General features: G+C 37.8%; 2 protein-coding genes, 2 long non-coding RNA genes and 1 pseudogene across 6 annotated transcripts; 1 reads left to right on the top strand and 4 right to left on the bottom strand.

The window, feature by feature from the left end:
- Positions 1–889: 889 nt before the first annotated feature.
- LOC129887334 (uncharacterized) lies at positions 890–2834 on the bottom strand. Its single transcript, XR_008766327.1, has 3 exons — positions 2726–2834; positions 2078–2124; positions 890–1191 (listed from the first exon to the last, which is right to left on the bottom strand). It is a non-coding gene; the product is annotated as an uncharacterized LOC129887334 (long non-coding RNA).
- Positions 2835–5347: 2513 nt separating this feature from the next.
- Positions 5348–8988, bottom strand: LOC129887327 (uncharacterized). The gene is made up of 3 exons (XR_008766323.1): positions 8883–8988; positions 6085–6892; positions 5348–5651 (listed from the first exon to the last, which is right to left on the bottom strand). It is a non-coding gene; the product is annotated as an uncharacterized LOC129887327 (long non-coding RNA).
- Positions 8989–19038: 10050 nt separating this feature from the next.
- LOC129891748 (uncharacterized) lies at positions 19039–19737 on the bottom strand (annotated as a pseudogene).
- A 434-nt stretch (positions 19738–20171) lies between these two features.
- Positions 20172–46721, bottom strand: LOC129902318 (MICOS complex subunit MIC60, mitochondrial). Of its 3 annotated transcripts, XM_055977537.1 has the most exons (13): positions 46549–46721; positions 46255–46318; positions 43698–44129; positions 43410–43484; positions 43227–43328; positions 42939–43079; positions 42664–42741; positions 42363–42455; positions 42167–42286; positions 28987–29064; positions 27003–27182; positions 20939–21040; positions 20172–20830 (listed from the first exon to the last, which is right to left on the bottom strand). In XM_055977537.1, exons 1-13 carry the CDS (start codon positions 46557–46559, stop codon positions 20597–20599), a joined length of 1710 nt encoding a protein of 569 aa, XP_055833512.1. In that variant the 5' UTR covers positions 46560–46721; the 3' UTR covers positions 20172–20596. The 3 variants fall into 3 exon arrangements, with proteins under 3 accessions (XP_055833512.1, XP_055833494.1, XP_055833501.1); XM_055977519.1 differs by having other exon boundaries at positions 43410–44129; XM_055977526.1 differs by lacking the exon at positions 20939–21040 and having other exon boundaries at positions 43410–44129.
- A 3046-nt stretch (positions 46722–49767) lies between these two features.
- LOC129902314 (uncharacterized) lies at positions 49768–55268 on the top strand. The gene is made up of 3 exons (XM_055977506.1): positions 49768–50131; positions 54129–54377; positions 54892–55268. The coding sequence occupies exons 1-3, from the start codon at positions 49916–49918 to the stop codon at positions 55126–55128; spliced, it is 702 nt and encodes a 233-aa protein (XP_055833481.1). The 5' UTR covers positions 49768–49915; the 3' UTR covers positions 55129–55268.
- The last annotated feature ends 16821 nt before the right edge of the window (positions 55269–72089 follow it).

Below are 72089 nucleotides of genomic sequence, written 5' to 3'. Positions count from 1 at the left end.
ACAAGTCTGAGGATGAGGATGCAACCCCGATGTCAACATAAAGAAATAAGAGTTTAAGGTCCAAGTTCTGAAGGAAGGACCGAGATAAAAAAGAGCTCATGATCGCCTGAAAGAACTGGCTCACCGTTGAACTCTGACAAATCAATAATCATCTACTCGAGGTCTGTAATCAGCCGCTTGAAGATGTCTTATACTCAACAAAGAAAGAAAAAGTGTTGTATCAGTACACAAAACCAATAGTGTACTGATAGGATCACGCGGCTAGCCAGTAAATGAGATATGAACAAGAACTTACCACACCAGTAAACACACATATATATAGAATACACAAGTTAACAGTCTTAGTTCATAACACAGTCAAGAATGATCCTTTCGTGGAACCCACATTTCACGTATTGGTGTGTCGAAATGTGACACCCGATCCAATATTGTGTCGAAATATGACACTCAATCCAAATATGTATCGGAAGTGACACCTGATCCATCTATATGTCGGAACATGACATCCGATTCAAGCAACCACAGCATAACTACAAATACAGTGAATGGTTTCAACAGCCATAATTACCAAGAACAGGTTCATTACAAGCCATAGACAATAAACAATTATTTCACATAGTTCATTTTGTCTCTCCCTAATCACATAGTATATGCATACAGATGAAGCAGTTGTTAGGCACATAACACATATGGGAAGATAATGTCACGACCCAACCCCGTGGGCCGCGACTGGGGTCCGACCTGGACCCCCTTATGCGTATATATCAGTTACCCTTAAGTTAAACCGTGTGTGATATGATACCATACACAAACCCTAATGGGTCAAAAACTTTTTTTCATAAACCTGTAGCCTCATTCACCTGTATCATGACAGGAAAGGTCATGAGAGCCGACGAGGCTGCCATACCACGAAAACATTTGCAATACGTTGGATGAGCACAACTGAAACAAACTTACAAATAACCCACATACACATATGTCTACAGACCTCTAAGAATGGTAACAGTAACATATGGCGGGACAGGGCCCCCGCCGTACCCCTGGACAAATAAATATATACATATCAAATGACCAGCATCAAAAGTTAGGCTCCGGAATAGTAGAGCGCCCCCAACATTGCTGAGTGGAAACCCTAAGCCGGCGGACTTCCAAAATGAACATATGTACCTGCGGGCATGAAACGCAGCCCCCCTAGAGAATGGGGGGTCAGTACGATATATGTACTGAGTATATAAAGCATGGACTGTAACTAGTAAAGCCATTACCAAAACAGAAAGTGCAAATATAAGCAAACCATCCAGAATACCAAAATGCTTTTCATAACCACGGATAATGTATGCAGAGAAACATATGCCATATCCGATCCCATTATGGGACTCGATGAACAAATACAAAATGTGGTCGCCGCCCCATCACTGGCGCCATAGCACATCATAACTCCAGAGTAGGGAATATCTCCGTAACAGATCATATCAAATCATATCATATCATAGGTGTACATGGCACATCATAACTCCATAATTCCCATGTACAGGTTGTACCTGCCCCCTCACGTCGGGGCACGGCGAAAAAACAGAAAAGTATGCACGATAACAAAACCTGGCCCGAGCTCGGTGAAGGAAACATTGAGGCATCCATGAGTGGAGTAGTGAGAAACTATATGCAATTTAAATCATATTTGAGACTCGACGGAATAATCAAAATGAGCTATCATTCAAAATCCAGACAAGGACCATATCAAGTACCTTTTGAAAGTTACTATGGGTTATATCAAAATGGAACTTTTGGGAATCATATACACATATCAAGGCATAACAAAATATCTTTTGGAAGTCGAGAAGTCGGCCATTCTAGCGGCTTTACGAACAGGAACTTCTTTAAAATCATATGAAGTTATATACTTGTTTCTTAAAATCCATGCTGAAAAGGAATATTAGTTTTATATACTTATGTCAGAGAAATGCTAAAAGAAAGTATAAGCCTTACATACGTATGCCAAAACATGCCCAAAATAAAGAAACGTTAGCTTTACATACTTATACCAAAACATGCCAAAAGAAGGAATAACTTTACATACCTGTTACGGGTTACTTTTTATCCCATTCATCTCGTCTTCCTTTAAACCTAAGTAACATAAAAGCAATACGAGTATTAACAATCCTTGGCTTTCCAGCACCTTAGGCTACACCTTAGCATCAATATAACCTATTTCCTTAGTCGTTTCCTCGACTAATTCTTTAGTTTGTTAAGGCGTTAACAAAAATTGGGCAGCACCTCCCCTATAATGTGCCCTATCCAAATTTCCAATTAGGTACCTAAGACCTACAGCCAACCAACAACAACAACCTGCAGCAATTCATACCAACAATATACAACATAAACTCCAAACGACTTACTCAAAAATACGGTATCACAATAGGGCGTCTAGCCTTTATTTCGTAAAACCTTTAATCGTGCGGAGAGGAGGGTCATGTGGCTTAAACCAAAAGCTCCCCCACCTTATTTAGAACATATTTAGACCCTGAAACACGCACCACACAACCAGCAGCAACCTCCACATACATAACGCCTCATTTCGATTACAATTCCACTATGACAACTTCAATTTTACATTGTCTTCAACGTCAAACATTTCTATCGTGTTTTTACATTTCCAGCAACTTAAACGACATATAATACCCTTCTTAAAACACCATAAACTCCAAATTGAAAGGAGAAACCTTACCTTACCCGAAATTGTCCAAAACTCGCCAAAGTTGTCAATACGTGAATTCTGCGCAGCTTACTGTCTCGTATTATCTCTTAGTTTCGAAGGGGTAATTGACGGAAACAGGATTTGTGGCCTCAAGGAAGTTGTAGACATGTGTCTCAAGGTCGCATACCATTTCGAATCATCCCTACAGAAATTTTGTACAAAGAGATATGCCCAAAATACCAACAGCAGTCTGTGTAGGATTTCCAAAACGAAATCTGGACAGCAGCTCCCCCAAGCTTCACCACCATTTTTGGAGTAGAGAAAAGCAAAACTGGGTTTTAGCGTATACATGAAAGTTGTAGCCCTATGAAATATCTTTCCAAAACATCTTGAATCACTTGAAACGGAGCTATACAGAAGGAGTTATACTAATATTACTAACAGAAGTACCTCTTCTTTTGGACCAACCCGTAGCTCCTCCTCTTTGTTCTCTCAAGTTTTCTCTCAACTCTCTCTTATTTTTTTCTAAGTGTAAAAGGATAATAAGATGACTTAGTCATCAAAAGGAACATATATATCCTTATTAGAAGTGACACGTGTCATCCCCTAAGGGTGACATGTGTCAAACTCTCATTGGGCCACTTCATACATGCAACCTATCCATGGTTGCCACGTGGCAGGTGGGGTCCACCCCAGGGTGTGTCACCTGCTGCCACGTGTCACTTTCATATGCTGCCACGTGTACCTATCACGTGCTGCCATGTGTCAAGTAGGTGAGTCACCTACTTGCTTCAAGTAGGTGCGTCGTTTCCTTATTTTCCTTCCGTGGGTTCGTAATCTCGTCGCACTTCAAGAGCCTATGTATTCCTTGCTACTTAGTCTCAATACTCACACGAGTAGCTTAAGTACGTAGGACCTCCAAGTTGGTATCTTACGCGAGTCAATCGAGTGCTACGACTCATTTCTCGGCCTCCAACTCCTTTCAAATTTTTATAACCTTATTTCCAATCTTCCTTATTATGAAGCATTTCGTTCTCCTTTCCTTGGAGTTATTTGATAGCATTATCAACTATCCGACTCACATAACCACTTTTAAGAAACTTAAGAGCCTTCCCAAAAACTTGAGAAGCTTAAGAAGCATTCTAAGGTACCAAAGTACGGGGTGTAACAGATAAACCATCACCTACCTCGAAATTAAGCCTGAATGCTCTCACAAGACTTGAGTCTTCCCTTTCCGGAGTCTCTCAGCTTTTTCTTGATCCAAAACAAGTAATTAATGCAAAGGATCAATAATTATGGTCTAATTTACCCGGATTATAATAAAATACAAGTATTGGCCAAACCTATGATCCTTATGCCCAACTAGGATTTTTTCCACCATAAATTTCAGGCCATAACCCTCCCCCAATGATGATCAACTATGATTTTAAGTTCTAAAAATCAAATTACGAAGTACGGAAGTATTTAACTTACCTTTGGCGCAACAATGGTGGAAAACTGGGAGGAATAACCCTAGTTCGCTATAATTCTCCTAAGAACACATGTTGACGAGAAGTGCGTGCGCGCACACATATATAGACACACACACTCTCTCTTTTAAGTTTTTTCCAATATTTTTGTTGTTTCTATAATGCAATGCGATCTAGTATAACTTCTAGTTAATGTCATCATGGTGACCAAAAGTGCACATTCGTGACTTGCCATTAACGACTCACAGTTGATTTTAAAATATTAGAATTGGACATATGGCATCAAACTAGAGGTGCACATCACTTATCATACCAACAAACTGACTTCAAAGTCAAAATCTTGCTCGTGGGTTAGAGAGTCACATGACATTAAGTTATCTCAGGACTTTATGGGCTCATGAGAGGCTTAAAAAAATGTCACATAAGCATTAAATGATATAATAATTTTAATTTTTTTAAAACTTTTCGCTTTAATTTTCTACCACACATTTTACTTTTCTTCCATTAAAACACGCATCAATTTTGAACCAATATTTTTTTTTCTTTCTCCTTTAATTGCTAAATTTCTTGGGTTATAACCTTTCTTTTCTTGTTGTGTTGATGACTATTCTTTGTAGATGTGGATCTCCCACAGCATTGAAGTATGTAATTTTTTTATGACTATGTACTAATTAGGTTGAAGTAATTATGAAGATTAACAATGAATGTTTAACAATGGTTATGTAATCTGATTTTGTAAAATAGCTTGACAGTTGTGTTTTAAAATGCCAAAGCACAGTTATGCATCTTCTGTCTGGCAGATATATCTGTTGTAGGTCCAATCTCCCTTTGGGCCAAAGGCATGAGTAAACTGCACATCACCGTTCCTTAACTTCATCACCAATATTTTAGCCTTTGCCTTTTCAAAAACGCAATAGCTGCAGCCTGCACACAAATAAAATGCAATAGCCGGTGTAGGAAATGCTGCCAAACAACCCTTTACTATGTCATAATGCAATAGTACAGGCACATAAAACAAGTTCACTCAACTGTACACTTGAATTCAAAATCATCCGATAGCTGCAGGCACATAAAGTGCTATATCATCCACAAAATGTATTATGAACAAAATTATCATGATGCAGATAAATCATTACAAATACCAATGGTTAAACATAAACCAATTAGACAAAAACACTGTCGAACATAAATTCCATTTGGTTAATAAAAACACCAATTAGACATCACGATAGTTCTAACAAATCTGGACAATAGCACCGATTGTCATCGGCAAGATAAAAGGACATTAAGCTACATTGCTACATTGTTTGTTACATACCCAAATCTTAGCAAAAACAAATTAATCATAGAAATCTAAGATGTTTTATTGACTGGAGATTTTCCAGTTTGTGCTCTTGTTTGAATTCCAAGAGCCTTTGATCACTTTGCATTGGGAGTTCTCGTTGCTTCTTCAAGTCCTTGACCAGTCTGCTGCTAGACATTCATTGCTGTAATTAAAGAGTCATAAAATGGCTTAAAACAAGACTAGTTCTAAAGTGATTAACAAATACTTACACTAATACAACTCTAACCAGACTCGAGGATACTACAGCAAGTAAGTTTACTGAAGATGGTAAAGGTAGCACAAGCAACTTTCAGATGCCATTTTATTTATTTTTTTGAGAAGAGAAGGTTCATTTTCCAAAGCAGTTTGATTCAATCCACTAAAGAAAACACAAAATAAACAAAAAACATGGGGCAAAGAAAATTATATAAGTGTAAAATGTTGCACAACAGCAGCACCAAAATCCATAAATGATTTTATAAAGAGAACCTATTATGGAAAAGGTCAGTTATCAAGCTGTTGCAGGAATAAAGGTAGACATAAAACATTGGATGAAATTACATGAGAGAAATAAAGAACTAATAATAAGACACTACCTCTTTGGGAAAATGCCAGCATTGACTTTAGCCTAGTCCTTAGGCACCCGAAAGCCTCTTCTATCAAACTTAAGCATTCAACACAACTGTAAATTACTTTAGTTCAAATCAATTTAACCGACTAATAAGCCTTCCTCAAACTAGAAGCAGGTAACCACTACCTGCCTTGCCCAGAAATGTATAGACCCAAACTGATTCTGTTTCTAGGAATACCAAAGGTAAACAATCATCATATAAGAAAATACAAATCAACAACATATCAACTTAGGAGGTCCCTTTAACTCCTGTATACTATAACATGACAGAAACATTAGCTTTCCCCTGTAGGAGAACATTATACAAACGCTTCAGTTTCCTGCTTTCTACCTCTCAATTGTTATTGGACTGATATGACATTAGCAAGCTAGTCATGGAATATTACTATATATGCTCTCGAGAGTCATCATACACATTTATAATGAGTGTGGATGATTGAAAACTGAACCATGGCTCAAATCAGAGAGCATCCATTTTGTGATCCATTGACCATGTCCTAGAGCTGAAGGTTTTCAATTAAACACTGTCCAAGGGAATCCTTTAAAGAGTACCGCACAACTACTGTTATCCAAGAAAAAACATCTTTTATGAAAGAAGGATGGGGACAGGAGAGGTTTTCAACTGTACCACTTCAGAATTTAACTTTGACTTCTTGCTGCTATGACATGAAACTGTTGATTTATCCTTTACTCGCTTCTTGGCCTGTTCAGTAGCACCAATAACCACTTCATATATTGTTGGCAGCTCATTCATCTTGTTGAAAAGCCATTCCCTAGATCAAAGAGATAAAAAGAATTTAGTGAAGTGATGAAACTTTCCATACTCAGTAGACTACTACACCAAGGAAATAACTGCTTTTCTCCATCAGAGAAAGCACACCGATATTTGATGTCAATGTAATCACATGAATCCTTGAATTGAACGAGAATTTATTCTCCTTCAATTTTGTGTTGCACAAATCTTTGAATGCAGTCAGTTGTGGTGGTTAAACAATCTTGACTGCTCTGTTGGCTGCTAATTAAGTCACACATTTCTTTTGATCACACTTCTAGAAAATGACGCTACCTAGCATCTTTTATCAATTTACTTGAAATTTAGTGGTCATCTTTGCCTTTCATCTCCAAGTACTATGTGATCATTGCTTTATAATTTAAATGTATTAGTTGTGAAGTTGGGACATATAATTATGTAACTTTGAATAATGTCTCTTCTTCTTCCCAGTGAATACCTAGATGCAACTTGTGCTACCATCTACGACTGTTTGAATTCACATTTTTTGATGACCATGGTGTCCAAGCCAGCTTTTGCGCACCTCAATTAATTTCACGGGATGCTTATCCCCTCCCACCAGTAATAGGTACAAAGTAACTCTATCCACCAAGACTAGGACAGATGGAAAGAATCACCGAGTGTTTTTTGTATCTACTAGGATTCGAACCTAAGACCTCATTGCTGTCAATCACTTCATTGACCAGTAGGTCACACCCTTAGTGCCTGTTTGAATTCACATTTTGAACTTTGGTCTTTCCAACAAATTTTACCAATGTAATAGTATAAACTGTGTACAACTTTGGTTTTTGTAACAAGTTTTACCGATGTAATAGTTGTCGGATTGGTCTTCATCCTTCAGGAACGATAGTGCACAATAGCTGGACTTTCTTTCATGCTTTTGGGCAGGAAATAATCTGCTCCAATTAAAAGAGTTATGGACTTTATGCAATTTATCTTTCTATTTACCTTCTGCCTCAGAACACAAGTCAAATCCATAATCTTTCTCTTCTTTCTTGTTCCAACAATATTTAACTGATTACTATAGTTGATGAGGTTTTGGATGCTAGTTTTTATTCTCGTCATCTTTATTGTCTTGAAAGAACTATTTTATTTGCTAATCACAAGTAGAAATAACCATGACCAAGATGACAGAATAAAATGCCTCTTACCTATTTAATAAAATGTCTGAAAGGGACTGCAGGCATATTGCATATGAATTTCCAAGTCTCATTGTCTTTTAAGGTAAATTTAGCAACTTCAAAGTTGTGAAGAGTTGTTTTAAGTAGACTACTTCTGAAAATAGAACATTGATGTATTGCATAATGTGACGCACATCAAATTCAACAAAAACAGCATCACAGCAGAAAAAATGGTTAACCAGTAGCAAACAAGCTTCAGTTCTACTAAAAAACAACTTATTTGGTTGCTAAAGTTCAGAAGCATAGAAAGTTTTGTTTTTGAAGCCAAAAGTTTTGTTTTTGAAGCCAACAGATCTGCTTACTATGGAAGATGATCGGGTGGGAATTGGATGGAAATCAATCCGACAGAATATGAAGATTTGGGGGAATTCACGTGCTTGGCACATGTATTTATTTCAGCTGTAAGTTTTTTTTAACAGAAGTAAACAAAAGGATGTTTATTGCCAAGTTTGGATAGTTAGAGGATTTTCTTGTTCACAATTATAACATAAGGATGTACCTTAAGTTTAGGTTATACTTTAGGGATGATTTTATCCCAAAACTCCACTTTGTTCTACATAATAGGAAGCATTTATGTTACTACTTAACATGATGTTGTACTGCTTCCTTAAAATTGAAAATAAGCGCACCAGCACCGGCCATCTAATATTCACTAATAAATGTTGGCCTAGAGCATCTTTGATGCCGTTGGCCGAGTTTCTTCAAAACCTGTATTTCAGGTCTCGAAAACTAGAATAAAGTACAAATGAACCAATAAACTATTTTCGTAGATTGTTGCAGAATTTAGTTTACCTCATCTCGTTATCATAGCAATTACAGCCACAAAAAAAGAAGGTAACATAGGATAGCCATGTATCACTATCGGCAGCAACTTTGGCCAACCAGGAAGCTTTGTTCATCTCTTCTTTAGAAAGTTCACGTAATCTTGAATGTGGAAAATCTACATCCACATCATCATCCAACATGACTTGCCATTTCCCGCTTGGAAATCCATAGAGGCCGATATGTTTCTTTCCTTCCCAATATAAAGAGAGAGTGAACAACAAAGAAAAACACGTGTTCAATAAGAAACGGCATCTTAGTGCAGGGAAAGCAGAATAAGACACCTTTGATCCACCCATATCTTTATTATGCAAAAAAGTATTTTAAGCACAAAATCAGGCACTAACTTCAAACTCTTGTCAAAAAATTTATGAAGTTGAATGAGAGTTTGCTGAAATGACAAACTAGAGTAGATAAAATTAAAAATTTGAGACTTAAGTCAATAGTCACAGTAAGCACAAAAAGATCCAACAGAAAATGATCCCTACATTTGCAATACCTACTCAATCAAAGCCAATATATGAAGTTAGACCAATATCTACCAACCAACCAGTACATTTGAGCACAAAGACAAAAAAATCTTTGGTACTTCTTGTGTGTATATAGAGGGTTGGGTGCAGCGGCGGAGCCACACGGTGGCTAGGGGTTTCATGCGAAGCCCTTCAACGAAAAATTATATTATTTATACATGATTAAAATAATTTCTTTATATATAAATAATGAATATCAAACTTACTTCGATTAGTTCATATATCTATTTTTGAGATTTTAAATTCCTTATTGAAAATTCTGACTCCACGATTGGGTGTCCTTTGGAAGACTTTTTGGTAAATCACTTGTATACGGCCAAGTTGGCCTTATTATTTACTGATATGACGGATGGTCTATTAAAATAGTTAGACTTGAGACACTTGTACTCTATTCCTATTTATTAATGGGAAACTTACATAAATATACAATATTAAGAAAATATTTACCATTTATAGCAATAAAAAAATAATTTCACTGAACACTTATAATACACTTATAATATAGTTTTAATACATATTGTAGAGAACTATTTATAAAATATATATAATACAAATTTTATAAATGGATAATACATTTATCACATATTTTAATAAACTTATAATACATTATGTTAGTTTCTTACTACACAAATATAATATATATTTTAAAACACTTATAATACATTTATATTGTATGCATAATTCACTTTTAATACAAGTATAGATTTATCATAATATTGCTATAAATGGTAATAAATAAAAAATATCGCTAAAATCAGTAATTAATTTTTAAAAAATACTCAATCAAATAATTTTTTCTTTATTAATTTAATAGTCTGGTTGTTATTTAAACATTTCTACGATTGGGGACCCCAAGTTGGTAAATTCCATTTACAACACAAAGTTCATTCAAACGCAATCGAGAAGAGATTGTAAACATTAGAATTATATTGGATTTAAATTCGTAAATTAATTTAGACTATATTAAATTCAAGAAAATAGTCTAAATGATGTGGCAATCCAAATCAAATTAAATAAGCCACTAGAATTATGTCATGTGCCAAAGTTAGGTGGCGATCCAAGTCAAATTAAATAAGCCACTAGAATTATGCCATGTGCCAAAGTTAGGTGGCAATCCAAGTCAAATTAAATAAGCCACTAAAATCATGCCACATGTCAAAGTTATGTGGCAAACTAAGTCAAATTAAATGAGCCACTAGAATAATGTCACATGTATATGTGACATGTTCTGACCAATCAAATTAAAGCTCTTCACCAAAAAAATCTGATTGGTCAGTTCAAACCAATCAATCAAATCGCACCCTCATACCACTCCCTACAATTATAAATAGGGGTCCTCATTATTCTCAGAAGGGGTTTTTTTCAAGAACAAGAAGCAAGAAGAGAGATCGTGGATCAAAGACCGCAAATTCTCTACAAAGCTACAAAGTTCAAGTAATCAAATTCAAGTTCAAGTTCAAGATCAAGAACGAAGAAGAATATCAAGAAGATCAAGATCAAGTTACTTGTTCATATTTACTGTTCTCCATAACCATACAAGTGTTCGTGATGAATAATTCAAATCCAAATTTGAAGATGAAGATTCAAGATCAAGCTATTCAAGCCCTTGACTCTAAATCAAATTCAAGTTCAACGTGTTTCATATTATTTGAAGAATCAGAGGATTATCATAGAGATTGTAACCCGCACTATATTTTGAAATCAAATATTACACTTTGTTACTCCAATTTTCCGATCTTGATTATTTATTTTTCTCGGCTCGAAAATTTATTGTTTACAAATTTTGGCACGCCCAGTGGGACCATCTCTACCTCTCATCTCTTTACATCGATCATCAAACTTCAAGAATACATAAAATGGCATCTAAGAAGTTTGACTCCAGGGCTATTATTGCTAAGGCTACTGATTCCAAGTTCTCCTCTGAGGTGGAGAACATACTGGATGCGACTATGGGAAGTTTGGGACCCATCACTAGGAATAGAGCAAACTTGCTAGGACATCAAGCACTCCAAGTGTCGTCCACATCGGTTCTTATTTTTGATCCTTCATCTTCAAAGAGGGTAAGATTCTTTCCGAATGAATTAGAAGAAGGAGAGAATATAGATGATATTGTTGAAAGGACGTTGGCTCGACTTAGTCCTTTTAACACAAGGAATTGCACTATTCAAGATAAAGATGATGTCCTGATCACTAGATCTGCCCCAGTCACTCCACGTAACTTGTTTCAGATAAATTTCAGTTTGAGGAAAAATCCATTCTTTCCTCCATCATCCATAACGGACATCCAAGCGATAATGACTAATACCTCAACTGTTGAAGAACAACTGGCAAGTTTGACAAAGGTAATTGAAGGTCTAACAAAATATGTGCAAGATCAAGATAATCGAATTGTCAAGTTGACGGACAGAGTTGAGAACGTTATGGAGGGGGACTCAATTCATGCACCTGGAAAACATCCAATGATACAAGAAAAGGGAGATTCAGTTACAAAGAAAATAAATGTGGGAGATGAGCTGCAAGTATCTGCTGAAGGAGGAATTCTCATTCATCAACTGAAGGACTTCATTATGGGAACCATCAAACATAAGTATGACGTGTCTTCAAAGTCATCATTTACATATGCAAAGTCATACACTTCAAGAATCGATGTTTTGAAGATGCCTGCAGGTTATCAACCTCCAAAATTTCAACAATTTGACGGAAAGGGAAATCCAAAGCAACACATTACCCATTTTGTTGAAACTTGCAATAATGCTGGAACATATGGAGATTATCTGGTCAAGCAATTTGTGCGCTCCTTACAAGAAAATGCCTTTGACTGGTATACGGATCTCAAGGCAGGCTCTATTGATAGTTGGGAACAACTTGAGCATGAATTTCTCAATCGTTTCTATAGCACAAGGCATACTGTGAGCATGGTTGAACTCACAAATACACGTCAATGGGAAGATGAACCCGTCATTGAGTTCATCAACCGATGGAGAAATGCAAGCCTCAATTGTAAGGATAGGCTTAGTGAAACTTCCAGAATAGAAATGTGCATTCAAAAAATGCGTTGGGGACTTCGTTATATCCTACAGGGTATTAAACCTAAATCATTTGAGGAACTAGCCACACATGCTCATGATATGGAGTTGAGCATGTCTGTAAGCGGGATTGAAGGACCACTTATTTATTGGCCTCGCAAGGGAAAAGACAAAATAGAGGTAAAGAAAGAAGGAAAATCGGCACCTAAGTTTGGAAATAAGGAGTTGATGAATGTTAATGCCGTACCTTTGAAAGTGACTACAAATCTAAGCAAGAATCAAAGGGTGAAGACCACGACTTTTTAGAATAACGCTGGTAGAAAGCTGACTTTGAAGGAAATGCAGGCAAAAGAGTATTCTTTCTTGGACTCAGATGTTCCAGCAATTTTTGAAGAGCTTCTAGCGTTAAAACTCTTTGAGCTACCTTAAATGAAGCGTCCAGATGAGGCTGGGAGGATTAATGATCCAAATTACTGCAAATATCACTGTTTAATGGGCCATTCTATCGAAAAGTGTTTTATCTTTAAGAAAAAGATCATGGACTTGGCCCGTGAAGGAAAGATATTGCTTGAAGATAAGAAGGAGAGTTCAAATCAAGTCTCTGTCACTTTTGGTTCACTCGACCCCATAATTCTTTGCAACTTTATCGAAATACATGATAGTGGTGATGACCTAGCCACATCACCACCAAAGATGATTAAATTTGGTGACTTCAAACCAATACATGTTAACGCATCATCGCTTGTTCCTTTGATGAATGAAGTAATAAGAGAATATAAACCTCTAGAGGAAAACCAATCTTGCGGTGCTTATACTGATGATGAAGGATGGATTTTAGTGACACGATAAAGACGTTGTAAAACGAGCTTGCAAAGAGAACCAAGTAAGCAAGTGATTAGAGCAAAGATGAAGAAACTACCTAAAACTCAAAGGGTAGAGAAGAATATGAAGAAGTCAAGAGTTGGGGGAAATTACTATCAAAAGCAACGTCCTCCGATGACATTAGAGGAATTCTTGCCAAGTTGGTTTCGTGAAAATATTTCTCATCGTGACACCAAGACCTCGTGTTGTAACATTGATAGAGAAGAGACAATGGGAGAAAGCTCATCACCATCATTACCTCCATCACATGAAGGCCCTATAAAGCCTCACTCTGAAGAAGTGGACACTTGTGATGCGAAGTTTACATTCACTAATGATGATCTTTTATTGGGTGAAGTGTTGCATAATCGTCCTTTATATATGGTAGGTTTTGTGCCTGGACATAAAGTAAATAGGATCATGATGGATGATGGATCTGGGTCAATATTCTCCCTATTCATACTGTGAAGGAACTGGGAATCCCGATAAATGAACTGACTGAAAGTCGTCTAATGATTCAATTGGAGTCTCATCATTTACTCCAACTATGTCACTCCAATCGGAGGAACGTATTAATTTAATATGTTCATGGTGCATATTAAATTGCACGACATACTAATATCTTTTAATTAATACTTCAAGCCTAGTCTTTGTATAAAATACTTCGACAAGATTTGAAGTAGGGGGCATTTGTAAATATTAGAATTATATTGGATTTAAATCTGTAAATTAATTTAGACTATATTAAATTCAAGAAAATAGTCCAAATGATGTGGCAATCCAAATCAAATTAAATAATCCACTAGAATTATGTCATGTGCCAAAGTTAGGTGGCGATCCAAGTCAAATTAAATAAGCCACTAGAATTATGACATATGCCAAAGTTAGGTGGCAATCCAAGTCAAATTAAATAAGCCATTAAAATCATGTCACATGTCAAAGTTATGTGGAAAACTAAGTCAAATTAAATGAGTCACTAGAATAATGTCACATGCATATGTGATATGTTCTGATCAATCAAATTAAAGTTCTTCACCAAAGAAATCTGATTGGTCAGTTCAAACCAACCAATCAAATCGCACCCTCATACCACTCCCTACAACTATAAATAGGGGTTCTCATTATTCTCAGAAAGGGGGGTTTTCAAGAACAAGAAGCAAGAAGAGAACTCGTGGATCAAAGACCGCAAATTTTCTACAAAGCTACAAAGTTGAAGTAATCAAATTCAAGTTCAAGTTCAAGATCAAGAACGAAGAAGAATATCAAGAAGATCAAGATCAAGTTACTTGTTCATATTTACTGTTCGTCATAACCATACAAGTGTTCGTGACGAATAATTCAAATCCAAATTTGAAGACAAAGATTCAAGATCAAGTTATTCAAGCCCTTGACTCTAAATCAAATTCAAGTTCAACGTGTTTCATATTATTTGAAGAATCAGAGGATTATCATAGAGATTGTAACCCGCACTACATTTTGAAATCAAATATTACACTTTGTTACTCCAATTTTCCGATCTTGATTATTTATTTTTCTCGACTCGAAAATTTGTTGTTTACAACAGAGATAACTAACCCACGACAACAAACTTAGCACACTGACACTGACATCTGCAAAACAAAAGAAAAAAACAGTATTAAACAACAGACTAATCAAAAAATGTAGCAAAAACCAAAAATACCTTGTGTGAGGGCTTTGATAATGCCTTTTCGACGACCTAGGTAATTTTCAAAAGATTCATCTATGTCGTGAAACCTGTACTCCGATACATCGTCCATGGCCACTTGATTTCTCTCCCTCTCAATTACGGGTATATCGAAAGGAATATGAAACCCTAGGAGATCAAAAAAAATTTAACTAATTAAGTGCAAGTGTTTTGTACTATAATTTCATTATCAATTATTGATTATGTAATAATAGAAAAAAACAATTTGATCAAAACCAAAATAAAAATACAAGGAAGGGTCTATGTTTTTGAGAAATTATGAAATTTAATAATCAAATCTAGAGAAATTACAAATTAAATTAATTGTGATTTTTTTTTAATTCAAAAGGACACGTGAGGGACAAAAAGAGAACTACGATAAAAAAAAAGTTTACCTAGATTTAAGGATTCAATAAATATTTATCTTATTCTGCTTTTAAAAAAAAATTCGCTGTTATTTTAACCTTGAAAGGTTATTCTAGAATAAAATTTTAAAATACCTTAAATAATTTTCTGCCGTTGCACACAAAAAGTTGTCTTAGAGTCAAATTAGCTTTGGCAGATTTCTATCTCAAATAACCTAGTTGTTTTTTTTTTGGTATATAAAGCTTTATTTTATTAAAAATAATTAAATAATAACTTTTAAAAAATAGTAAATAACAAGGGAAAACTTCACAAAATGGATCCTTTAAACAAACTATCTACCACTCCATACTAACAACAACAACCCAGTGAAATCCCACGTCGTGGGGTCTGGGGAGGGTAGAGTGTACGCAGACCTGACTCCTACCAATGTAGGACGGCTGTTTCCGAGAGACCCTCGGCTCAATAAAAACATAGAAAAAGGTCAGACAAGAATATTAGAGTAAATAAGTATTTTATATACCCATACTCTTTTCCTAAATAATTATTTTATATACCCCTTCGATCAAACTAATTATCCTTATACCCTCTTTAATTATTTTTAAATTCGCTCGTTGACGTTATGCTGATGTCAGCGTCCACCCTACATGATACCGATAGGATCACAAAAGATTAAGCCCAGTCATATATGATATTGATATGGTATCAACATACTGACGGAGTATCACAAAGAATATATTTACTAAGTAGTTTAATAAATAAGACTGTGATTTTAATAATTTTTTCTTAATTATTTATTTTTATTTCTTAAAAAAAGAGCTCAATTTTATATGATACTAGTAAGGTATCAATATATTGTTATGGTATCATTGAGGATTTTAAAAGTGTCTTATTAAGGACTTTCAATACTATTATAATATACGAATATATTGTAGTAGTATCATTCATGTAATATCGAATGACTTAGAAAAACATTTATTCATGTAATATCGAATGACTTAGAAAAACATTTATGATACCATCATAATATGTATATACTATGATGGTATCATTCAACATTTGTATGAAACGATCCTTAATGATTATATGAAACGATCATTAATGATATCATGTCAGTATATGATAGTTTCATATAGATGTAGCTGAAGGATTGAAGGAGACATCAATGATACCATGACAGTATATAGATATACTGTGACGATTGAAGTAGCGTCAATGATACCACGTCAGTATATTGATACTGCGACGGTATCTTGCTCTCGAATCTCATGCTTTGAGGGGTATGAATTGTAAAGGGGTATTTATTTGTAATTATTTTGCTTTTATGGGGCATGAGCTTAGTTTTCCTAAATAACAACTTGTCTATTTTAGGATCTTTTAATGAAAGACAAAAAATATAATCAATATTTCTAAGATATCCGTGCTTTTAATATAGCTAGTATAGTATTAGTACAGTATAAGAATATAGATAGATTGGCAAACGTGGGACGGGCTTTTAAATTTTTTTAATTGGCTGACAATAGTGATAGTGATGAAGTTTAAAACTGCAGCAATTCTAATTGATTTCAAATTCAATCAATAAGCTGATTTGGATAGATACAAATTTTGACATTAATACAGTAATATCCTTATTATGTATATAAGGTTGTAGTAGTCTGCATTTTCTTATACTGTTTGTCTGTAACATTACTGTTTGAATTCATGTGTTGAGGAATGTATCTGTGTGGAGACAAATTGTTTGTAAACCTTTCTTTTGTAGCAGCTTCGTTGAATGTTTCACATATCCTTCCATTAACAGCCAGCAAGTATTCAAATGAGCTTGGATCTCTCAGTGATTCAATAATAATCTCACATAATACCTTTTGCCTTCTCGTAGGTTAGTTATGACATTAAAGAAAAGAGGATAAATAAATAAAATTTTAAACATATACGATTATTATGTGATATTTCTAACTTTTTTTTTTTGGAAAGGTGAACCTCGAGGATTTAGATTCAAAAAACTGAATTGTTGTGTGAGTGCAGGCAGGATATAGAAATTAGACACTAAAGGCTCTGGAACATAGCATACGCCTAGAACTGGTGGTCCAGATGCAATTTACCAAGTCAAAGCAAGGGGTTGAAAAAGCACCACAAGGGGCTGCCTTTAAACTATTTGAAATGAGCAAAAATGTCTTTCGTTTATAATTTGGTCTAAAAATGTCTTTGCCGTCAATACTTTGATCCAGAAATGCTCTTATTGTTATTTAATAGGTCAAAAATGCCCTTTTTCAAATAAGTAATTATGTATTTTCTTTTTGAACACATATTTTTCCTAATAATATTTCTTTTATTAGCAAAAGTTTATTCTACTTCAATTAGAAAAAAAAAATCTTATTGTATTATAATTATTTTTTATCGTTATTTGAATAAAAATTAATGATGGATTTATTATGATCTTATATATATGAAATATATTATCCGATAAAAGTTAGAGTATATGAAATTATTCTTTTTTAATTGATAAAATGAGATTACGAAGAATAAAATAATTTCCTACATTTTTATTACTTAAAGTGGTTTAAATAGAAAGAAACACAAGATTGGCGTTCCTTAAAAGTAATATTTTTACAAGGAACAAGATTTGATTTTAAAAATATATATATATATATTCGGAAAAGGGCATTTTTGACCCATTTAGTAACAATAGGGGTATTTTTGACCCATTTAGTAACAATAGGGGCATTTTTGACTCATTAAATAACAATAAGGACATTTCTAGACCAAAACATTGACGACAAAGGCATCTTTGGATCAAACTATAAACGAAGGACATTTTTGTTCATTTCAAATAGTTTAAGGACATTTTTGACTTTTTTCAGTATTTTAAATTTCAAGAGGCACAAAATTGGAATTAAATTTGAAAGAAGTTAAAAAGAGAATATTAGACAAAGCTGATGAAGAAGAGCTGGACACAAACAAAGCTCATAGAAGACAAAAAGAGTAAATAATTTAAAGAAAATTAGCAAGGAGCTTTTTTTACTATTATTTTAAAAGTTTTTTTACTATATTTTTTGGATCAAGTCTATTTTTGTTAGAAAAAGATTATGTGTACAAATTTAACTATAATAAGAAAATCTTCTTCATTTTATTTTTATTATGTTTATTATAGTTAATATTTAATATTATTAAAATAATAATATAATAATTGAAGGAAAATGGTGTAAAGACGATTTTGTTTAAAGCGAAGTTTATTAATGAAGGGCAAAAAGTCCAATTAACATTTTAAGAATTTTCGTGCTTTTAATATAGTATAGATATAGATTTAAAGGTGGGTTGCTGCCCATTTATTCAAAAAAAAAAAAAAACTCAATAATTTGAGGGAATTGGGAAGCAACCCACCTTTAAATTAAACAAAAAATGGTCTAAAATATCCTCGAACTATTGAAAATGGTACAAAACTACTTTTCATCCATTTTTAGCTCCAAAATACCCTTAACAACCACCTTTAAGTCCAATATTGACCATTTTTTTAACAGCCACTCATTGAAATAAATTTAATTAAATTCTTAAATATGTTGGTCGCATTTTAAATAACCTAAATTAATTACCAAACCCATTCATTCCTAATTTAAGACCCGCCCCATGACTGTTGGAAGTTTCAGCTATCGGTTCAGGCTAACCCACTTAGATCCAGACCTATTATTGTTCAAAGATGACTCAGACGATGACTTTTTATCTCAGCAAAAGAACCAACATCACCATTAGATGACCCATTTTTTTCAATGATGACCCGTTTGTGTTTCTTCTTCTTTTTTAAGCATCGAGAATTACATGAATAAATTATCCATTTGTTAAAGAATTCCATTCTACCCAATAAAACACATAGCAGTTGAAACAGTAACAGTTAAAAAAAGTTAAATGGTCAGCAATGTCGTCAACGCAGCCGCTCACGGCGCGACACCTTTACCTTTCGAATCACCACCATTGGAGTTTTCAGAACCTGAGTTAGGTGTTGCTGACTTGTGGTGGGTATTCCTCAGATTACTGGAGAAGTCGCCGGGGATAGGGGTTGAAGTTCAGGAGTTGGATTGGTGGTGTTAGACTTTTGTGTTGTTCTCCGATGGACAAAAACCTCGCGCGGAAGAGCGAAAAATGAGATAAGCTAAGACTTATTTATCTTCTTGAGATAAAGGTGCAGCAAGAGCGAAAATAGGAGCTGGTAACAATGAAACATGGTCAAAAATTGGTCAAAAATTGGAGGAGGAGATGAATGAACTGTACCACCTTTTCTATGAAGTTTCTTCATAGTTTTTGATAATGGAAAAAAAGGGAGAATTTGGATTGATTGGGTAAGTTAATGTGGGGCGGGTGGATATGATTTGAGGCATGTCTAATTAGGAATGTGAATTTGTTAATCAATTTAAGTTATTTAAAATGTGACCAATAAATGGATTCCACATATTTAAGAATTAAATTAAATTCATTTAAGTGAGCATCTATTAAAAAAGTGGTCAAGGACCGAAATGTGGATATCAAGAATATTTAAAAACTAATAAGTGAATGAAGAGTAATTTTATATCATTTCCAATAGTTCAAAAGTATTTTAAGCCCTTTAGCACAGAAACTTAACACATGCACAAGAAACATTTTGCTTTTTAAGTCGATACCATAATGAATTCAACTATAATTGTTAAGATACACATAAATCAAAGTTTCCTCAGAAATTTCAACCTCAACTGTTTCAAGGTGAATTATGTCTACTTATCCCCTAGATCAGGAAAGGAAAACCTATCCATGCTTGACTGAGCTCTTTCAGTTTAATTTGTTTAGGAAACAATCGAAGAAGTTATCCCGTCGTCTGTCTGAGCTTCCTTTATTATACATGCTAAACAGGGTAACAACAGCAAATAAAATTGTTCATGGGAAGTAGAAAAAGCAATAGGTTTTCCAGCTGAACATCCTTTTCATGGTTGACCTGAAAGAAATAATAACAGAAGTAACCCGTAGTACAACAATATTGCTCGATAGTGATGTAGCTATCAACAAAATTATTCCCTGAATCAAGGCAGGCATAACTACTTGGATTGCAACAAGATGAAAAAAGGGATAGTGTTGCAATCATTGAAAATGTCAACATGTTAATCACCAAAAAGCCATTCTTGAGCGGTTTTTTGTAGGCAGCAGTAGCTAGACGTTTGATTGCTATAATGGATCACTGTATCAAGTTATGCTAATAGTGGTGGCATAAGATTGCAGCAAGGTTAGTGCTTGCTCGGTTATAGCTCTGTTCCTAGCACGCTTAACCCAATCATCAACAACTGCTGCTGCCTGAGTGTCCTGTAAACCCTTCTCAAGGGCATCAGCTGCTTCTGATAGTTTTCCCTGAGCTAAGAAACTCTCAACTTTATTTATGAGGGCTTCAATTCCATCACCAGACTGGCCAGCCTCCCTAACCTGACATCCAGTACAAAATTATCTTATGGGGGTAAAAATACGAATTCAGTAAACTTTACTTCAATAATCAGAGTAGTTTAACTCAAAGAAGGGTAAATGCAAAGAAACCTTTAACCAGGATGCAACACTAGCCAAAGAATGTGTCAATATCCCACCCCCACCTGGAGGAATCAGGCTAAAGTGGCGAAGTGTCCCCTTTAATGTATGAAACTGTTAAAAATGAGAAGCAATTAGAAACAGAACCATCCAGATTTTGCTCAGGTACAAGTATCAGATCTGCAGACTTCGATGTAAGAGCAACAAATTCCAATAAAGAAATCCCGCTCTAGTTATTCCTGCCCCCAAACAGACACACAAGACCATAGACTTTAGGCAGAAGTAGCAAAAGAAAAACAAATTCAGATACCTAGCAGCAGAAATCATACAATTCATAAGGAACAAGTACTGTTGACATATTAAATGATCACAAGAGAAGCAAATTTTAAAACTGGTATAATTTAAACAGTGACCAAACTCTTCCATCACAGTCTTGCAAATTGTCTAGTAGTGACGATTCAACCAGGTCAGGAAAGAAGGAACCAGAAAAGGAGCCATTGAGTTTGCCCAAAAATATTAAATGTAGAAAAGGGGTTAGTAGCAAATTTGAAATTAAAAGTTAAAATTACTAGAAATTATTGTATAGCAGAGCATCTACTTTCTCAAAAATTGGGGAAATTTTTTAGATTTAAATTTGATAACAAACCATGTGGAATCCCACTTTGTGACAAATAGTCTTTCTTCCAAGGAAATGGATCTTACGCAATGGTCCAATGATTCTAGTGTAAGGCTTTGACTTCTTGAAGAATAAACTGATTCAAACTCTGGTATTACCATGAAGGACAACAATAAATATACTGTGGTGAAGCAGTCTGTCGTGAAGCAGTCTAAGGCTAGATATGAAGTACCTAATGGACTGAGCATATCATTACGTCTACATCAAGCATTTGGGCCTCAGAAGGTTAACTCGGCCTTTATAAACACTCAGTGCATACTCTCAGAAGGTTAACTCGGCCTTTATAAACACTCAGTGCATACTTGATGTGCAAGTAGGCAGACTTTTAACGTTTCCAAGTACTGACAATGAGAAGGCCTTCATGTTGCCAAGGAAATTGAAGACCGCTTCTCACAACTGCTTTTTCCACACCTCCGGATATCTGGTGCCAAATTGTCGCCCCTTTCCTTATTTCTTTGATAATAGAGTTGGCTATCTTTGTGGCATCGATTGTACAAGTTCGTGAAGAGGGCTGGACGAATGGAATGAGGGAAAGCAGCTCGATCGACAAAAAAGAAGAGTAGCCTCCCTAGAACCTGGCAAAGTCATTATCAATGAATTCCTGAGCAATTCTCAACCAACATATGCGATTCATTCCCGTAAAGATTATAACACACAAGAAGACTCCTTACCGCTCCGTGGGTAGCGGGATGAGTGATACATCTGGCGAGTGCCGGTGAAGAATGCAAGCAAAGCTGGAGCTCGGGTATTGATATATTCCATCAAGAGAAAGGAGGCAGACTGGTAAGAAGGCCAACCACATAGGGGGGCAAACCGAAAAACTCAGCTTTTCGGAGCGGACCAATCTTCCGTGCCCCCCCCCCTTTCTCTCTATAAAAAAGCCTGCAGGAAGCGCGAAGAGCTAAGCCACTAATGTCGTGGCGAAGGTTAGACCTCATAAAGTCAGCGAAGCTAAGGTTTCGTATGTGTTATATCCTTTCGATTGAGCGAGAACTTATAAGGAAGGCCTTCATTGCCCTTTGAAAAAAGTCAAAAAAAAAGAGCGCTAGGGAAGAGAGAAAGTTGCAAAAGTGCTTCTAGATCTCATGGAATAAGGCAGAATTTCGAACAAAACTTTCCACCTCTTTGCTTTCATAGAAAAAAGAATTTAGGAGATGAAATCCGATTACATTACTGCAGGCCAAAATTGGATTTGAAAGAGCAAGCCAGAGAAAAGAAGCGTTGAGATAATACCTTTCATCCTAATCTCATCTACTGAAAAAGTGGTCCCCCTTGATCACCTGAAGAGATTTTTAGGCAGAATTGGCATAATTATTACCGTGAGGATTGAGCTGCCAAAAGAGATTATCCTCCTTTGGGCGGGAAGATAAGATTTATGCAGTCCATAGAAAAAGAAAAAGAAGAAAGTATTCTGAAGCCAAATGCTCTTGGATGGGTAGTTGAACAGGGGGATAAATCCTTTTTTCTCCTTTATATTGAATGTAGTCAATCATTTTGAGGTCATGAGAACAAAGAGTCATAGAGATATGAGAAGTTTTGCTTTCGCTATCGACTGACCGTCCTGTTAGCAGTGCTATACTAGATTGGCACCCTAACTGGTACCTATACAGCTACTCCTTGTCAGTTGCTATATTTTTTCACCTTGAGGCTGAGAGGTTAACTCCTTCCACTCTCAACCGCCTTTGCTTATCTTACTAGTAGCTCTATCTATTGGTACCAGCCGGGGAACTCCCTCTTTGCGAGCTACTTACTTTATCTGAACCCTCTACCGACAGATGCGCGAATTGCACTGGTCATTGTGCGGAATGCCCTCTAAGCCAGTCAGTCAATGGAGGGACCGGGGCGCTAGGTATTTACTTTCTTCTAGCCGTAGGTGTGATCAATGCCATTGAGCTTCGGTACTCTAAAATAGTAGTTGGAATTCGCTTCTGAGTGAGCTTCCTTCCTTATGCTCTGGCCTGACCTTCACGAACAGCTTTCTTTCAGCTACCAACTTCAAAGCTTGATCTCATCTCTCTTCTTTTGAAAGTTTAGTACTATTATTGTTGGCATGGAAGGAGTTCATCTTGAATTGCCAGTACAGTGATTGGAGGTCTTCCTCACCTGTTCTAGTGACATAGGACCATCCGGTTGAGAGAAGAGACTTGAGATTAGCCACTAGGTAAAGTACCAAGGAGAGGATCGGCTTCAGCCATAACCAATACGGAGGGATTGACATAGTAAAGGAGGCTAAACAAAGCTATCAAAGGGATGTGCCCAGGCTCGGAATATTCTTTTGTACCCAAGAGTAGCCCTATTTCTAATAGGAGCAATTCAAGCATTAATTAGTACTACCTCAGATCTAAAAGGAAAAGGGGCAGCCCGGTGCACTTAAGCTCCCGCTATGCGCAGGGTCCGGGGAAGGGCCCGACCACAAGGGTCTGTTGTACGCAGCCTTACCTTGCATTTCTGCCAGAGGCTGTTTCCAAGGCTTGAACCCGTGACCTTCTGGTCACATGGCAGCAACTTTACCAGTTACTCCAAGGCTCCCCTTCTAGATCTAAAAGGAAAGGAAGGAGAATAAGGGAAGGTGCCAAGTAGCTGATTGCACATTACTAAGGCAAGGAATAAGACGTCTGAGAAGGGATGCCGAAAAAAGGCTTCAATTTAATCTGGTGCAAAGTCAGTAGTACTAGGGCCTTAGAGTTGGAATTTCCAACTATAAACAAGTGTAGCGAAGTCACCTCCATTCTCGATTTCTATTGCGACAGAGGAAGGTATCATAATAGAGTCAAAATCACGATTAGAGTCGGTCCGGATAAAAGAAAGAATCCAATCTCCTTCTTCCTGATCTTATTGGCCTTACAGCGGGCCTAAGAGCAAGGAAGTCTCAACTCCCCAATCCCCCAAGGTGAGGGGTGAACCTTCTGTCTGATTCAATCTCATCTATTGCTGCTTTCGAATCGGCTAAAAGAGTATTTTGATGTCACTTAGGAGAAGTATAGGGAAGTGTGCCTGAGTCTTCTATAATAAGTAGTTGTGACTTGGTCTAGCTAGGATAGAGCCATCCTAACGAGACTTTCTTCTGTTCTAGGTTTTCACAAAGCGGTATCAGGGTATGAGAACGCCTCTCTCCTATATATAATCAAGTCTTTGGTTTAGATCAATCAATCCTCAATCCGGGCTCAATGATCGGAATGAATGGCTTTCTCCTGTATCCTCATGGATCCAACTATTAGGTTCGTAGGTTTGTGGTCCGTGCCTAAAGCAACTCTTTTCAATTCGCGAACGTTTAAGAAGTCATCTCCTGATTCGTTGATCTATTGAGCTAAGGCAGCTCTGCATATAGTGTTTTAGACTCATACTTCATCGCCGCCTGATCCTTTCGAACCTTAATCTTAAGAAATTCCTGAACGAGAAAGCGGTATGTATGGTTGGCGTATGCCTGGAAACTAGTCCAGAATGATATCATCAACTGCACGATAGACCATGAGTAAGCATTTTTGACAGCAAGAGAAGAGTCCTCCTCACAAGGACCGACTCTTTTAGGTGCGAGGAGCGATCAACCGCGAAAAGTCAGTAATAAAGAATCCGCTCTCCGGTAAGCGAAAGAAAGCAAGTCAAAGCCTGCCAAGGCGTCAAGGCAGTTCGACAAAGGCAGAAAGAGTCTCCGTCCTAAACACAGAAGGAAGGCGGGTTTGTCAATGCTTGAACTGATTGATCTAAGTGAGCTACGAGGTTAGTCTTCTAGGATCAACTTGCTTCAAAGTGCCCATTAATTATTTGTGAATTTCAGGAATGATCCTATCAGTGATTATGTACTAGGTTTATCTAATGAATTGAGTCTTCCAAGAAAGGTTTCTAATGAATCTGCTAATTGAGGTTCTAGATTCGTTCAAAAGGCAGAAAGGAATAGGCTAAGGGTCGTACCTTAATGATCCCTAACCATATTGATGTTCCTGAGTTCTGTTCTTTCTGGTAGCCAATGATCTAAGGGAGCTAGCAGTGCAAAGATACTCAAAAGTGGTACGCGCACATAAAAAAGTGGTTGGACGGTGTCTTTCTCTGTTTTGTTCCTTCCTCGGCAAGCTTGGGAGTTTCCTGATGTAAGCTCCCTGATTACATGGGAAACTAGAGGAACCTTCACCTAGAACATGTATGGAATCAGCTCCAACAGGGTTGCTTAAAAGCTCTAGAGCCCAGGTGGACATTACTTACGGTCTATTTTTGTTCAGACTATGAGAGTAACAGGACCTAGCAAGGCAGCTGATGGGACCCCTTAGCAGAGTAGCAGTTAACCTTTCTGAGAGCTCAAGGAACTGCATGTGTATTGCAGATGGCAATAAAGGATCAAACCAAACCTTAGAGCTTAAACATTAGTGATCCTACACCAAGTTATCAACCCACACTTTTCAAGATCATCACAAAGATGAACCAAGATAGACCCAAACCAGAAATTTGTGCAAGGCATGTACCTCTCAAATGATTCAACTCTATGAAACATCACACATCACACTGTCTTGTCAGTCTTGCACCCCAATCATGGCAGCTTCACAACAATTATCAGATCTAGACTGGTTGAAAATTTTTATCACAGCTCTATCACCCATATATTTGGTATGGAAAAAATTCAATGTCTAATATCCAATCCTCGGAATATTTGAGAAAGGAATTAAAGTTAACCAAAAACTTCAATAGAGTCTCATCCATGGAGTTCCATATTGAAACTTCCTAGAGCTTCATACTAGTGCAGGTCCTACATGGAGTTCTAAATCTTGGAAACTGAAGAAAATTAACATAAATACAACTTGGAAGTCCCAAATTAGATTAGGTCTTCCTGACAGCTGTTCTCAGGATAACACTAATCTTTGGATGGACAACAAAAAGAACCAGAGTTACAGCTCTTCAAACACTTCAAATAAAGATAAATGAAGAATAAACATCACTACTTAAAAACTGTAAACTAAATTATCCTGTTCCTTTGCAATCAGGATCCTTGCTTTACCAATGTATCACCTCCTCTACCATTCTATTTCTAATGATTTCTTCTTCACCAACATGGAGAAACAGTTACAGTATCAGGTTCTTCTTTTTCGGACGTAGCATGAAATTCAGAACAAATGAATGCAGCGGGAAACGAAGATTTCTCCAGCTGTAGTAGTAAGAACGTAGTGAAAAGGAAACAGCAATGCATCACATGGAAAGAACTCTACGCTAAGGAAAAAAGGAGAAACATATTCCTTTTCGTTTTCTTTTGTAAAAGGAGAGAGAAGCTACTAAGTGGATATCCCATCTAGGCTTTATAATAGTGGTAAAACATAGGTTGCAAGCAGCTAGCAAGAAACTGATCTATAAGCACAGGAAATGTTCAGCCCTAAATCACAGTACAACGCACAATTCTACAGTGTTTCAGATGCTTGCCTTATGATTCAGTTGTAACACAGTATCTGAACCATATCTCTGTGTTTCTTCCGGAAGAGAAGATAGAACCAAATCCAGCAGTGAGTTGTTATCTATCCCTTCAAGAGAAGTGTGAAGAACTTCTATTTCTTTTTGAATTGGTAACCCTTTGGATAGTGCATCTTCCAGAGCAAGCACCCCCTGCAACAATGAACAATCAAAGGATCCCATGCATAGAGCTTAAACACTTAACACAGGTTTTAGCTAATATATGAGTGGATGGTTAGCATTGTTTGTACCCAATCATTCCCTTCTATTACCCTTGCCTGGGAATACAATTGTGGAAAAATAACTGGTTTTACAGTTCAACAAACAAAGAACAAATCAGTATCAGATCACCCCTGTACTTCCTCAGCAACAACCACTGTGCTATTCTTTTGGTTGGATGCATCACATTACTTCTATTTTAAATGGATAATTTGTTTATGTTCTAAAAGTTATTTGCTTTTATTGACAATATGGTTTTTAACTTCCAACTTCAGAATGAGTAAGACATCACCTTGTTAAATTACAGTATGAATTTCTTTCTCTTATTATACAATTTTTTTTAATAGTTTTTTCTCTTAATATACATAATCTTTGGGAAGATGCAGACTTCATGAAGCATGAAAGCCAACGGCCATTTTTTTCTGATTAGAACATGAGAGAGCTAATTGACTTGAGCTATAGGAAGAGTTCCAACCTTAAGTTTCAGAAGTTCTTTAGCAATAGCATAAATGAAAAATGGTTTACTGGAATGGTGATTACCAGAAATAAGTGAGATGGTTGCATTAGAAATTGTTTAGCATAGATTTAGGAAAGCTGCAATCGTTCCAAACAGAATTCAAGATCATATTTCACAGAGAAGTGGGAGCTGTTAGCCAAATTATTTTGTACATGTGTTGATGGTAATTCAGGAAAACAGAAAAATGACAATGTTAGTTGTACATTGGGTTTACCAGCTAATGTAGCCGCTAGCTGGTCATTGGGAAGGGAAGATGGTTACTGATGAGAAAATTTTGGCAGAGTTTGTGGAAGCTCCGAGTTTCCAAATGATATTCAACACCAATTTTGGTTGGAAAAAGGGATCTGTTTAGACATGTTACCAAATTGTTCCTTTTTTCTTTCATGTGTTAAGAGGGGAAAAAAGGCTTACAGTTGCAACTTATCACATTCATGCAAGAGATTCTCCCCCTCTCTCTCTCTCTCACACACACAACAGGTCCTCAATTTTGCCTTCTTTGAAAATTAAAAGACAAAGGACTGAAAACAAAAACGATCAGACCACCAATTTAAGGAAATCAGAGAGTAAAGATGAAATGTTAAAAAAGCAGTGGTTGTTCTACAAGAATGTGTCATTTGATGGATATTAGCGTGCTTAATAAATCTCCTTACTAGGGCATGGCTAAAGCGAGTTTAGTAGCACCCACCTCCATCATGTAATGGTTAGTAAGCAGAAGTGAACTGAACTTCAGCTGAGAAAAGGATGGAATGGATGTTATTCACAATTAGAATGGTTGATTTATGGTTTTCAACTCTTCATGGTGTTTGTAGTTGAGCCGAAATTGATTGTCTTGAAATTCCAATTGAATTTAAAAGTTTGGTTTAGATCTTTTGGACATGACACCAGATGTTCCCAAATTCTAGCAGCGCAGTCATATACATAAAGAAAGGACTGTATATACGTAGTGTTGCAGTTGCATCATATATGTGGAGAGGCAAATATAGCAAGCATATACACTAACAATGTGCAGAAGGCAATATAGCAACCATATGTGATAATATTCTGTTAGTAGTTCAACAATAATCTGGACTAAAGATTAGCATCATCCCTTATGGAGAGATTCTTCAGAATGAAAGAATTTATGTATACATTGTCTCACACCCACCTTAGAATAAAAGAAGTTCTTTCAAAAGGAAGGAGAATAGAAAAATAAAAAGAAAAGTACAGCAGAAGCATAGTTACCAGAGCAAGCTTGTGAACAGAATGACTCTGGCGAGCCTCTTCAGACCGTGCATAAAATGCCATGCACAGAGCATTTATCTGTAAAACAATAATAACTCAAATCAAATCATCAATCATACAAAATGACAACCACTTAAACAACTGAACTATGGAGAAACACTCTAGAAAGTGGTGTTTCAAGATAAATAGAAGTAAGAATATATGAACTGCAAATTTAGCTAGCATAAAAAGATATCTAGGTTAATGCTCCAAAGGAATGGTATATATGATGATATAACACACAGAATGGAAAAATAATGTTTGGAAAAGAGGAATGCTGCTGGAGTGTTGTGCCGTAGGAGGATACCTACCAAAGTGTGAGACAAGTTAAAGAACCCACCATTTCACCATGAGAAAGCCCATCATTCATTCCCACATACCATTGCTAATCTCAGAATCACTCTATCGAACTTGTCTTTCACTTTGGTAGGTATCCTCCTACGGCACAACACTCCAGTAACATTATTCACAAGACAAGATGAGCATGACATAGATCCATATGATAAGATGAATATGCGATCATACCATGTTAGATAATGAAAATCACAACATCTTACAGAAAGTGCAAGTAACACAGGATAAAAGAAGAGAGGATCACTTGAAATTGTTTGGATATGTCCTACATAAATCTCCAAATGTACCGACTTGTAGGTATGCCACCATGATGATCTTTTACTGAATGACACTGATCATTGAAGGTGTAAAAAGCAGGACGGGGGGCATCAAAAGTCATATAAAAGGAAGTTGTTTAAGAAGGCATACAAGTTCTCGGAATCCATACAAACTTAGCAAAAATTAGATGGAAGCAAAAGCCAACATAGGCGGTACCAACAAGTAAGAATTAAGTTTGCACTGTTGATTCACTTGTATCAGGTTTAAAGTAAAGCAGGAGCTATTTTAGTATGTTTAGAGATTTGTCTGTCGGTAGAAAATGTAGAGAGTCTAGAGTTAGAGAACGCCATACTATTGAGTATTGATAGGAACAGGTCTGGAACAGAGCAAAATAGATACAAGATTCATATAGCTAACCCAAAGAGTTTGAGATTGAGGCGAAATTGTTTGAGAGGTTAGTAAGGGTGAGGGATTACTGGAGGATCAGCGTATTGTGTTGTGTACCGTGTCTCTATTATCACACTTTTTTGTTGTTAGTGTTGTTTCTTCATTGTAGACTTTCCTATTCATTGCTATGTTGTCTTTATTGTCTTTTATTCTTTTACTTGGGTTTGAGGCACTTGAGCCGCAGGTCTTTCGGAAACAGCCTCTCTACCTCCTCGAGGTAGTGGTAATGTCTGCGTACACTCTACCCTCCCCAGACCCCACTTAGTAGGATTCCACTGGGTATGTTGTTGTTGTTGTTGTTGTTGTTGTTGTTGTTGTTGTACTGTTGTATTCCTCAGCATTAACGAATGTTGGAGACCATCAAAAGGCACACAGAAAAATTACAGAAGAGAACAAAGACTACCTATAATCTCATCTACATCTTCTATATATTGTTCTAACACCAAAATTAAAAAGATAATATACAATTCCACTTAACTATTGAATGGAATTAGATCTATCTTCAAAACGATCTACCATTCCTTTCTTTCCACACTGTCCACCATACACAGGAATTATCCTCCTCCATTTCTTTTGGCTCTTGCTTCCCCTCTTCAAATCCAGCAGCTCAACAAATTCAGCAATGTGTTCTGGCATTGTCCAATTCACTTTAGTGAGGTTAAAGAAGATTTCCCAGATTTGAGAAGTGAATCTACAATGTAAAAACAGATGACCATTTGTTTCCCTAGTTTCCTTACACATGAAGGATCTGAGAACCAGTGGCAGACCTTGTTTCTGCAGTACTTCCTGAGTAAGGCATGCCCTTCTAACAACTAGCCAAGAAAAACACCTAACCCTGATAGGTCCTATGTTTTTCCATATATTCCTCCAAAGAATTGAATTACCCTCAGTACCACCCCTGATACCTCTATTGTAAGCCCTGTTGACAGAATAAAGACCACAAACTCTGCAGTCTTGCTCATGGATTGTGGAAGGCCTTCCACGAAGTCCATGCTGATATCTTGCCAGACTCGCTCAGGAATTGGAAGAGGTTGTAACAAGCCAGGAGTAGCCACAGTCTCCATTTTGTTCTTCTGGCAAACCTCACATTCCTGCACATGTTTGTGCACATCCCTTTTGATCCCTTTCCAGTGAAAGACATGCTTGAGTATATGCAAGGTAGCAAACATTCCACCATATCCTCAAATAACACTGTCATGGTGCAGCTGCAGCAAGTGTTGTTTTAAGGCACTATCATGACCAACCATCACTTTACCCCTCCGGAAAATCAACTCATTCCTGTACACATAGTGCACCTTAGCATCTGGATTTGCCTGTAATTGTTGAATCAGTTTAGAGAGTCTCACATCTGAGACATAAGTGTCTTTGATCTGTTGAACCAGCTGACTAGTTACTATAGAGATGGCATATAACTTGGCAACTCTAGACAAAGCATCAGCTGCAAGGTTCTCCTTTCCATTCTTGTACACAATGGTGAAATCATATCCCAAAAGGTTGGCAATCCACTTATGCTGACTAGGAGTGGATATCTTCTGTTCCATCAAGTTCTTAAGACTTTGGTGATCTGTTCTAATAGGGAAATGTTGACCAATGAGGTAGTGTCTCCATTTCTGGACAGCAGCTACTATAGCCAGCATCTCCTTTTCATTGACAAATAGCCTAGTATGTTGAGGTCCCAAGGCCTTGTTGTAGAATGCCAAGGGGTGGCTAGTTTGCATTAGGGCTGATCCTATACCATCCTCACATGCACTTGTTTCTATTACAAATCCTTCAGAAAAATAGGGTAATGCCAACACCAGTGCTGTCATAACCTTCTTCAAAGCACAAAAGGCCTGCTCAGCTCCCTCATTCCAGTGATAAGTGCCCGTCTTCAATAGATCATACAAGGGCCTAGCTATCACCCCATATCCTCTTATAAATTTTCTGTAATATCCGGTCACTCCAAGGAAAACCCTCAGCTCCTTGAGAGTTTTAGGACAAGGCCATAGAACCATTGCTTCCAACTTCTTTGGATCAGCAGAAACACCGCCTTGACCAATGACATGGCCGAAGTATTCAACTTCAGTTTCGCCAAAGGAACACTTGCTCATCTTGACAAACTAACTATGGATTTTCAACACTTGGAAAGTTGTCTCTAAGTGAGACAAGTGACTAGACCAAGAAGGGCTATAGATAAGGATATCATCAAAGAACACTAAGATGAACTTCCTCAGATACGACTGAAAAATGTGGTTCATAAGGTTTTGAAAGGTGGAGAGGGGCATTTGTGAGACCAAAAGGCATCGCCACAAATTCATAGTGGCCATGGTGGGATCTGAGATAGTGTTGTCAAAGGCGCAGTCAAACCTTGAAGCGAGGCTCAAAACGTATTGAACGCTTCGCTTCGCTTTATGTGCGCTTCAGTGTAATCATCAAGGTTCTAAGACATACTTCTGCTTGCCAATGGGCCTCTTTTGAAGAGGTGACACTAAACAATTGATAGATCACTTTATCATAAAAAAAATTCAATTCCTTTGGTTATATAATTGTCATTCATGTTTATATTTGTTAGTCTTGGACTAAACATATATATTTGTATTTTTTTTGCCTTTGTGCCTTTTTTATTAAAGCCCACGTTTTATTTGCGATTTGCGCTTAAAGCCCCAACGGACCTTAGAACTTTCTTGCGCTTTTTGCCTTTGATAATGCTGATCTGAAAGCAGTTTTCTCAGTGTCATCAGAACACATTCTGATTTGATGGTATCCAGACCTCAGGTTCAACTTAGAGAAAAACTTAGCATTTCCCAATTCATCCACCAATTCTTCTATGACAGGGATAGGGAATTTGTCCTTGAAAGTGGCTCTATTTAATTCCTTGTAGCCAATACACATTCTCCATGAACCATCTTTCTTCTTGACCATAACTATAGGTGAGGAGTAAGGGCTCAAGCTAGGTATGATCACTCCAGTTTGTAGCAACTCCTGAACCACCTTCTCAATTTCATCCTTCTGAGAAGATGGATATCTGTATGGTCTCACATTAACAGGTGAGGTTCCTTCCTTGAAAACTATTCAGTAGTCATGATCTCTATGTGGAGGCAGGTCACTTGGTATAGAAAAAAAAGAACTATACTTACCAACCAACACTTGTAATGCAGGGGATGGAATCTTACCTTCCTCAATGACCTTCAGTTCAGCTAAACTCAGTGATTGATTCCTTTTTTGTTGCACAAATGTGGCTGTCATCATACCCAGTCGTGCGGGCTTGTTGAATAACTTTTGCACCTTTCGACCATTGACCACCTTCAAATCACTAGGTGAACTTCCCCTTCAGAAGATCTTCCCATTTACCAGAAACTACATTCACAGTTGCTTAAAATTCCACAATATATCATCCAGTGTAACAAGCCACTGGATTCCCACTACCACATCAACCCCTTCTATAGGTACAACTAACAAATCAGACAGGAACTCAGTTCCCTGCGTCTTCCATTTCACCCCTTTGCTCACATAAGAGCCATACACTTTACTCCCATTTGCCATCGACACCGCAAAAGATGAAATAGGTTCCAGTTGGCAACCTGCCTTTTGGCAGTCTCCAAATCAATGAAGTTGTGGGTTACTCCTGAATCAATCAACACATGGATCATTATCCCCCAAACAACAACCTTTACTCTCATGGTTCTATAATCCAATGTTTCATCCATGGCATGAACTGAAATTTGAGGATTCATAGATGTGTCCTCACCTTCTTCTAAGCACGGATTCTCCTCCGGACATTCCCCTGTCTCGTTCTCTTCCACTTCTTCATCCAACTCGAAGATAAACAATTGTCTTCTCTTCCTACAGCTGTGGCCTGGAACAAACTTTTCATCACCTAAAACAACCCTCTTGCCCTTTTCTCGTCCATCTCTGCCCCTGTTAATCTTCTTAACCCCCAAAGGGCTGAATTACCACTGAAAGTAGGGGGTTGTGGATTAGAATTCATACCTTGCCCTCCATTCCTTGAAACTTGAGACCAAGAATTTGGAGTAGGCAACAAGGATTTGTTCTGCCTTTGGCCATACTGCCCTTGTCCCCTCTGCAACATCAAAGTTCATTCAGCTAACTTAGCCAAGCTGCAAGCCTTCATCAACGACTTAGGAGCTAACATTAGAACCTGAACCTCAATTTCAGGTTTCAAATCGTACAAAAAACAACTAATACAGTACTCCTTAGTCAACTCCACTTGATTTAATTGCTCATCAAATTTATCGAGAAACTCCTGGACACCCCAGTTTGCTTAAAACCCACCAACTCCGGCATGGGGTCATCCTACAAGGTATGGCCAAATATGTGGTGCAGAGCCCCCACAAAATCATTCCGAGTAGGCAATCCTCTTCCCAACCTAGTTCGCAACATAGCTTGGTGCCACTGTAATGCCCTTCCCTCCAAGTTAATGGAGGCAATTTTAACTTTCAACTCTCCTGCAGTTCTACCGTAGTAGAAGAACTGTTCGCATCGATAAATCCATCCTCACAAATCATCACCCCTAAATCGCAGAAAATCAACTCGATTGTACCGAAAGGCCCTATGATTAGGGTTCCTAGGCGCTGTCACACCCCCTTCTCCCCAGCTAGACCCATCGCCAGAACTTTGGAGTTGGATCAACCATTGTCATTGCTGCTACCATTTTATGAATCTGTTCCAGTGCTCTTTCATATCGTTCTCCCATCACTCAAACATCTTCGCAAATATCTTCAATGTCACATTGCATTTCTCCATTTCTGGTAACGTCTAGCATCATTGCAACCTAGAATCGATGGCCCTGATACCAATTGGTGTGTGCTAATTGAGAACACAACTCTGCAAGTCTAAAAGATCAACAAACAAGAAACACCTTTGAACGACTATTGCAGGAGATGAACCTCCAAAGGTAAGTGGAGAGGGAATTCAGCGAAGAGAATAAGAGAGAGAATATTATTGCAATCATGCCTTCAATGTTTATGCAGAGGGATCCTTTTATCCCTCCCAAAAGTAGTTGGGATTCTAACTGTCTAACAAACTAACAGAATTTCGGAAGTGCCTAAACTGCCCTTGATTAGCCTAATCATTTGTAACTAAGTTCTTAGCTCAATTGTGTATATAACAGATAAGAATTTTTCAATGAAACTTAATCTAACCATACCTCCTTCCAAAACAGTTTTGTGTGGTCATTTCCTACTTTGTAACAAATATCTACTTTATGCTTGTCCCATAAACAACTTATGGATTTCTAGACTCCCACTCCAGATGTACTAGAGACCTAATCTGTGCACCAACCATTGTGTTGACCATTTTTGCATAGTATTACTTCCTTCCAACGAGATAGATCAACTTCGTTATACCTCCATAACCACTTCATCGGCAAGTTGTTGTTATGACTTCTCAGGTTTCTAGTGCCCATCCCATCTTGTTTCTTGCTAAGTTGGACAATTTTCCATTTTACTAGATTATAACCTCTGTCATCTTTGTTGCCTTGCCAGAGAAAATCTCTTCTTAACTTGTCTAGTCTTTTTATCACCTTGGTAGGAATTGGGAATAATGACATCCGTAAGTAGACAGAGTCTAGAACGGAGTTGATCATTGTGAGTATTTCCCTTAGAGAGAGATATAGGGCCTTTCATACTGCAAATTTGCTCTGTCTTTATGATTACATCTAGATTTCTAGTGTCTTGTGTTTGTGTCCCAAAGGCATACCAAGATAAACAATTGGTAGATTCACCACCCTACACGCTAAAATGCTAAACAAGCTTTGGATATTAGGAACTTCCTTAATGGGCAAAAGGCTGCTCTTTCTCCAGTTCACTCTTAACCCAAAACAAGCTTCAAAAATACCTGAATCATTCTAATATACCTAATTTGTTCAACCTCAGGCTCACAAAAGATAACTGTATCATCTGCACAAAGTAGATGACAGATTTCCAAATTGTTTTCTTCCCTATTTTCTAACTTGAAACCTGTCACCCATCTATTCTCAAGGGCAATTCTCATCAAAATATACCCTTCATTGCTAGGATAAACAAGAAGAGAGATGAAGGGTCTCCCTGTCTTAGCCCCCTTTCTAAGTTGAAATAACAGTAATTCCCTATTCATTTTTTTGATAGAGGTAACATTTTGTATATCAATCATCAGCTCAAAGCTGCTATCCAAAAATTTACAGCATATCCGACATCCACAGGAGTGTGCCTATCAAACAAAAAGATAAAGAAAAAAGCAAAACTATCACTAGATCCTCCTTCATCTTATAAGGATCCTAGGATGTCTACAATAGCCACAGGATCATCTATATACTCTGAACTACACCAATAGCAACAAGTGATAATGCAGTTCATTTTAATCTTGTGCAAGGGGCTGCTCTTGTTTTCAAAACTTCTTAAATTCCTACAAAATAACTGCTGGGACAATTCTCCATCTGTTCTTGTCTGTGCTGCCATTACCCTCCAAATTCCAACTTTCTAGAGCTTGTCCTGTTCTTTTAGGAACAGTCCAGCTTATACCTTTGAAACTGATAAATAAATTCCACAACTGACCTACCACTTTACAATGTAAGAACAGATGGCTAATTGTCTCTGCAAACTGCTCACAAAAGCAACATCTTGGGCACAACTCTATTCCCCTCTTCATAAGATTCTCTTGTGTAAGGACAGCCTCTTCCACCACCAGCCAGGTAAACACTGTCACTTTATAAGGTATTTTAACCTTCCATATAAGCTCCAAGGTAGAAAATTAACTTGGGATCCCATATGATTCATATCTCTATATGCAGAGCTAACAGTGAAATGACCTTTGCTTTGGCCCTTCCTTGAAGCCTGAGAACTGATTGAGTGTGCCATAAAATTCAGACCATACTTCATGGAGAGTAGACATTTGTTGTTGGTTGAGGTAATGGATATCTGGAAACATGAGTTTGAGGCTTCCATTCCCTAACCAGTTGTCTTCCCAGAACCTGATCTTCCTCCATTGTTCACATTGAGGTCTGTTTTTGCATCGAAACTATGCCATAAGTTTCTGATTGATTTCCATAAGCTGATTCCATATGTGGATGTCACTTTCTTGGTCTTCCAAGGCCCTTCCTTTTCGTATTTGGCTTGAATCACCTTCCCCCACAGGGACTATTCTTCAAAAGGGAATCTCCACAACCACTTCATGAGAAGGCTTCTATTATGCTTTCTAACATTTCTGATGGACAATCCTCCCCGTTGCTTGGAAAATTGTAACGTCTTCCATTTGACTAGGTGGAAACCTTTATATTCCTTCTCTCCATACCACAAAAAAATTCTTCTTAGAGTATCAATTCTTTCTTCCACCTTTGCAGGGAGAGGGAAGACTGCCATTAAGTAGGTTGGTAATGCATCTAAGACTGAGTGAATCAATATCAGTCTACCACCTCTTGATAAATATTGAGACTTCCATCTAGACAGTCTTTTCTCACATCTCTCCACAACTCCATTCCATATCTCTTAAGATCTGCTTTTGGCTATCAGAGGCATGCCCAAGTAAGTTGAGGGTAACTGTCCTATTTCTCCCCACCCCACCCCCCAAAATGTCCACCAAACTCTGGATTCTGGGCACATCATTGATTGGGAAGATGCGGCTCTTTCTCCAATTAATGTGCAACCCTGATATTGACTCAAACAATATTAGGATTATCCTCAAAAGTTTTAATTGGATGTCTTCTGCGTCACAGAAAATCAAAGTATCATCTGCATATTGCAGATGTGTGATTTCCAATCTAGTAATCACCTCCTTACCCACATTGAAACCTCTTATCCATTCATTCCTATGAGCTGTTTTAAGCATACCGTTCAAGCCTTCCATGACTAGCAAAAAAAAACGGTGACAGAGGGTCACCTTGTCTCAATCCCCTGGTTGCTGGAAAAAAACCTTCAGGAGAACCATTAATCAAAACTAAGAACCTGAGAATACTAAAACAGAACCTCATCGATCTAATCCACTTCCTCCCAAAACCCATTCTATGCAGTATTCCAAGAAAATATTCCCAGTTGACGTTGCCGTATGCCTTCATTATGTCCAGTTTACACGTTATACCTGGGATCTTATCCTTTTGCCTTGAATGAAGACATTCATTTGCAATGAGGACAGCATCAGTGATCTGTCTTCCTCTCAAAAAGGACATCTGTTGAGTGCCAACCAGCTTTGGTACCACCTCTTTTAATCTTTCTGTTAGAATCTTGGAGATCAACTTATAAACACTCCCGATCAGACTGATTGGTCTGAAATCTTTCAATTCTTTAGCTCCATTCTTCTTTGGGATGAGTGCAATGTAAGTTGCATTGAAACTTTTTTCAAAAACTTCATGAGAATGGAAGTTCTGGATAGTAGCCATTACATTCCCCTTTAGAATCTCCCTTCTCAAAAAAACACATAGTATACCCATCTGGACCTGGTGCCTTGTCTATAGCATAGGCCTTGAGTCCATTGAGGAGCTCCTCTTCTTCAAAAGGCTTCGGTAGCTCTTGTTGCTCCTCCTGGAAATCCTAGGTCATGGATTCATGACGTAAGAAGGTCTCCAATTTTTACTCTAACAATACAACTTCTTATAGAATAAGACCATCTCCCTCTTGATAGTTGATGTTTCTGTTAGTTCATTACCTTCCACCACCAATTTGTCTATATGATTGGCTCTCTTATGAAAATTTGCAATCCTTTGGAAGAACTTAGTGTTCTTGTCCCCTTGTTTAATCCACAGCGTCCTTGATCTTTGCCTTCAAGCTATCTCTTCCTTTTTAGCATAATAGTAAAACTCCTTGTTTAGGCTTGTCTTTTGAATTACTTCCTCCTCAGATAGGGGTCTGTCCTGCTGAATATTGTCATACTCAGTGATTCTGTTGAGTAAATAACTTTTTCTTTTCTAGATTCCCATATGTAGTTGAGCTCCACCGTTTTAATTTGGTCTTCAAAGCTCTTTAACTTAGATGCTAAGATATAGTCTGGCCTTCCTTCAAACTCAAATGATGTCCACCATTCTTTAATTTTATCATTAAAACCTTCAGTCTCCAGCCACCAACCTTCAAATTTAAAGTAAGATTTGGTATATACCTAACTGCCACTTGTGAGTGCAATTGGTGAGTGGTCTAAACATACTCTTGGCAAAAACTCCTGCTTTACATTGCGAAACTCTTCCCCCCATTCAGTGGAGAACATTATCCTGTCAATTCTGGATTCATAGTCGGAGTTGTTCCCCTTTGTCCAAGTGTAGTTACCTCCCTCTAGTTGAGGGTCGATCAACTCCATATCCTCAATCATATCAAAAATCCAGTCATATAAATGGAGTTTCTTGAGCAATTCTTCTTTTCTGAGGCATACCTTGCAATATTAAAGTCACCAACTAGAATCCAAGGTCCATTCATTCCTTCTTTCATGCTTAGCAGCAACAACTTCTTTCTAGAGACTAGAATCGTTTGTACTAAACCTCCACAACCATTTCATGAGTAAGCTTTTGTTGTGAGAAGCTAAGTCTCTAATGCCCAAACCTCCCTTGTTTTTCGGTTGTTTGACTTTGTCCCATTTGATGAGATGAAGACTGTGAGAATTGCAATTTCCTTCCCAAAGGAAGTCTCTCCTAATCTTTTCCAGTTGATCAAGGATCTTGCCAGTTATGGAAAAAGTGACATATAGTAGTGGGTATGCTATCAAGCACACTATTGATAAGAACTAGTCTTCCTCCCATTGATAGATATAGCATCTGCCATGAGGCCAATCTTTTTTCATATTTCTCTATAATCCCATTCAAGATATCAACATTCTTGAATTTGCTACCCAAGGGTAGGCCAAGGTGGGTGGGTGGAAATGTCCCAATAGAACATCCCATGATACTTGCCAGCTCTTCAATATTAGTGACATTATTGACCAGATATATTATGCTTTTCAACACATTGATATGCAGTCCTAAAAGAGCTTCAAAGAGGAGGAGAGTAAGGTTTAGGTATAACATTTGTGTTGAGTCAGCCTCACAAAAATGAGTGTATCATCAGCATATAGTAGGTGTGAGACTGTGACGGTGGCCACGGGACTGGTACCTACACTAAAACCTTGAATCCACTACTTATGTCTGGCCTTTTCTAACATTTTGCTCAGACCCTCCATTTCTATAATAAACAAAAAGGGGGAGAGGGGATCCCCTTGTCTGATTCCTTTCTGAAGAGAGAAAAAGCCCCTGGTCCTCTATTCACAATGACCGAGTATTTCACAGTTGAAATACTAAATTTGATCCATCTAATCCACCTGTCTACGAAACCCATCTTCTTTAGGATAGAGATAAGGTAAGACCAGTTGAGTTGATCAAATGCCTTCTCAATGTCGAGTTTACACATCACACCAGGTTCACCACTTTTAATCCTTCAATCTAGCACCTCAGGTGCTATCAAAGTTGCATCAGTACTTTGCCTGTGCTTTATGAAGGCATTTTGATGTGTTGAAATAAGTTTGCCGACAATCCTCTTAAGCCTTTTTGCCAAAAGCTTGGACACGATCTTGTATACACTACCAATGAGGCTAATTGACATGTAGTTTTTTAATTCCACAGCTCTTTCTTTTAGGTTACAGTGCAATGAAGGAGGCATTGCATGATTTAACCATATGGCATTTCTGATGGAAATGTCTGAGAGCTCCCATGAGCATGATCGCAATCCTCCCTGGTGATAAAGAAAGAGAATTTTGTAATGATTTATCTCCCAACACTTGATCGTTTTCGAGGATAAAGACCCATTCGTAATAAATGCAGCAGGATGCTAGTTTTCAGTGTAAGAAATTCCTCAAAATTCTGTAGCCACCAACCCCCATCCCTCATTAAAAGAAATTTTCTGGAATGATGACCACAACTTTGTTGTGTCCATTAACTGTAACAACGGAAAGGAACCTCCCATACTTATTAACTTTTGAGAACAATAAATATTAAGTGGAGAGATCTCTGCATCTCCACAATTTAAAGTTCTTCCCCTGTTTTCTGATGCATCCCTCATTCTTCTGCATAGCCAGCGTAAGGCTCCTTTACTCAGAGTTAACCTTCTAATAGAATTTCTGGCATTCTCCACCCAATCGAACCTAAATACTGATTCTGAATCTGATGCATACATAGAAATGTCACAAGATTTCCCCCCAGATCTAAAATAAAGACTGTTATCCATTGAGAGAGAACAACTGGAGCGATACAAAAGAGTTAAAAAAAAAAGGTAGGAAAAGTGGGCTCCGGTGATCGGATATCGCCGGAAAGTTTGGGGCCTCTAAGAAAGACCTAGGGATATGTACCTGGGAGAGAAAGAAGAGAGATATTTGTGGTTGTAATTGTTATTATTGTTGTATAAGATTAAGATATAGAACATTCAGCAGACAATCTTGATATATAACTTCTTGGCAAGTAGTAAGATTCCTTATTGGGACAAAAGAAAGAAGATACATACGGTTGAGCAATCCATAAACGTCCAATGCTAAAATACATGATAAAGAATGTAATATGTTCTCCCACCCATCATACAAAGCATCGTTTGTTTCCTTAGACATTATTATACTTAAAGGTATGTGAAATATAATACCGTAGGCCATAGACAAAGTAAGAATTGAAGCCATACATACAGAAATATAAACTCATGAAAAAATGAAGAAAAAACTGCAGTCAATTACATCAGTTATTTCGCAATGCACGTCAAACGAACATTGTACTTGCATCCCACAACAAAAAAAGAATCAAAATAAGACCTTCGCTTGCCAACACTACTTTAATGGAGCAGTCATGTTGGAGTAAGTTTTTTCCATTTGCTAAAGAATAGGATGCAGGTGTTGGTAAGTTTTTTCCATTTACTAAAGAATAGGATACAGGTGTTGGTCTAAACAGATTTATTTATTTAGAAAGGGAACTGTAGTCTAAACAGAATTTAGGATAGCAAATTATCTGATTCCCTTATCTGTAGTTCCAAAATTTCCTCTTATAGATGTTTTAAGGCAAAGACAGCTTCTAACTCACAGTTGAATAGGAATGTGCATAATAATTTAAGAGATTGGTGTAAAATCAAATGAAAAAAAAGAAACTTCGATATGTGGAAAACTAATATCTGGGAAGCTTTACATGGAGATTGGCTTCAGCCATTTTTTCAATTTGAGATGCTTTCTCACTTGCAATAGCTGCATCCAATTGTGCTTTACTCAACTCCTGGGCTTTCTTCAACTTCAGTTCTGCTTCAGCTTCCTACAATTACGAATCTGCATTAGTCTGCTGGACAAAAAATATCGTATTTTATATAGTCTTAAGAGAGTATTAGCACCTTCTCCTCAAGCTCCGTCTTGTAATCTTCTTCTAATTTTTCTTTAAGTGATTTCAAAGCTGCGATGGCTTTTGCTCTTTCTTTTTTCAGTTCCTAATGAAGTTTTCATCATTAATCAGTCCAACAAAGAGATTAGGATCATGAAAGACAATGATAAATCATCAACTAAGATGACCCTCCACACATGTGACCCTTAAAGAAGTGAAATGTGGCAATGAATAGTTTAAGAACTGGAATTATCATACACTGCAGAAGCCTATATGAGGGTAAAATAGGAAACCAATAACAAACATGCTACAACCTTATCCAGTAAGTCCTCTCGTTCAGCATACATAAGTTCCCTGGCCCTGGCATCCTTAAGCTCCTTTTCATATCTCTCCTAAATCATGAGAGCAGAAAAAGTTTAAAATAATAACGTAATAATAATAATAATAACAACAACAACGACGACAAGTAGCAACACAATTAAAAGCAAATCATGTGGAAAAAATACCACAAATCTTAAGAGTGAAGTATCAAAATAATGTTATAACATCCTCTTTTCAAAATTGTGCAGAATTTGTCAAGGTCTCACACCTTCATATCTTTCTTTTGTTCAGCAAATAAGCGAGCATCTAGCTCTGCTTGTATACTCTCAGCTTCATGAATAAGTTGCAAAACATCAACCACCAATTTTCCATCCTTTGATATGTAGGCATCACCCAGCTCTTCAACAACCTACAGTTTCATAATGCAAAGATTAAGGAAAACCAAATAGGAGATTCTCTCTCTCCTTCCCTCTCTCATATCCTTCTGTCTTTTCCTTTTTTCTTTCATTCTTTTTTCTTTGTGTGTGTGGGGGGGGGGTAAGGAAGGAGAATATACCATATGCTTGTCAGAAGAAGTTGTAGGGGTAGCTCCACCCCCATTTCTTAAATAGTATTCATCAAGGAGGGAACTAGGTTTTTCATCATGATGAGGAGCATCCTTCAAAAAGTAGCCGTTCAGAGAACCATGACAAAATTTGTAACTCGCAAGATAAAGTTGTCAGCACAAATTGGTTTATACCTCCGTCTTGGCTCGACTGGTTACATGCTCTGGAGACATTACACTAGCCTCATTTTCCTTCGGAAGTGTATCAGCCTGCGTAAGAGTTGGAGTGATTTCAATTGCCTTAGACTGCACTGCATCAGTAGTTACCTCTGGGCTCTTTATATCCAAAGTGTCCTCAGGTGATTGAGTAGAAGTAAGACTTGTTTCATCAGGTGAAACATTTTCCCGATGGGAGCTGGGTGACAATTCTTTTACTTCAGTATAGTTGGCTTCTCCACCAGTTATCTCTGATGAATCTTTTACCTGAAATTGACTTTCTGATCCCGTAGCTCTTGGCTCTTCTGATCCAGAGAAATCTTGTCGAGTTCCAATGCTCTCATCAGTTTGCTCCAGACTATCAGACTCTACAAATTTAGACTCAGTATCTGGTCTTCCTAAAGTTTCACTATCTTGTGAACCTTCACTACTTTCCTTTAGCTCCTTCACACCTTGAATGGCAGTTCCTTCCCTGGCTAATTCAGGGCTAGAATGGGGCTCTTTAATGAGATACTTATCTAAATATCCAGTTTGATAAGCAGCAAAAAACCCAGCACTTAAAGCAACAGATCCAATAATGAATCTCGGCAAGAGACTCACTGCTTCTTCGGGCTTCCCAGTTGAACCTGGCCCCCGTGGTGGCCCATTTTGTTTGGGTGAGACTGAGAACTCTCTTCTGGAAAAAAGATAGGAAGGTACCTGAACCCATATACCGAAAAACAAATGGGCAAACAAGAATTCAATGTAATCTAGTTACCGTAAGACGTAGCACTAGTATTCAAAGAAAATGCGGGGACAAATTTTTTTTCTTTATTTTTCTTGTGGTAAAAGTAAAAAGGGAAAAAACAAGCAATGATAATGGAGATTTAAAATAAAGATTATGAGCATTGCCAGGAAGGGTCCATTTATGCCAGTCGTCGTATTTCTCTCCAGTACAATGGCATTAGACTACCTCCATTGATGCATCATGATTTACAACGATGCACCAACTCATTTTGGTCACACTTATCAAAAGAGTTTCTCCAATCCTTGCTCTTTCTTTCTTTTCTTTTTTAATATGGTAGCCTAAACCTACTTTACCCTACAACCCCCTCCCACGAGCAATCCAAGATAACACATCGCCCAGATTCTCGAAACTTGCAGCAACAACAATCTCCTTGTTAAAAAACAGCTGCCCTCCTCACTTTTGCTCCCTTAGAGACTCAAATCCATAACTCATGGTTAAATGATCTTGTTTTACTCTCTTCAAAAATCATATTTACTCTTTCTTTGTGAAGATACTGATGTAACAGAAGCACAAAACTACGTACAGCATCCAAACTGAAAAGTTCTACTTTTTACCTCTCCACCATGAGGCCCCCAAGAAATTCAAGTTTGTCCATGTCATAGCTAATAAAAATGGTTCTTTCTTCTTCGTCATAAAAGGCACAATAAACAACAACAAGGAGCAGATTTCTTCAAACTTTGCCAGACCTTTTTTTTTTTGAAACTGGTAAATATAACTTAGCCAGACCTTCTTTGAAGCTTGAGAACTTAAGAAACAAAGCAACACCCACTTCTGGGAAGCATCGAACAGGTTCTTTGAAGCTTGAGAACTTAAGAAACAAAGCAACACCCAAGAATTTTTTCAAATTAATAAACTCATTTCCCTTATCAAAAAACGAAATTAATTATTTAAAAGATATAACTTAATGTTATGGATGGAAAAATAGGTGGAAAAAAAAAAGGTAAAGCTCATAAAAATAGTCGTAGCGATAACATTCAAAATTATATGGATAATTGTGCAAGTAAGTTATTTTGGTTGAGCCTATTGGTTGTTTTTTGTTTTTTTAAAAGGATTTTTTTTTGTCTTTCAGAAAGCAGTTTTATTTTGTTAAACCAAGAAATATGTTTTCATTTTGTGCAATACTTTAGAAATACTTCTCTATGCCACAATGTCCTGGGTACAAAGCAAATAACGCAAACTAGTACAAAATGCTAACATAATATTTGGTTATGTTCTTTCCAATTTTACTTATGCAATTCCCTAATCTCTCATTGCTTGTCCTAAAGAGGAAAGGTAAAAAAGAAAGAAAAGAAAATAGACCACCAACAAACAGAACAAAAGAAAAATATTGCCTTGAAATATTCCTCCATTTGAGAATCACTAATACTTTCACATATTCACTTAACAAGAAACTTTTAAGGACAAAGCCTTTATGGAACATCTCCTCTCATCTTGGACCGTGCTTCCAACTATTAATAAACATCACCTATGATCCACCTTCTTTTGAACTTCTAATGAACAAAACCTTTTGCTCATGCCTTAACCCGAAAGGCAAATACTTGGCATCTATGTGTAACCATCACTGACTTGTTTATTTCATCATACTAATCAAATATCCTGATAAACTAGGCAAAGATACTACAATGGGTGATAGAAGATAACTAATTTACTTCATTAACACCACCTAAATATTTATTTCCATAAGGTTAATCAGGAAATGACAACAACCAAACAAAGCTGCTGCATGATGTGATACACCACAGTTCACCCTTCATAATATTTTGCTAGTGCCTTGATCACCATTCATGATAGTTTGCTTGGCTCTCCAGCACCCACACCAGATCTTTTTTCTCAAAATAAAAAAGAATTTTATCTATTTTATTTTATTTTTTGATGATTGTGGTGTCCAGACTAGTTTTCGCTCACCTCAACTAATTCCACAAGACACCTGCAACCTCCCAGCAGCAACAGGCACCAAATAACTCTATCCAACAAGGCTACCTGATGTTTTTTGTTTATCTATTTTAACATGAAAATAAGACGATATTCTAGAAGTACCTGTGTTGTAACCTCAACTGGAATTCTTTTTACTGATTGACCAGCCGAAAGTCGCAGGATGGACCTGCAAAGATTTAAAAAAAAATTAGAAGATCTCAAATTAGTTCAACCACTCAATTTTCATGCAACAAAATTAATTTCAACCCCAATTCTTTTCATTCAAATACTTGTGTAAATTTAATACTATAGAGTAAAATCAACAATAAAATCGACTCTGACAAACTAAGGAATGAACAAAAGCTACGGAATATCAGAGAGATAGCTATAGAAATTGAGATTTTGGTTTAGGGTTACCTTCGCAACATGGTGAGAGGATTGGCTGGCGCCAAATAAGGTGTTTTTGAGTGGATTTGTAGCTTGTTTGAGATGAAGCTCTTGCCAGTGGCGGAGAGAGAGTTTTGTGCTTCAGCACGGCGATTTCATTTGCTTCTCTTACACACGGATTTTCTTTATTTCTGCATCCCAAACTTTTTTTTCCTTTTATTTCTCCTCTCTTAAATTGGAGTATTATATTATTATGACGGTACGAGTTTGTTTGGATAAATTTATTTTAATTAATTTATAAGTTAAAAGAATATAGCGTATGCAAAGCTTATAGAAAGCAACGATGAGGTGAAGAAGTGGACGAATAGGAAACTTTATAAGATAGCAAGGAAGGAGGCGAAGTCGACGGTTTCGACGGTAAAAACGACAGCTTTTGAACGTCTTTATGCTGAACTAGAAGAGAAAGGCGGGGATAGGAAATTGTTCAAGATAGCCAGGGTGCGAGAGCGAAGGGCACGCGATGTGGAGTAAGTGAAGTGCATTAAGGACGATCATGGAAAAGTATTGGTAGAGGAGACCCTCATTAAACAGATATGGCAGTTGTATTTCCATAAACTCTTGAATGAAGAAGGGGACAGAGAGATTGTGTTTGGAGATTTGGAACATACAGGGAGGCTTCATGATTTTGGGTGTTGTAGGAGTACTTCGGTCGAAGAGGTTAAGGGTGTTGTGCGTAGGATGCGCTGGGGAAGAACGACCGGACCTGACGAGATTCCTATGGAATTTTGGAAGAGCGCGAGCTCGGTAGGTTTGGAGTGGCTGACTAGGTTATTTAATGTCATATTTAAGACAGCAACGATGCTCAAAGAATGGAGGGCTAGCGTAATGATCCCTCTATACAAAATCAAGGGGGGATATCCAGAGCTGCAACAACTATAGAGGTATCAAGCTTCTAAGTCATACTATGAAAGTGTGAGAAAGAGTGGTGGAGATGAGGGTTAGGAAAGACGTGTCTATTTCAGAGAACCAGATCGGATTTATGCCGGGACGCTCAACTATAGAAGTCATCCATCTTATGAGGAGACTGGTGGAGCAGTATAGGGAGAGGAAGAGAGACTTGCATTACGATAAAGTTCCATGAGAGATACTATGGAGATGTTTGGAGGCTAAAGGTGTACCTGTGGCGTACATTAGGGTGATCAAGGACATGTATGAGGGTGCCAAAACCAGGGTAAGGTCAGTAGGAGGGGACTTAGAGCACTTTCCAGTTGTGATGGGGGTGCATTAAGGATCAGCCCTTAGTCTATTTTTATTTGCCTTGGTGATGGATGGATTGACGCGATAAATTCAAGGTGAGGTGCCATAGTGTATGCTTTTTACGGACGACATAGTCCTGATCGATGAGACTCGAGCGGAGTTAATGCTAAGCTGGAGGATTGGAGACATACCTTGGAGTCTAAAGGGTTCAAGCTGAGTAGGACCAAGACAGAGTACTTAGAGTGCAAGTTCAGTGAGACACCTCAGGAGGTTGGCGCAGAAGTTAGGCTTGTGGCCGGGCCATCCAAAAGAAAAGTAGTTTCAAGTACCTTGGGTCTATCATACAAGGCAGCGGAGAGATCGACGATAATGTCACACATCATATTGGGGCAGGGCAGATGAAATGGAGGCTCGCTTTTGGTGTGCTATGTGATAAGAAGGTGCCACCACAACTTAAGGGCAAGTTCTACAAAGTGGTGGTTAGACCGGCTATGCTATATGGGGTGGAGTGTTGGCCAGTTAAGGTCTCTCACGTTCAAAAGATGAAAGTTGCTGAGATGAGAATATTGAGATGGATGTGTGGGCATATCAGGAGCAACAAGATTAGAAACGAGGCTATTCGGGACAAGATAGGAGTGGCCTCGATGGATGACAAGATGCGGAAAATGCGACTGAGATGGTTTATACATGTGAAGAGGAGAGATACAGATGCCCTAGTGCGGAGGTGTAAGAGGTTGGCCATGGATGGTTTCAGAAAAGGTAGGAGTATGCCGAAGAAATATTGGGGAGAGGTGATTAGACATAATATGGCACAACTACAGCTTACCGAGGACATGACCTTAGATAGGAGGGTGTGGAGGATCCATATTAGGGTGGAAGACTAGTACATAGTCTCGTTATTCTCCCTTATTAGTAGGTGCATTAACGCACTATTATTTCTTGTGTTATGATTTATGTTATTATCTATTACTTCTTGTACTTTCTGTATTTTGATTACTCTATTTTATCTGTGTCGCTATCGTTGTTTGCTTTTCCATATCGCTTTAAACTTCTTAGCCTTATCTAACCTCTTTTTATGCTTTTACTGAGCCGAGGGTCTTTCGAAAACAGTCGTCCTACCTTGATAGGAGTAAGGTCTGCGTACACTTTACCCTCCCCAAACCCCACATTGTGAGATTTTACTGGGTTGTTGTTGTTGTTGGACCATATTCAGCTTAAAGTTTCAAATTGCTAAAACTCTCATCTAGTTCGATCCATTTTAGGTCCATCTCGATTTGTTTTTTGTTTTTGTTATTTTGTTTGGTAACATTATTTAATTTTTTTGGTTTCATCATTTAAACAAGCAATTATTTTTATTTCATTTTTAGAGCAAACGTAATAACAAATAACGAAATCTTAAAATTGTAGCCTTAAATGACTATGACATTAACCCAAAAAATCATAAACTTGCAAGCGTAATAAAATATAAATGACAAAACAAGAACTTGACAATACGTGCAAGCACACCAATTCAACAACCAACGGCCAACAACACATTACTAATATTTATTATTTAGTGGTGTATACACAATTTAATTTTTGAATCGATTCGACTTTGTAAATATATCCAACCATATTCAAATAAAAAAATTATAATATTTTTAATAATTGAATTTATAAACTAAATTCGAATTATATAGTTTAAATTGTATTATTTGAATTGATTCGAGAATTCGGATTGAACCAATTTATGCACATAAAGACCTACAATGAAATATTGAATTAAGATTTTTTTTTTAAAAAAAGTACTACTTGTTCTCATCAAATTAATTATAGAAAAAGGTGCTTATTTAATGTATTTTTAGAAAATAATAAAATTTTAAAAGTACATGCATAATATAACTGATAAAAGAAATTGTCAACAAATTATTAAAAAAATTGTGAATTAATATATCATATTAAATACTTTATTATTTATATTTATATGTATAATAATTACACTGAATAATTTTGAATTGTTATTTTCGGTCCTAAGACACCCCACTGGCATTCTATCTTACCGCTAAATCCCTCTTTTTTCCGATCAGTTTCTCCCCTTTAGGGCTGAGCGAGTCGCCCCTCTTTTTTCCGATCGCTTGCTGAAACTACTTCCGGTGAGGAGATGAGCTGCGCTCCCATAAACGCCTGCAATTTCAATGCTTCCTTTTCATCACTCACTGCTCCTCAAAGGACTTCAAAACTGACCACATTATCTTCAACTTATCTGGGTACAAAACTCTCGAAAAATGCAAAAGTAGGTGTATCCAGACAGCAGAATCTGTGCACAACTGTATGCTTATTTGGTGGTGGAAAGGGGAAGGCAAGCAATGACAATGAGGTAAAATTCTTTTGCAACATCATTCAGTTTTCATTCGGTATGTGTGTCAAACAATTTTAATATCTTTAGTCGGAGTGGTGAACAAATAGACCACTCACTTATTGATGGTTTCTCTTATATGGAAGGAGAGAAATCAGAGGATCTTCCAAGGGAAAAAATGCTCAGTACAAAATATTAAGTGGAAAGCTATTTCTTGTTTAGGCTTTTGGTGTAAAGAACATAATATAGAAGAAGAAATCCAACTAGTGGATTTTATAGGATCCTTGTAAGTATCCTTTTGTGTAAATTTTTGGAGGTGGCCAGCATAGCCCTGAATGCTGGTGAATACAATTTACCAGTTTTAAAAAAAAAACTCCTAACAAATATCTGACCAAATATAAGCTTATGGACATGAGAGCTTTAATACCAAGTAGTTGGTATCCTTTTCAAAAGTACCTAGTGGTTGGTATCACCTATATGAGTTTGTTTCTTCAGTTGATTGTTTGAGTTCGTCATAGATTACCTAGTTTTACTTTAACTGTCAAACTATCATAAACTTCCTCTTTTATTGGGACTTGGGGTCGGCAATGTGAGCTTGCTCACATGATCAAACTGAAGTTTGTTTTATTTGTAAAATCCCCCCCAAAAAGTTTCCAATTATTTTTGAACACATAGGTATAAAACAAAATGAAGCAAAAATTGCTCCCTTGGCGATTGGGAAGGGTGGTTGCCACATGCTGACTGTGTGAAAGACTGGGAACATTTCTTTCACGGACCCTCTCCAAGCGTCGAACCAACTGAGAACTGATAAGGACAAGAGGAACTCGTCTAGTTAATTAATAATATTCTAGTTTACGTAAGATTGAGCCGGACCAAAACAGAATACTTGGAGTGCAAAGGGCACAAAAGTGAGGCTTGCTGCTCAACCTATCCCCAAGATAGAAAGCTTTAAATATCTTGGATCCATCATCCAGAGTAGTTGGGACATCGATGATGATGTCACGCACCGTATTGGGCAACGTGGATGAAATGGAGGCTTGCCTCTAGAGTCGTGTGTGATAAGAAAGTATCATCTAAACTTATAGGTAAGTTCTACAGAATGGTGGTTAGACCAGCGTTGTTATATGGAGTGGAGTGCTGACCAGTAAAGAACTCTCATGTTCAAAAGATGCATGTTGAAGAGATAAGGATGCTGAGATGGATGTGTGGACACACTAAGAGTGATAAGATAATGAATGAGATTATTCGGGAGAAGGTGGGAGTGACATCTGTGGCAGACAAGATGAGAGAAGCGAGACTGAGATAGTTTGGGCATGTGCAGAGGAGAGGTGTCGACGCCCCAGTTAGGAGGTGAGAGCGGTTAGAGTTGGGAGTTATGCGGAGGGGTAGGGGTAGACTGAAAAAGTATTGGAGAGAGGTGATTAGACAAGATATGACGCTACTCCATATCACCGAGGACATGACCTTAGATAGAAATGAGTGGAGGTTGCGGATTAGGGTAGAAGGCTAGTTGGGATAGAATGATGTCTTGCCGTGTGCCCGTTTAGGGGGGTCGTAGGTCTAGGCATGCCTTTATAGTTGTATTGTTATTGTCTTTGATTATCACATTACTTTGCTATCATTATTGTTCTTGTCTTGTAAATTTTGCATCGTTTTTTTGTCATTATGCTATATATATTGTTTTTCTCTCTTACTTGGAACTGTGACTTTTGAGCCGAGGGTCTTTCGGAAACAACCTCTCTATCTCCATGATGTAGTGTTAAGGTTTGCGTACATTTTACCCTTTCCAGACCCCACTTGTGGGATTTCGCTGGGTATGTTGTTGTTGTGTTGTTGTTTACGTAAGATAATCCAAGCCACCCACAAACTAATCCAACCAGAAAAGTTTTCCCACAATATGCAGGTGGTTTTGATTTCTTTCTTTGAGAAACAGTTATATGCAGTGTGATTTTTGTATTGGTTTGAGAATCTCCAAGCCAATCTAATTTACTTATCACCAAAAAAATAAAAGAAGATGGCCCACAACCACATGCACCTCTAGATACCACCCAAGATGATAGAGATTGCCTTTGCCAGATACCCAACGAGGCACTTCTTCAAAAGTCCATCCTTTTGCCTATCTGCTGTGCTTGCCACCTCTGTTTGTTGATGTCTCTTTGAAATCCATTTACTATCGCTTATAGCCTTTGAAAATGTATAGTTGGATTGTTCTAGTCTTGAGATATTGGCTGGTACCTGTCTTTTGGAGCATTTAATGAAATTCTCTATCTTAAGAGCTATGTCGTACCATCCAGCATTCAAGACTGGTTCTGGGATAATTATTACTGATCTTCCCCCGGCATTTAAGAAGATAATGCTTATATATCTCCCATATTCATTATGCTTCCTTGTACAAAAGTACTCTTCTTTTCTGTCAGCAAACTTCCACCTCCTGATGCTCTTCTTTTGATCAGTTGATGCTTCTCTTAGCAAGAAACATACCCAGTCCATTACCTTTTTGCTAACAGTTGATCTTCTCATCATTCTTCGGCTCCTCTCCACCCATTCGTACCAAACAGATCCATCTGAACTCCATCTGGTAATGTCATATGATTTGAAACCAGCATTGAAATATATTTTGTTTTCCCCCATATCTGTCGAGACTCGAGGAGGGGACAAAAAAGAAGGGAAGTAGGGGGAACTCTAAAACTTGTGGGTCTAAAATTATCTAGTTAATTAGACAAGTGCTAGGCCATTGTTACATGCATCTTAGTATAGGCCTCAGTTATGCTCTTGGTGATCTTGAGTTTTGGCTGTGAAATAAGGAGGATAGTGTAAACTCTTCAGGAAGGCATAGACAACCTTTATATTCCACTATATAACATGTTCCATTGCCAGGCCTGTTGGTTGCTTCCTTGTCTGTATCAAGAAACATCGACTGGCCAGTTGTGACTCTACATATAGCTAAAGCGCCATTTGTTTGTTACAAGTGTTTTAGCCCATCATTGGTTAAACATAATCCTCTAATATTTGGTTATAGTTGTTTTCTTTCTCATCTATACTTAATTTCTTATCGTTATTGCTTGTGTTTTCCCTGACATGAAATCTATAAACAAATTAAGACAGTTGCAAATAAACTAGGAGAATGGTGAAAGAAGAGAATGTCTCTTTCAACCCTTCTAATCGCCTAACCCTTTTTCTCCCTATTCCTCAGTAATGCCATAGTGTGGTATCTGATATCTTACAATGTGTCTTAATACAACAGCAATGAAGGCAATGCCTCAATACCAAACTAGTTGGATTGACTATATGACGTAATAGCACTCTTTAATAAGCCACAATTACTTGATATCAGCTTGACAATTGTCTTTACTTTCACAAAATCAGTTAGGTTGAGGAGTGGCCAACAATTTACTGATTATATGACCTTTCATGTACACAATGCTAGTTGTCACCCTAACATTGTTTAGGTTATCTATCCAATATGTTGCGCATGTGATGTGCCTGTTTAATTTTAATTGCTTTAAGAAAACCTTGACATTTTTGATAAAGTTATCTTCTAAGTCTATTTTTTCCTCTTATTTTGATTAATTTTGGGTGTTTGAGTTTGCTCGGTGAACATATTTAATCTGCTTTCCATTTGATTGTCTCACATTTATCCTCTCCTTTTATTCAAAAGAAATCTGTTTCTTGTTACCATGTTGTGTTGTATTTGTTACAGCTTAACTCATTCCGACCCGCGGGAGTATACAATGACAATATCGGGGCATGAGTGCCCTATCGTGAGACTACCTGTTGAACGTATCCATGCAAAATAGATATAATGTGCTGTATTTTAAAGCTAAAAACAGATGACTTTTCTCCATGAACATTCTGCATGTGCATTGTAATCTGGGTTTCTTTTTCATAAAACATCATTGGAATTGAGTATATAGTAGCTCCAACATTCTGTTGAAAATCATGAGTTGAGAAAAATAAGCTTATGGAATGTATATTACATGAGAAGATAACAACCCACTTGGCACTACAATCTGACTAGGCTTCTCCATGGAAAGCGCTTGAGCAAGCCATGGGAAATCTGAAGAAGGAAAAGTCAGTTGAGGATTTATTGAAGCAACAGATTGAAAAACAAGAATACTATGACGGAGGAGATGGTGGTGGAGATCGTCCAGGTGGTGGCGGTGGAGGTGGCAGTGACGCTTCTGGTGGAGCAGAGGATGAAGGCATTCCAGGGATCTTGGATGAGCTAGGACAAGTAGTCTTGGCAACTATGGGCTTCATATTTTTGGTACTTTCTCTTTTCTCACTCCCTCCCCCTCTAAATTTTGTCCGCAGATATTTGTGTACTTCTGGAGCTCACTGTTTATATCCCTTAAGGTGTGGTTACCCTAAAAGGCAATCCTTGCAGCTGGCTGAAATTCAGGTTGCAGGTTTACTTAACTGGTGATTTATTATGCTGCCAGCTTATCCAAAATTTATTTCTAACTTAAATTGAATACCTTTTGTCTAGACCATTTCTGGTAAGTCATGGACCAATTAGAGTTATGGAGTGACCGACTAAATGAAGAGAAGCAAATTATGATAATCATGTATTCTATGTTTAGCCTTTGATAGATCTTTTGCCTGAGCTCTCTTCTGATGGGAGTGGTAGACTTCAAATAAAGAAAATGCTTGAAAGGTTTTCAAACCAATCACAAGTGTCTGCTTGTTGTAGTTATAGCACATGAAACAAGTTGGTGTAGTTGCTTACTCTTGACTGCTGCTAAACAAATTGAAAAATCGTTGTATTTCCGTCATTTCAGTATATCTACATAATTGAAAGCGAGGAGATCACAGTGTTCACAAAGGATATTCTTAAGTTTATCTTTCTAAGGCAAAAGAGTATTCGTCTTGGGCGCACAATCGCACGGTGGGAAAGCTACTTCAAAAGCCTGAGTGAGAAAGAAGTAGATCCATATTGGTTGGAAAGTGAGATTCTTAATACCACTACTTGGTATGACAGCCCCACAAAGTATAGGCGCATTCTCAGACGGTTGTAGTCCGATTCTTATATTGATAGGAAACCTTTTCAACCTTTTCTCTGTGCTGTCAAATTTTGTACTGGTTTAAACAGTTTCTTACTGCCTGTTTGAATAAGAGAATGAATGAAGAACAGAAAAAATGTTCATTCGTGTTGGAATTTTGTGCCATTAGAATATTTTCAGCTTTTCGTATTTGTTGAGGAGGTATGATTCATGGATCATTCAATTAAAGAATATTGTGTTTGATGAAAGGTTGGCCGTTGGCGTAAGATGAGAGAGAGATTAATTGCTATAGCAACATACGTCTCAAGTATCTGTATATTGCTTGTAACAGACGTACCATGCGTGATTGCTCTATTGAAACTATGGCGTAAGAGGAATTCAAGGTGTGTATTGGAAGATTAATCTCTTCCCTTCCCTTACTTTTGACATGAATAACAAACAGAGATGATTACAAATGGTCAGAAATAGAATGTAATTAGAACTTGAGCATTGTTTCTCAGATTGAATTTTTTTGAGTAAAATCACAATCTTAACACTTATTCGTTTTCAGCTAATATCTTCAGAATTGCCCAAATCAAAACAAAAAATTGATTTAGGAAATTCCAAACTCAAAAGCTCAACATATGACCGGAGTTTTTGAAGAGGAAACATTCTGCATTTGGACGATGAATCGCGATAACGTAATTTGAAATAAAACTTGTTTGTTATGTCATGGTGGAGGAAGGTGATAGTTGATTATATTTATTGAAGTGACATTTTTCCTAGAGGAAGAATTTGATTAGATGGTCAAGTGAAAAATAAATTATTATTCAAATCCACATATATACTGATATTATATCCACGTTAGACAAGTGAGCATCACCCGATTTTAAAGACGTTTATAATACTTATGTTTGAACAAGTTTAGAAATTTTAACAGAAATCGTGAAGTAATGGGGACCAAAATGATGCAATCGCGAGTGTCTGTTAGGTTTGCAAACAAGGAGAACCAGTTCTAAATCTAATGTGTAGTCATGAATGATGCTGTCATTTGGAATATAAGATTTGATGATACTTTTCAGAAGATCACTATTCTGGAAGATGTCATCAAGGCTCTAGAATAACAATTTCAAACAGACCTTCTCAGCAGAATTGGACAAGTTTCTTGAAGGCTTATGCTGATTTAACTAGGATCATGCATATCAAGGAGAAGTTTTGAAGGAAAAAAATCAGGAATGCAATGGTTCAAGGAAGGGATAGAAGCACAAGATTTTTTTTCATGTTCATGTTAAAGAAAGAATGAAAAGGTTACAACTTAACAAGATTCAACAAGATGACCAGTGGTTGGATTATGATAGGCTGTCTTGGTTCTTCTTAAGCAAGGTTCCAAGGAAAGTGGGATTTTGTGGAAGGTTTATAAGTTTGATATTTTAAATCATCTCTAATAATTGGTTCTCAGTATTGGTGAAGGGAGAGCTGTATGAATTTTTCAAATCCTCCCGAGGAGTGAAATAAGGTGATCCACTCTCCCATACTTTATTCATATTGGTTCCCATTATTTATATTGGTTGCTGAGGTGATGTGTAGAGGGATGAATGCCTTGCATAATGACTTTTAGTCATGTGAATTTGGATTGCCAAAATGGAGTCCAAAGATGTCACGATCCGAAATCGAACCACGATGGCGTCTACCATAAACCTCCAATAGGCAAGCCAAAAATCCAAAGTAGAAAGCAATAAATACACCTAAACGGAACTATGCGGAAGCAATAGAAGTACAAGAGTGGAGATGTAGTATAGTACGTAACAATACAAAATATACAGAAACGACTCGAAAGTGACCAGAAAGACAAAACTATACACAAGAACCAACCCGGACCTAGTGTCACCAGTACAAGTGCATCTAGGTATAGAAGGGACTATATTCAACAATTCTATCTAATCATGATGACTTCCACCACGTCAAGGTGACACTCTAATTACAAAATACATGGATAGAGAAAGAGGGAGAAAGAAGTAAATCTCTGGACATCAAGAACTCACCATGATCCGACAACGACGGCTTCGGAATAGCTGGAATCAACGAGAGTGACTCATACTAGGAGCTGCATCAGAAAAAGATATAGAAGTGTAGTATGATTACCAAAACACAAGGTACTATAGGCATCATAGGTCGACCGAGATGATATAGAAACCATATAAATAATAGAGACACGATAGTGCTTACACCACGACAACAACTAATTAGAAACATACATGACACTACTGACAGTGAAGATAATAATAATAAGCATTTACAACCAATACAAGACAACCACAATCATATAGATAATGCAAGATGATGCAATGTATATGTGGCCAAATGCCAATACATAAAAGTAGAAGACCGGCAAAAATCCCTTGAGTCACCCGAAATGCTTCCTCAAGCTCAACAACGGGTGAAATACAAGAAATATAATCCTGAATAGTTCCACGGGCCGCCTGAAATATTTTCTCAAACTTATCAGTATAAAAGTAAACCCTAAATAATTCTTCGGACCGCCTGAAATATATTCCTTGATCTTACTAGTGTCACGGAAAACAACCCATCTTTCACTCAAAACCGCAGAATTTCGTATGTTTAATGCAGAACTCCTTTTTATCCAAACTCTCGTAAAATAGAATTTTTCCTTGAAATATGCAAGCCTCAATAGTAAAACCAACAAGTTTAAAGTAAATATCTCTTTACGACAAAAACCTCAGTAAATGATGCCATTTCCTTTCAAAATTCCAAGTTCCCTAGAGTAAAATCAGCAACGCGCTTCCTCGAAGCCCAAAACAAGTAAAAATCGTGACAAAAATTATTTAAGTGTCTCAATTACACCTTTCTCTCTTTTCTAGTTCAAAGCATGCCAAATACAGCTGTCACACGTATGAATACATACCAAAAACTATGAAATCATTCGCAATACAATCACACCACATAACAACCAGGTAAACATCCGTCATAGTACAGTCATACTAACCTAACTCCAGCCAGTCCAAGGCCAAGGCCTTAGGCCCATAATCACGATGATAATATAATAAAAACTCGTAAAGAATCAAAAAAAGAAACACAACCACACTAAAAAAATCGACGCACATAAATCTAATTTTTGAACCACCTAGAAACATTCTAAATATCATAAACAGTCAATCAAGACTAAGGCAAAACCTAATCTAAGGCTTTATGACTAAAGTACTAGTCTAATATCCCGAAAATGGACAATAATACAACTAAGGATCATAAGAATCTAAAATCACATCTTAAGACCTTCCTAACGATCAATGAAACTAAATTTATATAGAATTTAGCTAAGCCAAGCCTAAAAGAGAAACCATAACCTACCTTAAGACTGAAACCGCACTCGAACCTTTATACAATAGCTTTTCCTTTTCGAGCAGCTTCCAAACGATGCCTCACTATCAAATTAGTAGTATAGATGTTAACACGAGCAAAATGATACCCAAATTGCTAAAACAGATTTGAAAATATTGGACCAAAATAGGACCATGGGACCAGTGCGTGGAATAAAAAAATCAATTCTGTCATAAGGTCCCAACCATCTCAAGGAACTTGTGCCCCCAAAATGGGCACAACTCGAGCATCAACAAGCTCAAAATAGTCCCACTAAAGAAAGCTTAAGAACACATCAATTTAGGAATAGAATGGAGGAAATTGATGGAAACTTACAACCGAAATGCGCAAATAACGACCCTTCCAACATCCCCAAGCTATCCACAAACAAAACCCAACAATTCACCAAGTTTTCCCCTCAATTTTGAGCTCCAAAATCGCTACAAGGAGTTGATGCTAAAATTCATGAAAACTGAATATAATTGGTATTTAGTTACTCATTACGATTGCAGGACCCATAGGGTCGCGATAGCGATTAATAAACCTTAATCGAGTCCACTGACCCTTCATCACGATTGTGATGGTCAAGGCTCGTGACCCTATTGACCAAGAAAGTTGGTCTTCACGATTACAGTGCCAAGCTGGACAAATACTGGGGCAATAACAACAGCTGCATTAGTTCAACTGGAAGTTGAGAAAATGCCCGAGGAAGTCTCGAAATTCATTCAAAACCCCATGCACGCAAACAAACTATGCTACCCCACCAAAAGTGATATTCCAAACTTAATGAAATTGATGAAATAACCAATGGAGGTCGTCTCAATAAAATGTTGACCCAACTCAACACTCACACAAAGCAACCAAACCAACATCTCACAGAATACCACAAAAATATCCCGATCACCTTGGGATCCAAATCAAAGGTCGTTCTAGATCAAACTCAACGTTTAGGAGCTAACGACACTGACGTAAATCTCTTCCTAGACCATTTACCAAGATTGTTGAACTGAAGTCAACCCTTTGCCAAACTTTCCCAACCTCTCTTCTAATGGTTCAAACTTACGCCGAAGGCCTCGGGACCCGAACCAACCATGCTACTAGCCCAAAATGGATCTTTCAGAGCTAATGGAACTAATGGAAATATTATTCGACGTCAAATTCTTCAAATGTTGATCAATGTCAACTATGTCAATATAAAAGCTCTAAAAATAAAAAACTCACCCAAAACTCTCTCGAGCACCTCAAAAAGCGTGTCACTCATTCCAACATATTACAAACATTGAACAAAAGCTACGAAAAAGGAAAATAAATAAAATAAACACAAAAGCAAGCAGATGACTGCGAGGTTCATTACAAATTAAGCATTTATCATATACAAATAATGTAATTTTTGTTTCTGGTAAAAAAATTGACAAGGATAAAAGTGCTATTTACTTGCATCATTTCGCTGATAAAGAGATTGTAGACAAGGTACAACTAATGACATGTACTGATAGGCATGAAATCCCCCCTCCCCATATTGAGGTTGCCCAATCTCCCGATACTAGGATAAATGTTAGTTTGGTTGCGACCTATGTATTCAAAGAATCATGTTCTATGAGTAATTATGCTAGAAGGTAAATTAAATAATATAAATCTATACAAGTATTTAGCGTGGAGAACTTCTTGCTCAAGAGAGGCAAAAACCACGACCTATCTATGTAGGAATTTTCTCCAAATTCTTCACTAAACTCGAGCCTAACTTCAGGCTTGCAATAACCCTCGCAATATGAGGAATTGTTCCCAATAATCCCAACTCTATCTTCTTAGGGGTCAATTGATTGGAAACAAGTTATCTCGGAATAAGTTATCCTACCATGCATATGTGATAACTTATCCCATCACTATGGTATAAATGATGGGATAAATAATTTCATGACTATCTAATACCTCAAATCAAATGCAAGATTATAAAATAATTCTATATTTTATCCTATAATTATTATACCTTATACCTCACACCAAGTGACTCTTTACTGTTCATCTTCAATGACTCTACCCTGTCAATGATGTCCTTTGCAATATAAAACAATACCTACTATAATCAATTAACAAAGTAATCAAGATATTGTTCTAGAACCACCAAAAGAAACTAACTAGTACTATTCAAGAACTGTATGGATAAATCTTGATAGGAACAAGTTCTTTCTTTGTAGCAATAAATTCTACTATGGGACTCTTTTTGTAGAACTCTTCCCACTCTAACGCCTCTGTCTTTGGGTGTGAACTCCAAACTATAATTCGTGCTGCTTATATAGAAATATGTAACCGCCTTACAATTCTCCAATCCATCTTAAAATTGGTTCAAGTCTCTCCATGACTCCAATCCTAATTTGATTTAATTAATTTGATATATTCATGCATCAACTTCTTTCTCCCTATTTCCAAAAATTCCAAGTGCATAATGTACAACAACTTTTTTTGTATAGAATTTCAATTTCTTGCCACATTGATTCTCCCTTATTGCAATTCTCTAAAGATTTTGAACAGTGAAACAACTTCATCTTAACAATCTCATGTTCTGCTCAGAGTAACATGTTCTCTGATGAGTTTTTATGGATGTTTTCAACATCTTTACTATCACGCCCCGGGAGGATGCTCTAGGTGTGGTCGGCACTCGAAAGCCATTTCTGGCCTTCAAGCGAACCACCTAATTCATTCACACTATCATTCAATCATATTCACTCAATGGAGGATTCAATTATAAACACACTATTCTCATTATGGGGGCCAAAGGCCAAACACTATCAACTCAACAAAAACAAATATAATAAGACTCCTCAAATAACAGTCCAACCTCCCCATACTCTAGTCTATGAAGCCTCTATCAAAGTCTAGGAGGTACCAATGAAAAGCCCATGGCTACCAACAATCAAAACAAAGGGACAACACAAAACTATAGATGGGGCTCAACATCCTCCGGAAACTAGGAGGACTCACCAAGTAGCTGGAAGAGTGTAGATCTTCAATGGTGCGCCGATTGATGATCTCTGGTACATGTCTCTGCATCATGAAATAATGCAGGACAAATGGCGTTAGTATATGGAATGTACGAGTATGTAAAATGGCCGAATGAAACAACATCAGAAAGAATCAAATCAACTCGGGAAGCTCAACTCAGAAAGAAACACAACTCAACAAACGCCCTAAGTCTAAGCAAGAATATAGTTTAGACGGGACAAAATCATATACAAATCAACTCAATCAGACTCAGAGTACTACCAAGACCTATGTGGGAGTTTCTCTTATCCGACAACCATCACTTATGAGCCAGTGAAAGTACAACAAACCGACGTTGTTGCCGCGTCCGTTCATACTTTGCTAGGGTATGAACGAATCAACCAATCATGGATCCAATCCAACCAAGTCCTATAATGTCAGGACAATAATTTTGGGGAAGCATCCGACTTTAATGTTTCAATCCCCTCCTACGTTTGGCGACGTAGTTATTGGGTTCGAGTATGGACTATACTCTTGCCTAATTCGGTGCTCGATACTCCTCCCAAGACTCAATGCTCATAAAACTCCATCCAATCAACTCAATCAAATCATATCGACAAGTCTCATTACAACCTTGTCAACTCATCAACTCTATCATAATCAAACCTCTCCCAATCATACAATTCGATCAATCCCAATCATATTTTTCAAGAGTAGATTAAATATGCATTTATAACAACATACAAATCTATCCAATCATTTCTCCATTCATTTAACAAATCATTTGGTACTCACCACAACTCCAAGGTTTTAAATCAACAATTCAAGATAAATAACATATTTAAGTAAATTAGCATTTTTGTCATAATTCACATAGTTAAGAAAAATCAATGACGCATGTTTAACAACTCATCTTCATCGACTCATACTAACAAAAAGATTTTAGAAATTTCTTAGCTCAACAACATCAACACAACAAGCATCACATTAATGGATGACAAGACTCCTTTGGACATAGGTTTATCAAGAAACTCCATTCTTATGAATATTTAACCTCAAAGAAAGTGTAGGGCACATGGGTGGACTCAACCCATGTTTTGAGTAGCCTTACGTTCCTTAGAATAGATTCTTGAAGAAACCTTGTTGTTGGGTCTTCAATGGAAACTTGGAGTCTTGAAGCTCTTGGAACAATTCCTTGTTGAAGAAGGATTTGGAGAAGAAGAGAGGAGAGGGAAATTTCTAGGGCTTTTAGAGAGAGAGGGAGGCTGAAAATATGGTCTAAATTCATTCAAGGATGATACATATATAATTTGGGATAATTCCCAAATTGCCTTTTCTCCAAAAATTCTAAACAATAGGCTAAAACGCTCCTGGTGCAAGAGTGGCGCATCGCGCCATTGTAGCGCCAAGTCGATTAGGCCTAAAAACCTACACATCTGTTAGTGGCGCGCTGCGCCAAGGACCAGACTATTGAGGCATATTCTTGGAGCGATAGTGGCGCGTCACCCCTTACAACGCCAAGGCCATATTTTCTGGGTTCTGGGAAAATAGGCTTGAAAACCCTGCACACCTCATAGTGGCGCACCGCGCTAGAGGCCAAACTACTGAGGCTTGTTCCTGGTGCGATAGTGGTGCGTCGCGCCATTGCGGCGCCAAGCCTAGATTTCCAGTAATTGCACCCCAGGCCTGAAATTCCTGCCGTGTTAGTGTCACGCCCCGGGAGGGTACCCTAGACGTGGCCGGCACTCGAAGACCATTTCTAGTCCCCAAGCAAACCACTTGGTCCAATTACACATCCATTCAATATCAATCAACCAGTAGAAAGTTTAAAATAATAAAATAATTTGGCGGGCAATCCAACTCAACGATCTAACTCAAGAAAGAAAGGTCATGTGCCAACAAATCAAACTCCGATCTTTGTCATTAAAATAGTTTGACAAGAATAATTCAAGAAAAGAAAATACTCAATCGACCCATCACTATCTAGTCTATGAAGCCTCTATCACTACTATCGAATTGGTGCCAATAACATGTTCATAGCTACCTCAAATCAAAATGAAAAGGACTAACTCGACGCAAGAATAACATAAGCGGTGTCCTTCGAATATAGGAGAGGACTCACCAATACGCTGAGTGTGTATAGATCCTCAATGGTTCTCCTACTGACGATCTCTTAAACCTGTCTCTGCATCATGAAATAATGCAGGTCCAAATGGACGTCAGTACATGGAATGTACGAGTATGTAATATGGTAGAATAAAACATACCTCAGGAAAGAATAACGTTGGTTCAAATACCTCAAATCATAAGGATAAAAGAGAGACTCAATCAAGGTGTCATAAGTCTAAAGTAAGAATACAATTTTTAGACAAAGACCAATCATAAACCATACAATCCAATCCAATCATGTACAATACAGTTCAATCAAATCATTTACAATTCGATCCCTTCCTCATCATGTACAATCCGATCATATACTATCTGGTCACATATCATTTAATCCATTCCAATTCAATACTATACAATCAACTCAACAAACAACTCAACAATCAAGTCAAAGGACTCAAATCAATAAATATGCAACTTAGAACTTAGTAATGTTATACAATTCAACTCAATCATCAACCAATCTCAATCGAACCAATCATATCATGTATAAACCACTCAATTTGGGAGTTTCTCTAACCGACAACAATCCCACCACCTATATATAGGTGATGCACAACGAGTCACGCCGTTGCTCCATCCGTTCATACTTGCCAAGGTATGAACGACTCAAACCAATCATGGATCTGTCAATCAATGAAGTCCTATCATTTCAGGATAATAAAATAGGGAAACATCTGACACGATACAATTCCTTCCTACGTTGGCGGCATAGTTTATGGGATTCGAGTATGGACTATATACTCTTACCCAACTCAGTGCTCAATACTCCTCCCAAGACTCAATACGCGCATAACTATTAAGTGAGTAAAATATTTAAAATACTCATTTAGCCTTATCAGACTCTTTCAAATCAACTCATTTAGTCTCATTGGACTCTTTTCAAAACTCAATCAAATCTGGCCTCATTGGACCCTCTTTCAAATCGACTTATCTCCAATCATCAAGCTCTTCTCTTTAAAAATCTATACAAATCTCAAAATTTACATTTTAAAGAAAAATAATGCTCAACTCATTTATACTCCAAATATTCATGTTCAAAAATAATTAAAATACTTCTCAAACTCAACTCATGCTTAAACTCCTTTTAAATCGTAGATGAAAATAATCATCCTTTAAAACTCAAAATAGTGTGTAAATAGTTTATGCAACAATGTTCACAAAACATTTATTTAAAACTCTTTCTCAAAAGATTATTTATTTTCAAAATATTCGTAAAACTCCAACCACATAAAATTAGGTAGATCACATATCACATGGTCACATTAGACTCCAATCTATTTCATCACACAACCTCCTCATCAACATAATCTCTTCATCAATCATTCTACATATATTAAATAATCACCATTCACACCATCATCAAAACATCATCATTCGCATCATTATCAAAACATCATCATTCGCATCATTATCAACATCATCATCCACATCATTATCAATTATTATCATCACCTCATTATCAAATATCATCGTCACATCAATATCAAATGTCTACTCCACAATCTTCATTTTAGTCCTATGTTCAATTTATAGAAGCAAAAGGACATTCTTAACTATCCAATTCATTCTTTTCATTCCAATAAATACACATATACACAAAACCATCCATCTCAACCTTGAGACATTTATGACAAGAAATCTCATCTTGGGTTCATGTGAATGAAACATGAATCTATACTCTCAACAAAACTCAACTCAAGAATATCGTCAATACCTATAAATCTATATACAAAGATACATTTGTAGTCAATAATATGAAAGATAACTATTTAGTAACTCAAGTCATTAAAATCATCAATCAACCAATAGTATCTAAAAACATTCTATAGTTTAGGAAAACTTTCAAGAAAACCTTCCTAGAAGGTTCAACTCTTTCACAACTCCTATCCAACACATCTATGGGCATATGGAAGAATTCAATCCATATTTTAGGTTAGCCTTACATACCTTGGTGAAGACTTTGAAGGAACCTTGATGTTGGGTCTTCAATGGAAAGCTTGAACCTTAGAAATTCTTGAAGGTAATTTCTTGTTGGAGATGTTTGGAAGAGAAGAGGGATGAAGGTTAGGGTTTCTTTGGAGAGGCAAAAATCTGAAAAAATATGGTCCAAAATGTTCCAAGTGAAGGTATATATAATTAGGAAAAAATTCCAAGTTGCCCCTCTTAAAAAATCTGGAAAACTGGGCAAAAATCTTGCCGGCGCTATAGTGGTGCGTCGCGCCACTACAGCGCCAAGCCAAAATAGGCTTAAAACCCTGCACATCTAATAGTGGCGCATCGTGCCAAGGACCAAACTAGTGAGGCTATTTTATGGCGCTATAGTGCCACGTCGCACCATTGGAGCGCCAAGCCTAAATTTCCTGCAGTGGTCGCCCAGGCCTGAAATTCCTGCAGTACTAGTCTGTAGTAAAATGGTCATAACTTTTGACTCCAAACTCCAAAATTGTAATCTTGGTGGTGTTAGAAAGAAGAATCAAAGACCTGTAATTTGGTAGGTCGTGGTCCACCCATTTCATTATAACCTAGGAGATATGGTCATTTGAAGTCGACCCTTATACTAACTCATCCGAAAACTTAATCGATTGGAAATCTTTGGACTCGATTTGGCGTTGGAGATTCCTTATGACCCCTAAACACATATAACACACTTAAAATACTTAGGAATTAATCCTAACTTATATATATAATTACAAGTCCTTCAATTCGAGGCTACACACACGTGAAGAAATATTCGAGTCTTTGCGAAAAATTTTCTGGGGTGTTACAGCTAGTTCATCTTAGGATCGTCGTATCTTTTGACCCCGAATTCCAAAAATTACATTCTTGGTGGCGTTGGAAAGAAGACTCGACGAACTTTAATTTAATAGGTCGTGGGCCACCTAGATTGTCGTCTTTCAAAAGATAGGCTTGTTAGAAGTCGACCCCTTAAACGAACTCATCCTAAAACTTACCCACGACGAACCTTTTGGACTTAGCTTGGTCCTAGGGGTCCTTTGTGACCCCATATCACCTCCAACAATCTTCAATTACTCAGGGACTCATCTTAACTCAAGCATATACTTCACAATAATAGAGTTCGACCCTACCCGAATACAAGAAAGGTCCGAATCTTAGGAAAACTTTTTGGGGGGTGTTACAATATCTCCCCCTTGGGATCATTCGTCCTCGAATGATGAGTAAACCAAGAATGGAAATCGGGGTACAAATCACAATCAGAATTCAGTCATTCAACCAATCAAGCTTAAAATGCACCAACGAATTCAAGTCAAGGAAATGGATATTACCTTCAACATTCTCGTCGGTAGGCACAAATAGATGTGGATATTTAGATTTTATGTCTTCCTCCGCTTCCCATGTGGCTTTCTCAACAAATTGATTTCTCCATAGGACTTTGACTGAGGCAATCTCTTTGTTCCTCAATTTGCGAATTTAGCGATCAAGAATTTGGATCGGAACCTCTTCATAGGATAAGCTATCCTTAACTCTAATACTATCAATAGGGACTACCAACGAGGGATCGCCCAAGTATTTCTTCAACATTGAAACGTGAAATACTGGGTAAATAGAGGCTAGCTCTGAGGGTAACTCCAACTCATAGGCGACACTCCCAATCCATCTCGCAATCTGGTAAGGACCAATATATCGAGGACTAAGCTTCCCCTTCCTTCCAAACCTCATGACACCCTTCATGGGTGACACTTTCAAATATACCCAATCACCCACCTCAACTCTAAGTCTCTCCTCCTCATGTTGGTGTAAGATTTTTAGCGGCTTTGGGCTGTCTTTAGCCTATCTTGAATGACTCTAACCTTCTCTATGGCTTGGTGGACAAAATCGGGCCCAATCAACTCAACTTCACCAACTTCAAACCATTCAATTGGCGATCTACACCTCCTCCCAAATCGAATCATGTTGCTTCCGGGACTTTGGCAGACCTGTGATAAAGTCCATGTTGATCATCTCCCACTTCCATTCCAGAATTTCTAAATTTTGAGCTAAACCACATGGCCTTTGGTGCTCAACCTTCACCTGTTGGCAATTCGGGCACTTAGAAACGAATTCCGCAATATCTCTCTTCATCCCACTCCACCAATAGATTTCCCTCAAGTCGTGATACATCTTTGTAGAGCTCGGATGAATAGAGTATCTAGAACTATGCGCTTTGGTTATAATTCTCTCTCGAACATCATCGATATCAGGTACACACAACCTATTTTGGCATCTCCCCCTTTGGTGAAAACCATCAGCTCTTGTTTGTGGACAACTTCCTTCAATTAGAGAAGGACGGGATCCTGATCTTGTTTCTCCTTTACCTCTACCACAAGTGAGGATGCAGACCCATCCTGAACATTAACTCCACCTTCATTGTTATCTTCAAGACGAACTCCTAATCGGGCTAATCTATGTACCTCTTTTGCCAATTCTCTCCTTTCCTCCTCCACATGGGCAGTGCTACCTATAGACAACCTGCTAAGAGCATCAACAACAATATTAGCTTTACCTGGATGGTAGAGGATGCTTATATCATAGTCTTTGAGTAGTTCGAGCCATCTCCTTTGCCTCAGGTTGAGTCCTTCTGGCTGAAGACGTATTGTAAACTCTTGTGATCGGTGAACACATCAACATGCACCACATACAAGTAGTGGCGCCAAATTTTAAGGGCAAATACCACAGCTGCCAGTTCAAGGTCATGAGTTGCGTAATTCCTCTCATGAACCTTATGCTGTCTTGAAGCATAAGCTATTACCTTCCCCTTCTACATCAGCACACAGCCCAAACCAACTCTAGATGCATCATAATAGATCGCAAAACCTTCTGTCCCATCGGGCAAGGTTAGAACAGGAGCAGTGGTTAGCTTGGTCTTCAATTTCTAGAAACTCTCCTCACAAGCATCGGACCATTAAAACTTAGCCTTCTTTAGGGTCAGCTTGGTCAATGGTGATGATATGGACAAGAATCCCTCTACAAATATTTGATAATAATCGGCCAAACCCAAGAAGCTTTTTATCTTTGTCGGGGACGTGGGTCTGGGCCAATTTTTCACTGCCTCAATCTTCTGAGCATCAACCTAAATACCATCTCCAGATACAATGTGGCCTAGAAAAGCCACAGATGCAAGCCAAAATTCACATTTAGAGAATTTTACATACAATATCTAGTCCTTCAGAGTTTGGAAGACGACTCTAAGATGATGGGCGCGCTCCTCCTCATTCTTGGAGTAAACCAAAATATCATCTATGAATACAATCACAAATATATCAAGGTATGATTTAAATACTCGGTTCATGAGATCCACAAAAGCTATGGGGGCATTAGTCAACCCGAAGGACATCACCAAGAACTCAAAGTGGCCATAGCGGTCCGAAAAGCTGTCTTTGGGATACCACACTCCCTCACCTTCAATTGATGGTAGCCCGATCTTAGGTCTATCTTTGAGAAACAAGTGGCACCCTAAAGTTGATCAAATAAGTCATCTATTCTGGGGAGAGGGTATTTGTTCTTTATGGTGACCTTGTTCAGCTGCCTGTAGTCAATACACATTCTAAGGGACCCATCTTTCTTTCTCACAAATAGGACCGGAGCACCCCATGGTGAGACACTCGGCCTAATGAATCCCTTATTTAACAAGTCTTTCAACTGTTCTTTCAACTCTTTCAACTCATCCAGAGCCATTCTATATGGAGGGATTGAGATAGGCTGGGTATCAGGAATGACATTAATCCCAAAGTCGATCTCGCTATCAGGAGGGACTCCAGGCAGATCTTCAGGAAAGACATTAGGAAACTCATTGACAATCGGAACCGACTCAAGGGATGGAGACTCAATACTGTCATCTTTCACTTGGACAAGGTGATAAATACACCCTTTTGAGATTAGCTTCCTGGCCCTAAAGTAGGAAATAAACTTACCCTTAGGCATGACAGGACTCCCCTTCCACTCTATGACAGCCTCGTTTGGGAATTTGAACCTAACAATCTGAGTCCTACAATCAATAAAAGCATAAAAAACATAAAGCTAGTCCATGCCAAAAATCACATCAAAATCAACCATGTCCAACTTAACTAAGTTAGCCAAGGTATCCCTGTGATGAATTGACATAGTACAATCTCTATAGACTCTCTCAGCTAAGACAAAATCACCAACAGGAGTAGCTACACTTAAAGGCTCAAGGAGATATTTGGTAATTTTATCAAACTTACTTGCCACGTAAGGAGTCATAAAAGATAGTGTGGCACTCGGATCCATCAAAATATAACAGTCAAGAGAAGAGACTCGAATCATACCCGTCACGACGTTTGGAGATTTCTCCTGATCTTGACGACTACCCATGGCATATAGACGGTTTGTACCTCTACTCATACTTGAAGTAGTGCCCCTCTGATTACCTATAGCTGGTGGTGCGGTGGTAGAATAGTGGGCTCTATTCCCCCATGCTGGACACTCCTTTTGAAAATGGTCTTTTTGGCCGCATTTATAACAACCAACCCTTCCCGCTTTGCACTCTCCCAAGTAGAGCTTACAACACTTGATGCATGGTGGCTTCCCTTGCGAACCTTGACCCACGCTAGCTTGGTATTGAGAACCCTGGGATCTGAAATTCTGGCGGCTCTGTCCCTGCCGATCATACCTGTTCTGCGGCATAGGTGCACTGGCGGTAGATGAGGCATAGTTGGAGGGCCTCTTTTGGAAGAAGGACCTGTTGCCCCTGTTTTGCCTCTGTTCGTTCTCATGCCTAGCTGATCTTGCCTTCTTGCTCAGATGCTCCTCTCTATCCTTTCTCTTCTCATCCTCCACTTGTTGAGCGTACACTATTAGTCTTGAAATATCCATATCGGAGATTAACGATGCCGCTTTGCATTCCTTCTTCACATGTCTTCCCAAACCGGAGACAAATTTTCTCATCTTTGACCTCACGTCTGGGATCATCTCTGGAGCATACCTGGACAGCTGGATGAACTTCAGGCTGTACTCCTTAACAGTTATGCCTTTTTGTTTCAGATTCACAAACTCCTCCACTTTCGCTTCCCTCAATTCTCGGGGAAAGAAGTGGTCAAGAAAGGCTCCCTCAAATTCATCCCACATAGCAGGTTCAGCATTCTCACCTCTACCTTGTTCTCATTGGTTATACCAGATGTTTGCCACATCCTTGAGTTGGTAGGACACCAACTTAACCCCCTTAATCTCCATAGCATGCATAGCTTTTAGGATTTTTCATGTCTCATCAATAAAATTTTGGGGATCTTCATCAACCTTAGACCCCGTGAATGCCAGCGGATTCATTCTCAGAAAGTCTCTAATCCTGGTAGCAGCAAACGACTCTTAGGAACTAGAGCTAAGAGTTAGCAAACTCTGGCTACTATTTTGGGCAGCCACTAATTGAGTGAGCATAACAATCGCTCCTCTAAAGTCTGCCTCCGAAGTTGGTACAGGTGGAGTAGTAAGCACTTGAGGTGCCTCCGCATACCTCGCCGGTCGGCCTCTAGCCCTCGATAGGCGTACCACTGACTGGGAAATCTCTGTGTTATCAGCGTTCCTCTAGCTAGCAGTGCGTTTAGGAGGTATTATCTGTAACGTATAAACACACGAATTAGAAAGGAGTTTTATAGAGTTTAACTCTATCGCACGAATTCAGAGTATGAAAGAAGTGAAACAATTCTTAATGTCTTATAGCCTCTTGATTATATGTGTGGTGTACAACATACCCATAAGCAAGACTCTACTAGACACGGCTTCATAGACTCCCTATGACTCTTGAACTCTGTGCTCTGATACCATGTTTGTCACGCCCCGGGAGGGTGCCCTAGGCGTGGCCGACACTCGAAAATCATTTCTAGCCTTCAAGCGAACCACCTGATTCATTCACACTATCATTCAATCACATTCACTCAATGGAGGATTCAATCATAAACACACTATTCTCATTATGGGGGCCGAAGGCCAAACACTATCAACTCAACAAAAACAAATATAATAAGATTCCTCAAATAACAGTCCAACCTCCCCACACTCTAGTCTATGAAGCCTCTGTAAAAGTCTAGGAGGTGCCAATGACAAGCCCATGGCTACCAACAATCAAAACAAAGGGACAACACAAAACTATACAGGGGGCTCAACATCCTCCGAAAACTAGGAGGACTCACCAAGTAGCTGGAAGTGTGTAGAGCTTCAACGGTGCAGCGGTTGATGATCTCTGGTACCTGTCTCTCCATCATGAAATGATACAGGCCAAATGGCATTAATATATGGAATGTACGAGTATGTAAAATGGCCGAATGAAACAATATCAGAAAGAATCAAATCAACTCGGGAAGCTCTGTAACACCCCTCAAAACTTTTCCTAAGATTCGGGCCTTCTTTGTACATGTGTGGGGCCCATAGTATTTATTTCGAAGTACGTGCTTGAGTTAAGATGAGTCCCTGAGGAGTTTAAGAGCGTTGGAGGTGATGCGGGGTCATTGAGGACCCCTAGGACC

This window comes from Solanum dulcamara, chromosome 1, assembly GCF_947179165.1.
Source record: "Solanum dulcamara chromosome 1, daSolDulc1.2, whole genome shotgun sequence".
In the NCBI taxonomy this organism is placed as follows: domain Eukaryota; kingdom Viridiplantae; phylum Streptophyta; class Magnoliopsida; order Solanales; family Solanaceae; genus Solanum; species Solanum dulcamara.
Note: the sequence above shows the minus strand (reverse complement) of the source record. Positions and strands in the feature narration are given on the sequence as shown.

Excerpts from the sequence above, each read along its gene's own strand:
- LOC129902318 (XM_055977519.1), bottom strand. Across the intron at positions 43,080-43,226 it reads CTTCTTCTGACAAGCATATG|GTTGTTGAAGAGCTGGGTGA; the intron begins GTATATTCTCCT and ends ATGAAACTGTAG. Across the intron at positions 21,041-27,002 it reads TGTTACAACTGAATCATAAG|TTTCATACATTAAAGGGGAC; the intron begins GCAAGCATCTGA and ends CATTTTTAACAG.
- LOC129902314 (XM_055977506.1), top strand. The coding sequence starts at position 49,916 with ATGAGCTGCGCTCCCATAAACGCCTGCAATTTCAATGCTTCCTTTTCA. Across the intron at positions 50,132-54,128 it reads AGGCAAGCAATGACAATGAG|GCTTCTCCATGGAAAGCGCT; the intron begins GTAAAATTCTTT and ends CAATCTGACTAG. Across the intron at positions 54,378-54,891 it reads CTATGGGCTTCATATTTTTG|TATATCTACATAATTGAAAG; the intron begins GTACTTTCTCTT and ends CCGTCATTTCAG.